The following is a 71,733-nucleotide window of genomic DNA, read 5'->3' as shown; positions in this document are numbered from 1 at the left end:
TAACTTAGCTGTCTACAATACCAAGAGCCCCCAGTAACCTTCCAGCAAATCCCCTTGGCTTCGGTTGGTCTATCCCTTTCTGTGCGTACAATCAGGAAGTCTAATTGATGTGGTGCTGAATCCAGGAAAGTGGACAGTCTGCAGGCATCCATATGCCAACAGTGTGTGGCTTATTTATCTGGGCTTCCTCTAGTGCCTGGTTCCTACCAGACGCCCAATTAAAAGTGGTTAGATGAACTCATTTCTGCCATTGCCAGCTCTGGCTGCTTCATGCTGCTCCTCCCTGAAACGGGAAAAACTACAGCCCTTGTTCAATGAATTTATCAGAGAAATTGATTGCCCAGAGACTATCTTAGATGAAAATAACACCACACAAGAGATTGGTAAAGCTTTTAATGGCCTATAAACATACCATCTAAAAGAGAAAAGAAACAAAACATTGTCACCCAGAGCCAATTAAAGACTGCCAGGTCTTGACATTTGCAAAATGATCCTCCAAATAATGTAAAACTGCATCTGAAAGTTTCTGAGACAAATTCAGAGGAAAGAGAAAATTCCCTGAAGGAATAATACCAGGACGGACCCACTGAAAATCCATAATGGGAATGAGATTAAAGCTTCACATTTGCCCTTGGAAATCTTGAGAAAAATGAAAAGCAGATGGTTAGTGGAGACTGCACTTGTGCTGATGATGCAGTGGGGAGGGGAGGCAGGGAAGCTGGGATCCTTGAGCTCCCAGAAATGAGCAGCACCCCTGGGCACCACAGGACTTACCTGTGAACCCTCAGAACCACAGACCATTGACTTGGACAAAACAAAGCTCAAGAAATCTTTTGTTTTTTCTTTTTTTTTTTTTTTTAAGAAATTTTAAGAAATCCAAGGTCATAGTTTGAAAAGAGGAAATCAGCCAATCAGAGTGGCACAGGCCACTGTGGTAATGATGTGGGGGAAGAGATGTAACTCCCAAACCTGCTAGATACCCAAAATGCAAGTTTGTGTTCTCTAAAATCAAAGAATGAATTCTAGGAAGAACAGAGGTTAAGAGTGTAGGAAAAATTTATTGAGAGAAAGATAGCTTCTGTCTAAGAGAGACAGAAGGGGGACTGGAAAGTGGGTTGCCTGCTTACCCAACTTCTCAAAGGTGTTTTATGGGACAAAGCCATGAGGTGAGGCGGGTTCAAGGTGGGACAAAACTATAGTCAACTAGTAAGATTACAAGTATAGTCGCTTAGGTAATATTGATCCAATGAGGAATCACAAGGTGGACAAAACTATGAACAACCAATAATATTAGGACAAGTATAGTGGCTTAGGTAATATTGATTAAATGGGGACCAATGGGGAAGCAAGTCACAAAGCAAGTGTACAAAGAATGAGCAAGGATTTTCAGTGGTAAGGGGTAGGTCAGGGATCTTTCCTGGAAGATCTTGATCCCCCACAGGTGATTGATACCTATCAATCACTGCTATTTATCCTACAGTGGGTGTGGTGGTTTCTCTTTTTGCAATGCTGGCCAGTGAATGTGTCTTGGTTGTCCTCCATGTTGGCTCCTCATGGGCTGGCCCTGTCTAACTGTCTACAAGATATCTAATTAACCTACCTATCTACAATAATAAGATTTGGTTGTCTTCTGTTAAAAAGAAATCAAACACTTGGAGGAAATTAAACAGTGGATGTTTGACGGCAGAAAACAGGTCCAGCTTTCCAGGGAGTGCTCTGGAGAGGGTTGATCAGGCCTTGGCTGCATGTGCTGGGTTAGTGAGGGACTCAAACTCCAGCAGAAACTGTTACCCAGTGAGGGGTAGGAAAGCCCAGGACATGTGTATGCCCACCACAGGTCCATGGCTCTGCCCAGGCTGCACCTGCTGAAGACTGAACACTCAAGGCACCCTTGGGTGCACCGGCCAGAGGCCATCACCCCACCATCATCTGGACCTGGAGAATCTCCAGCTGCCCACAGCTCATTTCTGTACTCACAGGGATTATTCATCCATAACCACAGCCCATTCTGGGCTTCACTTCTCTCATCTGTGGAGCACAGTTATTGACAGCTATCTGGACAATCCTGAGCATTTTGTTAGACTGTAGACATGGAGACCAGATGGGGAGACATTAAAAATGCTGAGAATTTACCAATGGAATGTCCTAAGTATGCACGGGACAGAATCCAATGTTGCCAGGCACCACATTCTTCCTGCAGCTAGATCAGGTCCTAGATGAGAGTGAGGGGAGGGATGGATGTGACAGAAATTCTTTTTCTTCTTTGTCCAGGGCAGTGTGCTTAATTTGAGGTTTTAGGGGTTATAATACTCAACTTAAAATAAACCATATATGGATATTTATTTGCATGTCATGGATACATGGTGTGTTTCTGGTTACTCCAGCAATCATTAAGATGGTAAAACAGTGTTTTGTTTGGGCATATTTGAAAATGTTAGTGACTTTTTTTCAGGTTTTCTTTGTTTTTGAAACAGGGTCTTGCTATGTAGTTCAGGCTGGCCCTGAACTCACTATGTAGCCCAGGCTGGCCTCAAACTTGCAGTGATCCTCCTGCCTCGGCCTCCTGAGTACTGGGATTACAGGACTGGATCATCATGCATGGCAGAGTCCTGCCATGTTATGCAAGTTGGCCTTAAATTCATAATCCTCCCTGTGTAGCAGAAAGGGGTCTGTAACTAGGGAAAGGCTTCATTGGGCTTTCTGACTAGAAGGGGATAAAGCTTCACTGAAGAAAGCAGTTAACATGACAAGGCGGAAGGCCAGGTGCTCCAACCCAGGTTGCTGCCCCTCACACCCTTCCAATAAAATGCAAAGGAGACAAGCAAAAAGTAAGCTTTTATCTAGCATGTAAAAACATAAATATTCCCTCTCTAGAGCCACTATATTAGTGCACTAGCTCCCCTACTTAATTGCTAATTCAACCTTGAATTGAGGTCCTTTTTAGCCTGTAAATTTCGGAGTTAGGGTCTGACAGGACAAAGAAAGCCAAATAAAGCCCACTTAGAAATTTGCAAGTAGATGATGGTGAGAGGGTTAGGGTCTTGTGGCCTGGGAAACCCAGTCAGATTGTGACAAGCTCCAGGGGGAAGGGTCTTTCTGCCACTTGATAAAAGAGGCTGAAGACAAAGGCCCTCAGGTTTTTCCAGCTCTGGACCCACTACTCTCTCACAAGGTAGCTTTCTGTCCCCTGCTTTCCTGCAAATAAAGTGTTTTTCCCCGCTTCTAAACTTTCTATCTCTAATTCTTTATTGATCTATGTTTACAATTCCTGGTTGGCTGTGGTGTTACGTGTGGTGCATGCCTCGGGATGTACCACCTGTTCAGCCTCCCGAGCAGCTAACATTATAGATGTGCATCACCACACCCAGGTTTTAGTGATATTTTAATTTAAAAAATTATCCATATCTGCAGTGGAGAAATGTACTTTATTCTGTCTGTGAAGTAGGAATCAGAGCCAGAATGAAAACCAGAATAGCCTTCTCTGGGATTATCTCTAGATTTCTTGTTTTTATTCAAGTAATAGCTCCTATAAGTGGCCTTAGTCTTGCTGGGTGTGGTGGCTCACCTGTAATCCCAGCACTCAGAAGGCTGAGGCAGGAGGATCTCTGTGAATTCAAGGCCAGTCTGGGCTACATAATGAGTTCAAGAGCAGCCTGGACTACACAGTGAGACCCTGTCTCAAAAAAAAGAAAAGTGGCCTTAGACTTAATTCTTGATATTCACTTCAAACTAAAGCTTCACCACTCTCAGTGGTTGTTTCCCTCTTTTATTTTGTTTTGTTTTGTTCATTGTCTTTCTAAACTCCTCCTGCAAGCCACTTCCAAAAGCTTCTGAACCACAAGGTTTAGTGTTGTAGCAATGGCTCACTCTCAGTACGAAAATCTGTCTTAGTTACTCATTACAAAATACCTGACACCCAAAGTTAAAGAAGAAAATGTTGATTTTTGGCTCACAGTTTATAGAGGTTTCAGTCTATAGTCGGTTGGCTCCAGGGCAGGGCAGCGTGGCAGAGGGGCATCACAGAGGAGAAACAGTCCATAGCATGGCAGGCCAAAAAAAAATAGGTAGACTACACTTTGGGTGCTATAACAAACCTCAACTTTTTTTTTTTTTTTTTTTTTTTTGAGACAGGGTCTTGCCATGTAGTTCAGGCTGGCCTTGGTAGCCCAGGATGGCCTCGAACTTGTGGTGATCTTCCTGCCTCAGCCTTCTGAGTAATGAGATTACAAGCATGCACCACCACCTCTAGCCAATTTTAAAAGAGTAGAAATAATACAAAGCATACTGGGCATGGTGACACTTACCTGTTAATTCCAGCATTCTTAGAGGCTGAGGCAGGAGGGCCATAAATTCCAGACCAACCTGGACAATTTAGCAACTTAGTGAGACCCTGTCTGAGGATGTACCTCAGTGTGAAGGGCCTGAATTCAATTCCCAGTACCAAAAAAATAAAAAAATAAAAATATTGCAAAGCTTGTAATCAGACCACAACAAAATAAACTAGAAATTAGTAACAGTGATTTCTGGAAAATCTCTAAATACTTAGAAATCAAGCAACACATTTTTTAGATAACACGTGGGTCAAAGAGGACTCGAGGGAAAAATGTAAATGTTTCAAACTGAACTGAATGAAAATGAAAATATAAGACAGCAAAATGTGTGGGATGCTGTCAAAGCAGTGGTTAGCAGGATGGTGAACTGTTCAGTGCTGCTAATTTGGAGTTAGGGAGCACATGGTAGTTCTTGGGGTGAACGTATGTTGGTGGATACATGACTGTGCATTTGTCAAAATCCATGAGCCACAGTGAGTGAGTTTCATTGTATGGAAATCAGCCAAACTGTGAGGGGAACCTAGGATGAAATACGAACTAAGGCAAATTAATGGCATGACTATATTAAAGTGGGTGGAGAAGAAAGGAGTAAAACAGTGTACCGATTGGCTGAAACCCAAAAATATCCAGAAACTCTGTACTTTAGTTGGTAAATTTGTTTCTCACAGGATTTGGGTTAGCAATTCTGAAACTACATTATGTTATGTATTAGGGCTGGACGAAAGAGAAAATTTTAAAGATAACGAGAGCAAACTTTCCCTGTCAGAGAAAGAAGTTAAAAATATAATAACAGAATCAAACAGCTTTGTCTTCTTTCACTTGTTAGATGGATCAATAGTTTGTTCCAGTGGGATCCCTTTGTGTGGATGTAACTGTATTCCACTCACCCCCTGAAAGACATCTGGATTGTTTCTAGCTTGGGCAATGAAGTTGCTGCTCACATTTGCATTTATGAACATGCACGAAATTTAGTTTTTATGTTTCTTCAGTAACCATTCTCCACCCCAATCTGAAATAGTTTCTTAAGTCTTTCCTTGTCTACTGCATTCTCAGCAGTTTTAGTATAGATTTTCCATTTCCACCTGGGTCTGTCTAATGTTTCTTCGTGCTCAGTCTTGTGTCATGTTTTGGCATGGATACCCTGGGAATGGTGCTGTGCTATTCTCACAGCATCAAATCAGGGGTCTGATTTTATTGTGTGTCAGATTTTTGCACCATAACGTCACTACTTCCACTTCTATAGTTCATGAAGATTTGGGAGGAAGATATTTCAGAACTGCACTGGTACCTGGTTCCTCATCAAACCACCCAACTCACCAGCCTTAGCCTTAGTGAACAGTCCTGCCTAGGTCAATCCCCACTCTGATGGTGCCAAAGAATGACTTTCTATTTGTTATCCTTTCCACAATTAATAGTCAGCATTCTACTGTAAGGAAGGGCATTGCCTCTTTACCTACTCTATCTATCCATCCATCCATCTATCTATTGATTTCTTTGCCTTCCTCCTTATTTATCTATCATCTATCAATCATCAGTATGATTTATGGGATACAATTTTATTCAAGAGTTTTTAATTCACCATCATTATTTGCTTTGATACTCAAACTGTCCCAGATCTTCTGTCACCTTCAAATGGGCTTTTCTTTCCTTCCTTCCTCCCTTCCTTCTTTCCTTCCTTCCTTCCTTCCTTTCTCTATTCCTACCTTCCTTCCTTCTTTTCTTTCAATCTTTTGAAACAGGGTCTGCTTATGAAACCCATGCTGGCCTCCAACTTGTGACCTCCTGCTGCAGCCTTCCAAGTGCTAGGATTTCTGAGTTTTTCTGACTTGTCCCCATCCTTTTGTGAGAACTTCCTTTCTGACTAACAGGGTGTTTCAGTCTTATCTTGTCCTTCTCCTGTCTCAACCTTGGAATCAGCCATTTCTCCTAGAGAAAATGGTGCTGTATAGGGAAGGTAGTTTTGTTTGTTCATTTGTTTGTTTTAAGAGTAGGAAGAGTTTATTGAGAGAAAGATAGCTTCTGCCTAAGAGAGACAAAAGGGGGAGCAGAAAGTGAGTTCCCCTGGTAGTATTTTTCTGAGACAGGATTTCACTATGTAGTTTGGGTTGGCCTTGAACTCACTGTGTAGCTCAGGCTGGCCTTGAACTCACAGTGATCCTCCTGCCTCAGCCTCCCGAGTGCTGGGATTACAGGCACACACCACTATGCCAGGAAAGGGAAGGTGATATTTAGAAAACAATCTGCTCATCTGGTGTGCTCCTTGCTACTGTGATGTTACTGTGGCCAGGACCTCGATGGGCAGAGTACAACACACACACACACACACACACACACACACACACACACACAGGCACACAGCTTTTAGCTAGAAGGCCATGAACTCATCTAGAGCTGGGTTTTAAATTTTTTTTTATTTCTTCGTATTTTTTATGGTACTGGAGTTTGAACCTAAGATCTTCACACTGATCTATATTCCCAGGTCAAAAAAACATTTTTTAAATTTTGAGACAGAGTATCTCTAAGTTGCTAAATTTCCCAGGATGGGATCAAACACACACACACACACACACACACACACACACACACTCATATACACGCATTTATGTACTCATGCATCTATGAGGATTTAGTTTTGTATGTTGTGTTGGGGATTGAACCCAGGGACTCCTGTATGTTAAGCACCTGATCTACTACTGTGCGAAACCCCCAGTCCTACATCTATTTATAGCTATCTCTTACAAGTACATACTTTAAAAACGGAGCCCATATTGACTTCCCCGGTTTCAGCAAACATCCGTCTCAGGTTCTTTCTGGCTTCCCAACTGTCTGCGGTTATGACCCCCTCCCTAACAATGAGAAAGCTGGTTAGGACTACACTGCTGGCTGATCCTCTCACTTGCCCCTCCTCCCACTCACCAAGCCCACTCTTTGCCTTTGAGAAGCTCTCAGGATCCTACATTCCAGGGATTCCTGGGCATATCACTGTCTCCTTCCCCTGCTGCCACATGGCAGGCCAGTTGCCAGTTCCCCCACTTTGGGAAGGGAAGGTGCAAAGGGCTACAGTAAGTTTCCTTTTGTTTTGTTTTGTTGGCACTGAGCCATATTGTCATTTATTTTATTTTTCTCACTGGGTCACTAAGTTGCTTAGTCTGGACTTGATCTTGGAATCCTCCTGCCTCAGCTTCCCAAAGTGCTGAGATTACAGTTATATACTGCCACAACCAGTTTATAGTAGTGTTTGTTTGTTTGTTTGTTTTTTGAGGCAAGGTTTCACTTTGTAGTACAGGCTATCCCTGAACTCACTGTGTAGCTCAAGCTGGCCTTGAACTTGCCTTGTAGCCCAGACCGGCCTTGAACTCATGGTGATCCTCCCACCTGAGCCTCCCAAGTGCTGGGATTACAGCTGTGTGGCACCACACCCAGCTAAAAGCTTCTTTTTAAAACTACTTTATTGAAGTATGATTGGCTTGTGAAAAGGTATATGTACTCAATGCATATAGCCTGACGAGCCAGGGGATAGATATACACACCTGTGAAATCACCACTACCATCAAGGCCATGGACATATCCTTCACCTCCAGTTTCCTCTGCCCCCATCATCATCACTTCATGTGTGTGCCAAGAACATTTTATGCAAGCTCTACCTGCTCACGTGACTCAGCAACGTGAGCTCTAGGAGCTAACTCTATCATGGGCCCTCAGAACTTATTTATCTTGCATAACTGAAACTTTGTTCCTTGAGCATCATCTCCCCACTTCTTCCTATCCCCATCCCTGGCAACCACCATTCTATTCTGCGCTTGCATGGATTTGACTGTTTTGGATTCTACATACGAATGAGATCGAATGGCATTTGTCTTTCTACATCTGGCTTGTTTCACTTAACATATCCATGCATGTTGCCACCAGTGGTAGGATTTCTTTCTTGATGCAGAATTCCCCCCATGAAAATTATAAACACTCACTTCTCTAGTTGGTAGTATATCCTACTCCCATGAGATAATCTTTCAGCCTAGAAGGTCTCAAAAGTGATAACTGAGCTTTCTTTCCTCTCCTGAGACTCATTTGGATCCACAAGGGCTTCTGCTCTTGAAGATTCTTCCTGAAATGTTTTTCCAGAGCTGGTCACTTTCTTCCTCACACTACCTCTCTCCAGCTTGGGTGGGAATGGGGAAGGTAATTTTCTTTTTCTTTTTTTGGTACTGAGGATCGAACTCACAACCTTGCACTTGTGAGGCAGGCATGGTGCCACTGAGCTAAATCCCCAGCCCTGGGACAGGTAATTTTCAAGAGCACATATCCGATTATGTTAACTAGCCTTCTTTCTCTATCATCAGACCATAATCAGATCTTATGTTCACTCTACCTTTTGGCCAACTGACTTAACCACTTTCATTGTTAGGTTGCCACTAGTTAATCTTTAGCTATTAAAAAAATACTGTGTACTTAATATGTATGCCAAGAAGAATAGTTCTCCGATGTGGCTTCTTTGTAGTGGCTTTTTTTTTTTTTTTTTAGACAGGAGACAGGGTCTCACTATCTAGTTCAGGGTGGTTTTGAATTCACTATGTAACCCAGGCTGGCCTCAACTTCATGGTGACCCTCCTGTCTCAGCCTCCCAAGTGCTGGGATTATAGGCATGCACACCACACCCAGCTAGAGGCTACTAATTATTAACAGAGATCCCTAAATAATAAATCTGAGAAACTAAGGCAGGAGGATTATAAGTTTGATCTCAGCCTGGGCAATTTAGCAATTTAGAGAAACCCTGTCTCAAAAGTTAAAAAAAAATTTTTTTTAAAGGGCTGGGAATATAGCTCACTGTGAAGATTCTAGGTTCAAACTCCAGTACTGCAAAAAATATGGAGAAATAAAAAATTTTCAAACCCAGTTCTAGAGGAGTTCATGGCCTCCTAGTTTAAAGCTGTATTTCCCAGCTTCCATTGTACCTGGGTGTGGTCATGTATCTGAGTTCTGCCCAATGGGATGTGAGCAAAAGTAATTATGCCATTTATAGGTCATGCCCTTAAAAGGAATGAGTGTGTGCTCCCATTCTCTTTCTCTCTTCTCATCAGCCAGGGTGCAAACATAATGGGCAGACCTGTAGCAGCTACCTTGAAGCTCAGAGATGAAAGCCACATGTTGAGAATGGCAGAGATATTGTAACAACTACCCACCTTTGAACACTATGTAAGAGAAAAAAATCAAAATTCTATTTGGTAATCATTATATTTGGGCTCTCCTACTATATCGTAAGTAATATAATTTCATGCCACTACCTTTAGCCTGAAACCTGGGCTGCTTCTTTATTTATACATACATATGTTTTTATTTTAAATTTTATATCTTATGTCCACATTTCTAAATTAAACTGTTAGCTAGTGGTTCAACTATTTTTAATTTTTTTTTTTGCATTTGAAAATTATTTTGGTACATTTTAGATATACATAGTGATGACATTCATCACAGGGAATTTGAACCTATACGTGATATATCTTGCTTCTTGCTTCTTTTTTTCCCATTCCCTTCCCTTCAACCCTTCTTCCCCTCCATATTTACAGAAGCTTTGTTTCCACTTTTTTCCTTCTATTCTCCTTTTATCTTGTCCCTTCTTTCCCTTCCCCTCCCCAGCCCTTGTTCCCATTCTCATTTGACCATTTTTCTTTTCATTTCCCAATATCTATTTTACATTTTGGTCCTTATTTCCACTTTCAGTTTCTCACACCAGAGAAACAATGTGAAATTTAAACATGTGTATCCAATTTATCTCACTTAAGAGTATGGTCTCAAGGTGCATCCATTTAGCTAGAAATGTCTCAAGCTCATCCTTCTTTATGGTATAGTACTACACTGTATTTTAAAAAACCACATCTTCTTTATCCATTCATCAGTTGATGGGCATTTGGACTGTTTCCAAGCTTTAGCTATAACAAACTGTGCCACTATAAAATGGGTGTGCATATATTGCTGTGATGTGATGCTTTTACTCCTTTTTTTTTTTTTTTTTGGTACCGGGGATCGAACTCGGGTCCTTGCGCTTGCTCAGCAGGCGGCAAAACCACTGAGCTAAACCCCCGACCATGATGCTTTTAATTCTTTCAGGAAGATAAGAAGAAGAAAAATGGCTGGGTTGCATGAAAAACTAAAAATAGTTTTAGTTTTTTGAAGATTCTCCACACTGATTTGCACAGTGATTGCACCAGTCTACACTCCCACCAGCAGTGGAGAAGGGTTCCTCTTTCCCCACAGCCCCTCCAGCATTTGTTATTGGTTGAATTCTTTTTTTATAAATTTTATTTTATTTTACCCCATCCCCCTAAGCCCCCCCATGTACAGAAGCTTTGTTTCCATTTCTCCTTCTAGTTTCACTTTTTTCTTGTCTCTTCCTTCCTTTCTCCCTCCCTCCTCCCTTGTTCCCCTTCCCATTTGAACACTTTCTTCCCATTTCCCAACATCCATTATACATTTCAGTCCTTATTTCCACTTTCAGTTTCTCACACCAGAGAAACAATGCAGTATTTAAACATGTGGATCCGATTTATTTCATTTAGGAGTATGGTCTCAAGGTCCATCTATTTAGCTATGAATGTCTGAAGTTCATCCTTCTTTATGGCAGAGTAGTATTCCGCTGTATTAAAAAATCACATTTTCTTTATCCACTCATCAGCTGATGGGCATATGGGCTTTTTCCAAGATTTAGCTATTACATAGGTGTGCATATATTGCTGTGGTATGATGCTTTTAATTCTTTCAGGAAGATTCCAAGAAGAGAAATAGTGAGTCCAATGGAACCTCTAGTTTTAGTTTTTTGAGAAATCTCCACAGTAATTTCCACAGTGGTTGTACCAGTCTACATTCCCATCAAAAATAGAGAAGGGTTCCTTTTTCCCCACAGCCCCACCAGCATTTGTTATTGGTTGATTTCTTGATTAATCGCCATTCTTTCCAGAGTGATATGGAATCTCAGAGCTGTATTTCATGAATGACTGGTGATGTTGAACACTTTTTCTTTTCTTTTCTTTTCTTTTTTGTACCAGGGATTGAACTCAGGATCTTGCACTTGCCAGGCAGGTGCAGCACCACTGAGCTACAGCCCTGGCCCCAAACATTTTTTCAAATATTTATTTGCTGTCTCTAATTCTTCATCTGAGAAATGTCTTTTCATTTCTGATGCCCAATGGGTTGGGTGTTTAAATTTGAGGGTTTGATTTTTTTGAGTTCTTTTTTTTTTTTTTTTTTTTTTGGTACTGGGGATCGAACTCAGGACCTTGAGCTTATGAGGCAGGTGCTGGAACCACTGAGCTAAATCCTTGGCCCTTGAGTTCTTTATATATGCTAGATTAGCTGGTAAAATTTTTCCCCATGCTGTGTGCTGTCTCTTCACTCCGTTGGTAGTTTCTCTTGCTGTGCAAAAGCTTTTTAATAAGATGAGATCCCAGTTGTTGATTCTTTGTGATATTTCCTGTGCAATCCAGGTTTTGTTCATAGTCTTTGCTTACACCTATGTCTTCAAGAGTTCTACCTATTCTATCTTCCAGCAGATTTAGTGTTTCTGTTTTAATATTTAGATCTTTGATCAATTTCAGCTTTAGTTTAGTGCATGGTGAAAGATATGAGTCTAGTTTTAATCTTCAGGATGTGGAAAGCCAGTTTTTCCAGCACCATTTATTTAAGAGGTTATCTTTCTTCCTTCTTTGCATCATCCAGTAGCTGTTGGATTGATTTTTCATGGTCCCTTTCTATTTTAAAAAAATTTTTCTTTTCATGATTGCTAACTGCAATCCTGTCTTCTATATCTGATATTCTGTCCACATGTTGGCCTATTCTGCTTCATATATTTTGAGTGGAATTTTAATTTTTTTAATCTCCTGGATATCTGTTTGAATCTGCTTCATGGATTCCATATCTCCTCTGTTGGGTGTTCATGGTTTCCATCATTTTCCTAAGCTCTTCTAATTTCTTTTTTATCTGTATCTGCTAGAGTCACTAACCATGTCTTTCATTCCTGTCACCATCTCTGTAGTTATCTGGGAAGTTATTTCTGCTTTCATTTTTTTCTACAGACTTATTCATCTGCTTTCTTACTTCTGCTGCTACCACTTCTCAGAGTCCAGGTGGGTGAGAGCCTAATTGTTCCACCTCATTGCCCCCTGGGTTTGCCTTTGGTGAGCTAGAAAATTGAGGTTACATCTTGCTTAAGTGTGTTCCCATTTTCTTCCTTCCCCTTCCCCTTCCCCTTCTCCTTCTTCTCCTTGTTTAATTCCTGGGTTTCTGCTTATAAATTACTTATGGCAAATATCTTTATTGCTAGTATTTAGAACCCTTCGGAAATGACTACTTCCCAGAAATGTCTTCCAGGTATAGCTGCCTTTTGGGTTTTGAGTCTGTTGCAAGATCCTGCCTCTTCAGTTTATTGGGGATGAGAAGTTGCTGCCTATATGGCCTAGCCCCTGGCTCCTTGGCACTGAGCTATAGTATTGATTATGACCCTTAGGTGATCTCAGTCTTGGCACAGAAGGAAGAACAATCTATTAGAACAACTATTTCACCTTGGCTAAAGTAGTACAATCAGCAACAATGATAGCATCAAATACAGGTAGCCACTGCAGTCCACTGCATCCACTGCTCCATTCTACAGATGTGTTTCTCTGTGGAGGCCTCTGGAGGCCAGCAGTCACAGTGCATCTGCAGGTTCGAGTTGCTCTTTCCACACTGTGAGTCAGGGATCAGGGAGAAAGTGCCACTTGCCACACCTCCTTCTGCACTGAGGTCTCTGTCTTCAGTCTCTCCATGGGCTTTAATTCTTGCTTCAGATCCTTGCTGGGTCCTGGGGACCCACTTCCCTCATTCTCTTCTTCATGTTGCTGTATTCCATCATCTGGACACCAAATCTCGGAGAGGCTGTTTCTGTGCTGTTTACCACTCCGCCATCTTCCCCAAAGTCCTAAAATTATACTTTTAAGAAGACCACAGCCAGGCATGGTGGTACATGCCTGTAATCCCAGCACTCAGGAGGCTGAGGTAAGAGGATTGCTGTGAGTTCAAGGCTAGCCTGGGCTATATAGTGAGATAGAGAGTTCTAGGCCAGACTGAACTACATAGTGAGACCCTGTCTCAAACCCTCCACCGCCACTAAAAAGAATCAACGTGCTGGAGGTTTAGTGGGGGGAAGGAGGAAAGAGGGATAGACATATTAAAGCACCATTTATATAGTTACTTAGCATCTTTCTTAGAGCCAAAATCTCACTGGCTCAAAATTAGTTTTCTAGGCTGAGTGCTAATGCTTTCTTCCACTGAGAGTTAAAGAACACCACAGAGCAGACTTAGCAGGCCTTTATGGAAAAGAGTAAAGGTCACCTCCTCATTGACTTTGGGATGTCTCCATGGCCAAATACACCCAACTATATATCTAAAACAATAGACTTTATTATTGTGGTTAAGCTTTAACTGCAAAAAAGCAACACATCATCTTATTAATGACCTTGTCTTTTGTACTATGTGTTCCCTTCCAAGCCATTTTCAGGGAAACTTAGCCATAGAACATGGTCTCTGAGCCCATCCTTATGAAACATTGCCACAGAGGATATTTTCCCTACACAAGAAGCAAAAGAAAATGAGGAGCATGAGTTCAGATGCTGTGTCACTAACTGTGACACTAACTATGAAGGTGGCTGGGCAGGGATGTAACCTCGAGGACCAGAGGAGCAGGCAGGCAGAATTAGACAGGGAAAGGCTTGGGACCCACAGCCCTCTCCCTGACTCTATGGTGGCATGTAGGTATAAATCTCCAGTCTTGTCCTTTGCAGATATTTCTTATCAAACTATTTTTCTAAATGCATCACATTTGACCTTGACAGTCAAAATTCTAGAATTTTGTCCAAATTAAAATGCAATTTTTCCCTGAAATGGCTCTGAAAGTGGTCAGCCTGCTTCTTTGCCTTTGATCTAGCTGCCCCAGGATTTGGGCTTCTTCCTTTGGCTTAAGGGGAGGGACACAGTCACTCTCTGGAAGCGGAATCAGCTTGTTAATACAGCACAGTCACTCATGGGGCTGCTATTCCTCCCATCTGGCACTTTCCCAAAGCCAGCCTGGGGCAATAAACTAATTACTTCTCCTGCTCCTCCAGTTTGCTCTCCTAAACTAAATGAATCTTGCATTGGTGACCAGTCAGCTGTAGAGGTGCCCCCCCCGCCCCCGCCCCCGCCAGCACACCAGCAGCAGCTGCAGCCCTGCCACTCCTAGAAACAGAAAAGGCTACTACCTATAGACCAGGGCATGTGGGTCTAAATCTGGCAAAGCTTGGAAATGCTGCTGTTTGTTTTGTTTTTGTTCTGTAGTATTGGTGATTGAGCCCAGGCTATCTATTACTAAACTACATCCCCAGGCCATTTTAAAATTTTTATTTTGAGAGAGTCTTGTGACATTGCCCAGGCTGGACTCAAACTAGCAATTCTGCTATTCTGCTGGATTTCGAGTAGATGAGCAGCCTTTAATGTTGTTTAGGGTAGGCTGCATTAAGATTAAGGGAGGCTGTCAAGTGTGGTGGTGTATGCCTATAATACCAGCTACTCAGGAGGCCTAGGCAATTTAGTGAGACTCTGTCTCAAAAAAAAAGGGAGGGGGCTGGGATATAGTTCTGCAAAACAAACAAACAAAATCAGTAAGGAAAGTCTGAAAGGCAGGAAGATATTTTCCTCTTGGCTTGGAGCTTCCTAGCAGTTCTTGCTTCCTGCCTAGCTCACATCTCAGCAAGTTCTAGGAGTCCTACATGCTGGAGTCCAGAGAAGAGCTGGGAAATGTCAGGGCATAAATAAACAACAATACACTCTAGAGGAAAAGGGCGGCTCCTCTGTATTTCCCCTTCCTGTGGGGCTGCCATGGTTTTTCATGATGTCATCCATTCATCATTGTGAGCTGACCGGCCAACTCAGGCTTGGCCAGCTGCTCAAGATCAGAAGGGGAGAGACAACCCTAGGACAAACGTGCAAAAGGCCCCTAAGCATGAGCAGACATGTTGACATCAATTCCACATAGAAAAACTTGGAAATCAAAGAAGACAGTAAAAGTCACGAAGTCTTATCCAACCTTCCCTTCCTTGAATGCCTGGGAAGAATTCAGGGGCCTCCTGCCTGTGGATGCGGAACTGAACTCTGGAGTGGCTCTAGGTGTGGAGGAGGGACTGCTCTGCCAGATGGTTCATTCTCCAGAATTCAATCTATTTCCTGACTCTGTGGTGTTTGAAAGCAACTTTGTCCAGGTACTCCTGCATAGCTCAGAACAGCATTCCTTGCTTTCTCTAAACCTGCTCCCAAGATATGACTGGGAGAATTCCTGGGATAGGAGTCGAGTGAGAGCTGAGGCAAGGAGAATGGAGGGGGATGAAACCCAAGACTACCCGCACTGTTCAGGGCTTTGCAGAGCCCTCTCTTGCAGGCATTGTCCCTGGGGAGAGATGTCAGGCACCCTCTGCTGAGTGGAGGATGTGGTATTTGAGTCCCCAATTTATTGCATCTTCCAGGGTGTCACCCAAAGCCAGATGAACAAGGAGGAAGTGAAAGGAGATGGCTTGTGAGGGTTAGGAGTGGAAATGCTAATCAGAGAAAGACAGGAGTGAGGCCCAGAGAGACCTGGGCTCAGATTCCAGGCCTCTGCTTTCTCGTGGGCAGTGTCATCGTGCTGACCCCATTTCCTCTGTGTTAAGGGAATTGGATTGGTTTGGGGATTAAATGAAAATACAACAAAGATAGTGCCTGGTCTCTCAGACACTTGATGCAGTTTTGTCTCCTTGCCTGGGTTCCTCCCTGGCAAGACAGAATCTAGAATAAATGGAACTGTGGCATTGGGAAGGCCCTTCTTGTTCAGTGAGGGTGCAGAAGATAACAGGGTCCCTCAAAGAAGAGCTGAAATTTTTCAAAGAAAAGCCAGGAAACAGTTCAGGAAGAATTCACAAACTCGTCATAGATGCCAGGGAACTCCTGAGGTATAGTTCTCATGGACAATTAGTTTTTGTTCTGTTTTGTTTTGTTTGGTACCAGGGATCGAACTCAGGTCTTTGCGCTTGCGGGGCAGGTGGCGGACAATTGTTAATACTGGATTGTCTGAATACTACTATAGTTTTTAAAAAAATTAATATGGGTTAAAACCCTTGTTCTCAATAAGCAACAAGGACACTTGTTCTCAACAAGTAATATCTCCCTCACTGCCACGGGACAGTGACAATACCTGGGGACAGTTTTGGTTGTCATAGTTTGAGTCAGGGTTGCTATTAGCATCTAGAGAGTAGAAGCCAAGGATGCTGCTAAAAATTCTACAAATGCACAGTACAGCCTCCCTCTCCAGCAAAGAGGCGAGAAGTCCCGAGCTAAAACAGCACTGTTCCTGCCACATGCTCAGGCTATGCCTGGGGTGGGTGCTGCATTGCAGGTCAAGAAGGGTAGAAACTGGATAAATATCTACAAAGTCTCCAAGACCATGGCCCTTGGGGTGACCTCCTCTGTGCCCTGCCTACCCCTTCCCAACATCCTCCTCATGGCCAGTGTCAGATGACATCAGGGACAGAGCCAGACATGGAACAGACCAGCTATAGCTCCAAACATCATCCTGAAAAGGTAAGCACTGCAGGTGAGAATGAGGCACCTTTAAGAGATGGGGTGGGGAGACCCGAAAGTGACTCAACTGGTTTATGACTAAGCTCAGGGTAGGGAGAAAGCAGAAGACACTGGCAGTGACATTAATTTTTGTAGACAGCAATAATCCAAGCCAGGTGGTGCACTGGCAGGGTAAAGGCCACATTGTAGGGAACAGGGAAAGGGGACGTCACTAGAACCTCTGCAGTAAGTCCTAGTCTCCTGCGAGCAATGGCAGCACAAGGCGAATTACAGGAAAGGTAGAAAAATGAGACTTTGAGAAGAAGCTGAGCTTTGGGTCTGATCAGTGCTGCTCTGAGCAGCAAAGAGGAAAGCCCCCAGCTTACCGCACATCTGGAGAAACAAATGTAACAAATGACTTGCAGAGAGTTCAGTACATCCGCCTAAACAAGATGTAACAATCCAAGAACAATGAAGAACTGAGTAGATGAAGATTTTGTTCCTCCCAGGATGTCTTCAACTGGTGTAATCTTGTCCTGGAGAATCACAGCATCACCAGATCATTGAGGTCTCAGTTGTGACCCGAGGCCAAAATGGAATTATGTCTAGGAATTCCATAGCTGGGCTGTAGACAGGAGAACTAGGCTAACCAAATGATTTTTCCCTAAAATTATGTAGCATTGCTCCCGACACCACATGCCTTGAAAGGAGGTGTTCTGTGGACAGGATGAGGGCCTGTCTCCAAGTCCATCTGCCCTCTTGCTGTGGTCTCCCCACTCGATTCCCAGGAACCTCTTGTCCTTTGGCCAAGGGGCAGGGAGGCAGTGAGGTCTGGCAGATGGAGCACCAGCTAGGAGAGGCAGGTTCTTTCTAGTCCTTGGTGTGTAAGTAACGACTCAAATAATTTTTGGATCACAGTCATTTGCTGTATCTCAGTTTCCCTGTTTATAAAATGATGTTTAAGTGTCTTTCAACAATCTGTAGGGTGTCTCATGAATCTCTACTTTAGACATTCCCAAAAGTCCAGGAATATCCTTCATTTCTCCATGCTGCCTCCTGACAGACCTCTCCTCGATGTTCTTGGTGTGCCTACAGCAAGTACAGCCCAGTTCTGTCTGACCAATTAGATCCAAGGCCAGCTCCTTGAACTTCAGCTCCTTTGAGAAGAGTTCTGGAAGCACTAAGGTCAATGAATGGACAAACTGGACATTTGGGCCAGGTCCCTTTGTGCCATCACGAAGGAAAGGGCAAAACCTCATGACCTCAGCCACCTTACTCCTAGGCTGTCTCTCTCAAGGAGAGTCCAGTCCTGGTAGGGAAGGGGGAGCACAGACAAAAATGCAGATTCCAGGGCCACACTCCAGACCTTGTGAGTCTGAGTCTTTGGGGATGTCTTTGGGCACCTGCATTTTAAGCTTCCCAGGGCTATCTGTTCTCCTCACCATTCTAAGAACACTCTCCCTCCTACTCCTAAAAGGCTGGTCCTCAAGGAGGCACCCCTTGTTTTAATGCAGCTAATGTGGCATCAGAAGCAACAGGGCTGTCAATGTGTCTCCCTCTTCCCTTCAGGATTCTCCCGTTGAAGTTTGTGGAGCTCCAGGTCTGTGACCACCTCCAGGGCATCCTGCGGTTGAGGACAGTCACTGAGAAGATGTACTACCTAAAGCTCCACCCAGACCACCCTCAGACTGTCTTCCACTTCTGGATCCAAGTGGTGCAAATTCTGAAGGAGGGCCTATCCATCACCACCAAGGACCCTAGGATTCTTGTCACCCACTGCCTGGTACCCAAGAACAACTGCAGCTCGTCTGAAGACTCTAAGGTAAAGGAGCATCACTGCCAGCCTTGAGCTAAGGCCAAAGCTAAGAGGTAGTCCTGAGACAGCTGGCAAGAAGGAGAACTCAGGGCCAAGGATTTAGCTCAGTGGTTCCTCCGCCTGCCTTGCAGGCACAAGGACCCGAGTTCAATCCCCGGTACCAAAAAAAAAAGAAGGAGAGCTCAGTTTAAGGTCTTTTTCAGACAGCTTTGTTGAAGTATCATTTATCACCTTAAAATTTTTTCTATGTAAGTATACAGTTCAACACTGCCAGTGAATGTATACAGTTGTGCAACCACCAACCATTGCCACAATCCAGTTTTGGACCATCTCTATCACCCTGAAGAATTCCCTTTCCATATTAGCAGTCAGTCATTCCCTATTCCTACTCCTGGCTCTCGACAGCCATTATCTTTCTTAGGCATTTCATATAAATGAAATCTTACACTGGAGCATGGCGGCACATAACTGTAATCCCAACACTTGGGAGGCCCAGGCAAGAGTCACTGCAAGTTCAGGGCCAGCCTGAACTACATAGCAAGACCCTGTCTCCAAAAAAAAAAGGAAAGAAAACTTACAGTAAGTAGTCTTTTGTGTGTAGATTTCAAGAAGTAAAATGCTTTTGAGGTTCATTCATGATTCCATGGGGCCAACTCTGGGGCAAGTCGTGCGCTATCAGTAGTTCATTCCTTGTGATTGCCAAGTAGAATTATGCCACAGTATGGATATATTACATTTTGTTTAACCAGTTGATGGACATTTGAGTTGATCCAGGTGGGCTATAATGAACAAGGCTGCTATGAACATTTGTGTACAGATTGTTATATAGTCTTCCTTTCCTTTGTCCTGGCTAGATTTCAAGGAGTGGTAATATTGGCTTATATGGAAAGTTAACTATTAAAGAAATTAGCCAATTGTTCTTGTAAAATGGCCATTTTATGTTCCCAACACATAAAGGTTTTAGTTTCTCCACATTTTTTCCAACACTGACATTGTCTATCTTTTTTATCATATTTGTTTTAGTAGGGCTGGGGATTTAGCTCAGTGGTTTTGCTGCCTGCTGCGCAAGCACAAGGACCCAAGCTCGATCCCCGGTACCAAAAAAAAAAAAAAAGAAGTATATTTGTTTTAGTGGATGTGTGGTGGTTTTACTTTGGATTTCTGTAATGACTAATGATGTTGAGCATTTCAATGGATTTTTTATTTATTTATATATCATCTTTGATGAAATGTGCATTCAAATCTTTTGCCCATTTTTTTGGTACCAGAGATCAAACTCGGGTCCTTGCTCTTGCGAGGCAGGTGGCAGAATCACTGAGCTAAATCCCTGGCCCTTTTGCCCATTTTTAAACTGAGTTTTGTCTTCTGCTTGAGTTGTAAGAGTTTTTTGAATATTCTGGGTACCTTATCAGTACCTTATCAGATATATAATAAGAAAATTTTTCTCCCAGTTTATGAATTTTCCTTTTCCTTTTTTTTTTTTAATTTTCATTTTCTTAATGATGTCTTTCTTTTTAAAAATTTTTTATTAGTATATATTTACAGTATATAATGTTTACATTCCTTATGTGGAGTTGGTACATGCACATAACACGTCTTAATTCCTTTTTTCATCCTTTTTCCCTCCCCTCCCTCCTCCCTCCACTTTTTTTTTTTTTTTTTTTTGAGCCAGGGTCTCACTATGTAGTTCAGGCTGGCCTTGAACTTATAGCCATTCTCCTGCCTCAGCATCCTGAGTACTGGGATTACAGGTGTGCGCCACCGTGCCTGGCCTTCTCCCTCTATCTCTTGATCCCTTTCCCATTTGAGAAAGATCTGTGTCCCTACTTCCTATTATATATCTTTTATTTTGCTCTTTATTTTAAATTTATAATTATAAATTTATTTATAATTTTGGTTCCTCATATAAGAAAAACCATATGATATTTAAGCTTCTGTGTCTGATTTATTTCACTTAACACTATGGTCTCAAGGTGCATTTATTTTCCCCACAAATAACTTAAGTTTATCTTTCTCTATGGCAGAGTAGTACTGTATTGTATATACACCACATTTTCTTTATCCATTCATCTATTGATGAACATTTAGGACCCTTCCAATATTTAGCTATCACGAGTTGTGCTGCTATAAACATGGTGTGCATGTATCACTGTAATATGTCTTTAACTCAATGATATCTTTTTTTTTTTTCTTTTGGTACCAGGGATCGAACTCGGGTCCTTGCACTTCCACAGCAGGTGGTGAAACCGCTGAGCTAAATCCCTGGCCCAACTCAATGATATCTTTAAAGGACCAAAAGTTTTAAATTCTAACAAAGTGCATTTGTCAATTTTTCTTTTATGGCTCTGGCTTTTGGTACTATATCTAATAACTCTTTGTTCAACCTAGAATCACAAAGATTTTGTTTTCTCCCAGAAGTTTCATGGATTTACTCTTGCATTGCTGTCTATAATTCAAGTTGAATTAGTATTTGTGTATGGTAAAGGTGAAAGACTACATTCATTTATTTGCTGTTTTTCTTTCTTTAGCATGCAATTGTTCCAGCACCATTTATTGAACAAACTATCTCTTCCTATTTGAATTGTCTCAACATCTTTGTTGAAAAATCAATTGACCATACATGTAAGGATTTATTTCTGGATTATCACTTCTGTCCCACTGATCTATTTCCTTATTTGTATGCCTATACCACAGAGTATTTTTTTTACTTTTTGGTACTGGGGATTGAACTCAGGTCGTTGCGCTTGCGCAGCAGGCAGCGAAACCACTGAGCTAAATCCCCAGCCCTACCACAGAGTATTAATTGATGAAGTTTCACAGTAAGTTTTGGGTAATATGAGTCTTCCAATTTTGTTCTTTCTCAGATTGTTTTGGCTATTCTAGATCTTTTGCATTTCCATATAAATTTTAGGATCGGTCTATCAATTTCTTTTTTTATTTTTTAATAGCAAAATATTTATTGGTACATTTTAGCCATACATAATGATAACACTCATCATAGGGAATTTGCACTTGTTCATCTCCCCTCAGTTTGTCAATTTCTGCAAAAGAAAAAAAATACTAGAATTGTGATGAGCACTTGTTGAATTTATACATCAGTTTGGGAAGAGATGCCATCTTGACAATATTGAGTTTCCCAATATATGCATATGGAATATCTGTCAATTTATGAGAATGTGATAAAAAATACAGTGAATGTTTTAATTTTGGGGTTTTTTTGTTTTTGTTTTTGTTTCTCTGAGACAGGGTCCTGCTATATAGTCCAGGTTGCCCTTGAATTCACTTTGAAGCCCGGGCTGAATTCACAGTGATCCTCCTGCCTCAGCCTCCTGAGTGCTGAGATTACAGGCATGTGCTGGGCTAATAATTTATTACAGTAAAAGACACATTACCATTAATCCCCCTCACAATGCTGCTTCTTGCTTTCATTTTTTTTTTTTTTTTGGTACTGAGGATCGAACTCAGGACCTTGTGCTTGTGAGGCAGGCGCAGTGCCACTGAGCTAAATCCCTGGCCCTTGCTTTGAACACACTTATCTCATTGTTCTTGTCACTTCCACTTCAGTTCTGGAAGTCCTCTTCCATATCTTTAGTTGTACTGTTGTGCTGTTTCGAAGACCTGAATCAATTAAAAATATTTACCTTTCATGGTCATTTTGACTTTGGGGAAGATCCAGAATTTGCATGGTGCCAGATCTGGTGAATAAAGTGGATGAGAATGAATTATAATGTTTTTACAAGCCTACCTTTCAATTGGATGGCACTTGGCAGCAGTATTCACCATATTTTTTTATCACACCTTTATTTACTTTAGTGTAAAGACACTAAATGAAAGAGTGCTCTCTTCCAGAACTGCTTCAGAAAATGGCAAGAATAATGGGATATGTGTGTTTGAAGCAAGGGGAAGTATTTTGAGGGGGATTAATGCCAATGTACCTTTTACTGTGATCATTTTTAAAATTTAAACATTCACTGTATTTTTTATCTCCTCTTGTATTTTGATTTTCTTTAATTTTTCTTGGCAATATTTTGTAGTTTTCAGTAAATGAAGTTCTGCATTTTTTCTTAAATGTGTTCCTAAGTACTGTATCTTATTTATTTATTTATTTTTGGTACTGGGGATCAAACTCAGAACTTTGTGCTTACGAGGCAGCTGTGGTGCCACTAAGCTAAATCCCCAGCTCAGAATAGTGTTTTCTTAACTTTTTTGGATCAGTCACTGATAGTATATAGAAATATGATTGATTTTGAGTTTTGGTACCGGGGATCGAACTTGGGAACTTCTGTTTTCGAGGCAGGCAGCGGAACCACTGAGCTAAATCCCCAACCCTTGATTTTGAGTTTTAATCTTGTATAATAGTTACAGTAGTTTTGTGGGTTACTTGGAAATGTATATATATATATATATATATATATATATATATATATATATATATAAAATCATTGTCATCTTGTAGTAAGACAGTTTTACTTCTTTATTTCCAATCTGAATTTATTTGTTTCTTCATTACTTTATTGCATTAGCAACCTCCAGTACAAAGTTAGAGGCAAAAGCAGATATTTTCACTTTGTTTCTGATTTTAGGAAAAATGTACTTATTTAGTCTTTCATCATTTTGTATCATGCTAACTGTGGGATTTTTGCAGATGCCCTTTCTCAAGTTGAGGAACTGCCCTTCATCCTTTCTTTATTGAGAGTTTTCATCACAAAAGATTATTGGGTTTTGTTAAATGCTTTTCTGCATCTGTGAAGATGATCATGTTGTCTGTCCTTTATTCTGATGATATAGTCTATTACATTAATTGATTTTTCTATGTTAAACCAACTTTATGTTCTTATAATAAATTCCATTTGTTTTTGGTCCATATGATCTTTTTCCTATGTTACTGGATTCAGTTTACTAACATTTTGTAGATGATTTTTGCATCTGTGTTGAGTTTTTAATTATTATTATTATTTAATTTTTTTATTGGTACATTTTAGGTATACAATACATTTACATTTATCATTGGGTGCTTGTACCTGTACATGATGTATCTTGGTTCTTATTTTTTTCCCCATTACCTGTACGCCCTTCATCCCCTCCACCCTTCCCTATTTACATAGATTTCATTTCCATTTTTTTTCTTTTCTCATAATTTTTCCTTTCCATTCTTTCCTTTCCCCTTCCCCTTCCACCACTCCTACACCTTTGGACCTTTTCCTATTTCAAATTATCAATTATTCATTTTAATCATTTTCATCCTTATTTACACTTTCAGTTTCTCACACTAGAGAAACTATTCGGTATTTACACACGTGTTCTATTTATTTCATTTGAGCATGGCCTCAATATGCATTCATTTAGCTATAAATGTCTCTAGTTTCTTGTTCTTTATGGCTGAGTAGTACTCCATTTTATAAAAAACCCACATCTTCTTTATCCAGTCTCCAGTTGATGGGTACTTGGCCTGTTTCCAAGCTTTACCTATTACAAACTCTGCTGCTATAAACATGGGTGGACATATATCTCTGTGGTATGATTCTTTTAATTCTTTGGGGAAGATACCCAGCAGGGAAATAGCTGGGTCAAATGGGACCTGTAGTCCTAGTTCTCTGAGGTATCTCCGCACTGATTTCCACAGTGGTTGCACCAGTCTGCACTCCCACCAACAATGGAGAAGGGTTCCTTTCTCCTCACACCCCCACCAGCATTTGTTATTGGTTGATTTCTTGATAGCAGCCATTCTTTCTGGGGTGAGGTGGAATCTCAGTGCTGTTTTCATCTGCATCTCTCGAATGACCAATGATGTTGAACCTTTTTTCATATATTTATTTGCTGCTTTTACTTCTTTGACAAATGTCTGTTCATTTCAGATGCCCATTTTTGAATTGGGTCTTTGAATTTGGAGGGTCTGGTTTTTTTCAGTTCTTTATATATTCTAGATAGTAGACCTTTGTCTGAGGTATAGCTGCTAAAAAATTTTTCCCACATTGTAGGTTGCCTCTTAGCCCTGTTGGTGGTTTCTCGTGCAGTTTGCATCTGTGTTTATGGGAGATCTTGGTCTATAGCTTTCTTGTAATATCTTTGTGAAACTGGCATTGATATCAAGTTAACTCTAGGTTCACTGTGTGAGTCAGGAAGTGTCTCCCTCCACTTCCTGATTTATTTTCTGAATGAGTTTTTAAAGGATTATTATTACTTCTTTAAATTTTTAATAGACTAAACCACTGAAGCCACCTGGACTTTTTGCCTTAGACCTTTGAGCACAAAGAATGTGAGTCTGACTTGAGCCACAACACAAATTCCATGAAGGCAGATTTTTATGTCTTCCTCACTGCTATATCCCCACTGCCTAGTACAAAGTTGACGTTCAGTAAATACTGAATGAATGACTAATTGACGAATGAATGAGTATGGCCAACATACACAGCTGGAGCACCTTGAGTATCACACAGGCAGCAAGAAAGAAATTAACTTTACCCAGGCCGGGGATTTAGCTCGAGGGCGCTGTGCCTGCCTCGCAGGTGCAAGGTCCTGAGTTCAATCCCCGGTACCAAAAAGATACAAACAAACAAAGAAATTAACTTTACCCAGCTATAAAAAGCAGCTCCCTGTAGGATTTTTCTTAGAGAAATTAATTTTAAAAGCATTCATTAAATTCTCTTAATAAGTATATGATGTTCTTACATTTAAGTACAAAAACAAGTATCATAAACTTTATTAAAGTGTACATTAATAGGATATACAATAAACTCTGTTAAGGTATACTAATAGGAATAGGTTATCTAGTAAATTATATTAAAAATATTCAGTGAAGGGCCTGGGATTTAGCTCAGTGGTTCCGCGCCTGCCTCACAAGCACAAGGTCCCAAATTCGATCCCTAGTACCAAAAAAAAAAAAATTCAGTGAAGGTATTACCCTTAGGGCACCAAAGGATTTTTTTTTTTGTACCAGGGATTGAACTCAGGACCTTGCGCTTGTGAGGTAGGCACAGTGCCACTGAGCTAAATCCCCGGCCCACCAAAGGATATTTGTACCAATATGTGGGTATAAACAAACAAATAGGGTCTCAGAGTTGCCTCCATGGCAGGTGGTGAGGCTGCCCAATGGGAGAGTTTGAGGTAAAATTAATTTCTTTCCTGTTGCCTGTGTGATACTTGAGAGTGTGGCTCAAGATATTAAGAAAATGAAGAGATCCACCTGTTTGTTTGTTCTCCGTGCAGTTAGTACAGAAGAAACTCCAAGCCTCCCAGCCCAGCGAGAGCCTCATGCAGCTGATGGCCAAGAGAGAGAGTGAGGCCCTCTCTCAGATCTTTGAGGACTTGCACCAGCAGAAACCCTTCAGGTACATGGCTCAAATCAGGCCAGCCACTGACGCCCCTTCCCACAGCCCAGATGGTCTGGGACAGGAAACCCAGAAACTAAGTCCCTTGGTTAATGAGCACAGGGAAGGGCATGAAATACCACCACATAGTACCCAGTCTTTATCCTTGACTTGGCCCCTTTGCCTTGCGCTCCACTGCACAGCAAGCATGGCAGGCTTGACTCCAGAGGAGGAATTGTATCAAAAATGAAGAAGGGTCAGGAATTTAGCTCAGTGGTTCAGCTACCTGCCTCACAAACGCAAGATCCCAAATTCGATCCCCAGTAACAAAAAAAAAAAAAAAGGAAGAGTAACTCTCCAACAATGAGAATGAGTGAGAAATACAGGTAGAAAAAATTAAATCTAATTTTTAGTCCAGTTCCTAGTCCTATAGAGAAATAATCAAAGCATTGTTTAAAATCCTGACTACCTATTAGATTTACCTATTTACTGCACCTCTGCTTGGACTTTGTGGAGTGTTGGTTTTCTGTGTAGTCTGTTGGAGGCGACATCAGGATACAGGCCTCTTTCTTCCATGCCTGAGGAAATGTGCCTTGATGTGGAACCCTTAGCACTGAATCTTAAGACTGATGTAAGGGGGGCAGGATTTGAGATAATTAGACCAAAGGGCACCATGAACAGAGAGCAAAGGTAAAATGAGATCCACGGTCCTGGTGCATGTCATTTGAAGTATAAAAGAACAGAAATAGATCAGCAAGAGAAAAATGAGATGTCAGAGAGAAGAGATTTTTGTCACAACAGGAATCATTTACACCAGCAAATCTCATGGCAAAACAAGTCATCCTTTTTTTTGTTTTTTTTTTTAGAATCAGGGTCTTGCTATATAGTTCATTCTGGCCTTGGACCCAGGCGGGCCTCAAACTCCTGGCGATCCTCCTGCCTTAGTCTCCCAAGGGCTGGGATTACAGTTGTGCACCTCTATGCATGGCTTCACCTTTCTTACTGTGTGGTGGTAGTAAACTTAAAACAAGTATTTTAAAGAAGCATTCTCTCATAGTGGTGAAGAGCACACGTAGTCCTGGGCCCAAATCACTGCTTGACTACACCCTTGAGCCATTGCTTAACTTTTCTGGGTCTCAGTTTTCACACCTGTAAATCAGAACCCAGATATTGTCAAGATTAAATAAGCTCAAAAAAAAAAAAGATTAAATAAGCTTATATGGATCAAGCCTGCTTCTCAGCAGACTTAGAGATGGACATATGTAAGTCTAAATAAATATTAACTTGTTTCATTAGTTCTTTTAAAACATTTTTATTAGTGCATGTTTGCAGTACATAATGATTACATATAACAGATCATAATTCTCTTTCAGCCCCTTACTCTCCTCTCCCACCCACCTCCCTGCATCCCTTGATCCACTTCCCATTTGAGAAACATCTCTCTCCCTACTTCCTGTTATCTATCTCTTATTTTGCTCTTCATTTACATATTCCTCTCATATAAGAGGAACCATGTGGTATTTAAGCTTGTGTGACTAGTCTTATTAATTGTAACTTAAGTTAGAGGCAGAAAAGTATTAACTCAAGATAAAGTCTTAGCTGCCCAGTGGTAAAGAATATATCACTCTCCATATTATACTGTAATTAGGAAATTTCTGAGCAAGATATCACATTACTAAGCTAGAGAATTGTGGATTCTAATAGACCAACATATTTTGGAGAAACTTTTTGACTGACTCAAGTTATTAAACACTGATTGTTAAGTCACTAAATTGCCCGGGCTGGGCTCAAACTTTTGGTCCTCCTGCCTCAGCCTCCCAAAACACTGAGATTACAGGTATGTGCCACCATGTCCAGCCTAAACTGCTGATTTTTAAATTACTATTTAAAGTACACTTTATGCTCACTGGCCACAACTCAATCCCATGGCCACGCTCAGCTGCAAGGGAGGCTGGGCAATGCCATCTCACTTCTTTATATCCAGGGGCCCAAATAATATTAGCTTCTTGACTCCAGAGGGAGAAGGGAACAAGGGTTACTGGGGGCCTACTGCCAATCACTGGTGCAGACAGCTTCTAGTATTTCCAGAAGCCCCCTGTAGGTACCAAACAAATTTTCCAGGAGGCCAGAGGAGATTAACAACTGAAGGATAAATAAGCAATATCCAAATAAAGAGTGGGGAAGTAGCTGGGCATGGTGGCACATACTCAGGAGGCTGAGGCAGGAGGATTGCCATGAGTTTGAGGCCAGCCTGGGCTACATGATAAGTTCAAGGCCAGCCTGAACTGCATAGCATGACCCTGTCTCAAAAAAACAAAAACAAAAAAAAGAGTGGAGAATTGTTAGGCAGGTCAAGGAAACAAATGGGTTCGCAAATGAAACCTTGCCCAGAAGGAGAAGCTTGGGGAGTTTAGAGAAAGGAGAGGAAGGCCAGTAGGGAAGAACAGGTGGTAGCAAAAGAGAATAAGTAGAAGTGGATAGGCCCTGGGAAGCCCTGCAGAGGAACTTCAACTTACATGTAATGGAAGTTTGAGCAGCATTTTAAACAGTGATGCGATCCAATTTACATTTTGAAAAGGTCATGCTGGCTGCTATGTGCCAGTTGATTTGAAGGGAGGGAGAAAAGCTTGGCAGAGACCAGCTAGGAATCCATGGCTACCTAGTGTGGCCTGGCATGTATACAACAGACCAGAAGGGTACATGAAAAGGAGGGTTCATTTTGGCTTCACTGTTATCTCAGTAATTGCTTTGTACAGACATTTAGCTCCTTCTCTTCTGTTTTCCAGAAGAAAGCCTGAGTGATGGTTTTTCTCCTCATTCTGGCAAGTTCTAGTCTGGTTGCAGTTATTATCAGTCTTTCCCCACTAGCAACAACATGCAACTTAGCAGTAAATAAATTAAATGGCAGAGCCTAGACAGAACAGATGCAGTCACACCCTGCCTCTCCAGAGCAAAATCAGCAGCATGGGCTCTGCTCCCCACCTTCCCATCCCATCTCCCGACTCCCTCTTTTCTTCTGGAAATTTAATATGCGTCACACCCACCCAATATAGCCACATCTGGTTTTTTTCAAGTTTATATCTGTCTCTAAAGCTTCTGCATCAGGAAAAATCTAACTAGAAATAAGGTTTGAAATACAAGTTTAATGTTCTATTCCTTTTCTTTCGACCTTCATTCCCTTGATCCTGAAATGTCTGGAATTCCAGGAGCAGCAAAAAGATGAACAAGGCCTGCTCAGGTAATGGAAGACGTGAGGCACACAGCCTCATCGAGCTGTCTATGTTGCAGCCCTAAGAGTCAGCAACCCAGTGGGACCTTCCTAGTGCCATTAGGATTGCTAGGATCTCTTAGTGATAGCTTGAATGCCTCTGGGCTCTTTGACTACTGGGCACCAAATCCTACCAATCTCTCTCTCTCTCTCTCTCTCTCTCTCTCTCTCTCTCTCTCTATCTCCCCTCCCTCCCTCCCTCTTTTCTTTTTATGTGGTACTGGGATTGAACCCAGGGCCCCATCCAATATATCTATATCTATCTATCTATCTATCTATCTATCTATCTATCTATCTATCTAGAGATATAGAGATATATATATGGTACTATTGAGCTACACTCCTAGCCATTTTTATTTTATTTTGAGACAGGGTCTCACTATATTGCCAAGGCTAGCATCAAATTTACAATCTTCCTGCTTCAGTCTCCTGAGTAGCTATGATTACAGGCATGTGCCACTCCCCCAGCTGTTTTTTATTTTTTTACTTCATTTCCATTCCCACAGATCCAACCCTAGCCCAGTCCTTCTTACCTCAAGCCCGTTCATCCATTCATTTATTCACTCAAAGGCATGCATTGAATGCTTTACTAGTGACACTTACTTGTTGGTGGCTTTGGGGTCAGCATGTAGAAATACACTGTGTCTTTTTAAGGAGTTTATAATTTGGAGAAGTCAGGTGGGTAAATACCAAAATGACAAAACCTCCCCTTCCAGGCAACATTCAAAGCTCTTGCCTGAGGTGCAGAAGGTGCACAAAGAAGGGGATCCCTTAGTCCTCCCAGAACACTAGCCTCAGAGGCTTAGTGTCTGGGTTCAGTCAGAGTACAGTGAGTTTCCAGGAGCTGGACCAGGCAGGGAATTGCAAGAAGTACAGGCCTCTGCCTGGGGGAACATGATGCACGCTGGAAGCAGCATCCCACTGCCCAATTCCAGGTTCTAGTTCAGCCCACATCCACTCAGCTTGGCATGCGTGGCCCCGCATAAATTTCCCCATCTTACCCAACTCAACATCTTCTCTGGCTGTGCCTACACAGTAACCTCAGTTAAACTTCTCCATTCCCCACTCAAACCCTCCATTGTTGACCCCTGAGCCTGTGCTGAAAATCTTGCCTGTCCTAAATCCTCCACCTCACCACACTTTCCTGCCCAACCTTATCTTTCCTTGTTTTAACCTCTCTCACAGTATTCTGTAGTTGTAGACTTAATTCTTCAATGAATGCTAAATTGTATTTATGTCTCTGAATTATCCACAGCAGCAGGTTGTGGACATGGCTGGGGACACGACGGGAGTTCAATAAATATCCGTATCTTGAACCACTAATGAACTAGCTCCCCACATTGGCTCAGGAGGCGGCCAGAACATCATGTCCCGTTTAGAAATTTAGAACACATGATGCATCCTCTGCTAACTTTTAACCAAATCCGAGCTTAGATTACATCTGCAGGTGGTACAAGTGGGTAAAGTTCTGAAGGACACAGATAAAAGAAATGATGAACTCTTCTCCAAACTCTATTATAATTAAAACAATTGCTGCCACCTGACCCTTGGTTTCAGCATGAAGGGGACAATAGGGAGTGGCAGGGATGGGGCAATAAGAAAGTAAAGGTTTCAATGAAGGCTTCAATTAATTGCTGCTGTGGTGGAATCCCTACCTGGTATTGCCATGTACTTCAATTTTTTGAGAAAATTCAAGAATCTGGATTGTCTTATGTGACATGCCCCTGCTGCATGAAAGGAAGGAAGGAAGGAAGGAAGGAAGGAAGGAAGGAAGAAAGAAAGAAAGAAAGAAAGAAAAAAGAAAGAAAGAAAGAAAGAAAAAGAAAGAAAAGAAAGAAGAAAGAAAGGAAAGAAAGATATAGGCCAACACTTAGTGGGTAAACACATTTCTATAGACCAAATTTACTCTGGAGGCTGCCAACTCACACCCTTATCCTAACTGATGAGCAGGGCTGTTGCTGACCCACATTTCCTCCCAGCCTGACTGCTTTTTTATGTTCTGTGACTGATGACACGTGGTGATTCATTTTTCTGTTTTTACACATACATTCATATATACCCAAACATACCCCATGAGGTTAGTGTGAAGGGAAACCAAAATAGAGATAATTTCTTACTTATTTCTAGAACTAGAGAGGACAGCTAGAATTTGAGGGCCATAGGGTGTCTGGCATCATGGGAACCCCCAAGCCCAAGGTTAGGCTGGTTCCGATGTGCCGTCCTGGGGTATCTCCTAGAACCCCCTTTCTCATTGGGCCAGGTAGAGGACAGACAGTTTGGGAGTCCAGTTGCATCACACCTTTCTGGAACTTTCAGATGGGGAGAGGAGAGAGAGAGAGCTACAGCTGGAAAAATCAAAGGCCCAAAGCTTACTACCTGCATGGCTGACCTTTCAATTTCCCATCCTGGTTGCTTTGGCTGTGTTACAGCAGTGTATCCCCAAGTTTAGTTCACAAACAGACCTTAGGGTCTTGTTACAATGCAGATTCTAATTCATTGGTGTGTGTGGCGGGGCGGGGGTGGGGGGTGGCAAGGATTTGAGATGATTGCTTCTAACAAACTCTTGGGTGATAATACCAAGGCTTCAGCTGCACTGGGTAGCCAGGATCAACAGGCTCAAGAACAAGCTTTGGCTTTGATCTTCCACTCAGAAGATCATTACCAGTTCAGCTAGCCTTATCTCTTAGGGAAATTTTCTGTTAACTTGTCCCAACCTGGTCCTCTCCTTGTACTGGGACCATCTTTCTCACATGATAGAGTGGTGAGAATGTGGGCTATGGAGCCAGGCTGTCTGCCTTTGAATTCTGACCCTCCCTCCTTCATAATGTGATTCTCAGTAAGTTATTCGACCTGAGGGACTTCAAATTCCTCATCTGTAAAATGGGGATTATGATAGCACTGCCATCACCAAGTTGTCATGAGGTTAAAAGGAGCAAGAATGAGTGTCAGAGTCTGGAATGGTGCCTGGCACATCAGAAGCGCCCCCTCCTCAACTGTCAACCATGAGTTTCAAGAGCACACGGTGAACCAGAGTGCAAATGCCTTCCTTTTCTTGATTAGAGAAAGATCCTCCCCCGAAAGACGATATCCCTTGTACCCATGACTTCAGCTGGAGGGAGTCACTCACTTACGGAGAGTGGGAAAGAGAAAACCCCTCCGGGCCACAGCCCCTGTCACTGCTCAGCACTCTGGCGGCCTCCACCTGGCCAAGGCTGGCGCCACCCATAGGTACATCAAGGGGACCAATCCGGCTGCCTGAGGACAGCCTGGAGTTCCACCTCAGAGCTGGGTCAGGCCTGGAGGTCCTGAAGGTGATGCCAGAGTGTTCTGGGCTGGGAGTAGGGAAAGCAGTGACCTTATCCGTTTTCCTGCCCTGCTCTCTGATTCACCAGGGCTGAGTGAAACCCTCAGGGTGACACCTCCAGGGCCCCAAGATTTCAGTATGTGGCTCTAAAGTAATAGACACTACTAGAGTGAAGCCATGACAGCTAGAATTCTCACTCCTTGCTGTGTGGGGCACAATGAAGTCCTCTGTGGACTTCCTGTGGACTCTTCCCTCCTTCTCCTTGCTCCTCAGAGCTCTTCTAGGGATTGGGGTGCAGAAAAGCAGAAGGAGCTGGACTGCAGGGCTGGGGTGGGGGCAAACTTCCCTAGGGCCCCAGATGTTCTGTCCTCGTGCTCCAAGGCTCCCCCATCCATTATTCACTCTATAAGCATTTTGTGAAGTACCTCACATTCCTAAAGAAGCTTGGGTGATTTAAGTTTTTTAAAGTAAAATACTACCAGAGAACCCTTAACTCTCCCAAGAGATTGTTATTAATAGTTGACAATTTAAAAAATTAGGATAAGTACAGTAGTCTCCCTCCCCCACCTGCTGTTTTATTTTCTGAGGTTTGTTACCCACAGTCGACTGTAATCTAAAAATAATAAATGAAAAATTCCATTTTTGAGAGAGCCATATCCACTTTTTTGTTTTGTTTTGCAGTACAGGGGATCGAACTCAGGACCTTTTCCTTGCGAGGCAGGCATGGCACCACTGAGGTACGTCCCTGGTCCCATATCCACTTATTATAAATATTGCTTAATTATTTGTTGTCATTAACCTCTTACCATGCCCTATTTATGTATGTATGTATTTATTTATTTATTTTTGTTTGGTTTTTTGAGACAGGGTCTCACTATAAGTAGTTCAGTCTGGCCTTGAATTCACTCTACAGTCCAGTCTGTCCTTGAAACTTGTGGTGATCCTCCTACCTCAGCCTCCCAAGTTCTGGGATTACAGGTATGCACCACCCTTAATTTATAAATGAAATGTTATCATCTTTACATTTCTGTAGGGGAAACACAGTACTGTACCGATAGGACTTGGTACAGTTCAGTTTCAGGCATCCTCTCTGGTCTTGGAACACAGGCCCCACAGATAAGAGGAGACTGCTGTCAGGTGATTTATGTGCTTTCAAACACTTCTGCACACACAGGAAATTCTATCTGAGCTGCCATTTCACACTGGGGAAAGTCTATGCAGTGCTTGCCAACAAGGCTGTGCGCATTCAGCTTTGCGGGTCTCCATGAGGATGGAGGGGAGGAGAAAGTTGCAATGAAGGGAAAACCAGAGTCATCATCATCTGCAGTGACAGCACAGCTCTCTCTTATCCCAGCAGTACCTACTTCTGTGTCCTCACCACCACACACAAGCACAGCCCGCCTGTATCTCACCACCAGCCGAACCGGCACAGGAAGATGAGCTCTCAAGGCAGATGGAGCCAAGAGACAGAGAAAGGAAAGCAAGGGAAACAAGACTGGAAGAGGCAGAAGAGAGCAACATGGAGGTGGCAGGAGGGTCAGAGAAGAGGAGATACAAAGAGAAGTGGTAACAGAAGGAAGCAGAGACTTGGGAGAAGAGACAAGGAGAACAAGAGAAGAAGTACATCACTGAGGGATGCCTCACCAAGGTTCTATTTATCTAATTTAAAGCTTGAACGTAAAGCCTTTAAGCAAAAAAGGAGGTATGTCTTCTCCTCCTTCTCCTTCTCCTTCCCTCCCCCTGCCCTGCCCCTCCCCTCCCCTTCCCCCTCCCCCCCCCATCCTTCTCCTTCTTTTTTGAGACAAAGTCTGGTTAGGTAGCTCAGGCTGGCCTCGAACTCATGGCAACCCTCCTGCCTCAGCCTCCCGAATGCTGGGACTACAGGCATGCACCACCACGCCCAGCTTGTGTTTTCTTCTTTGCCCAGATTACTCTGGACAAATATGAGGGGACCTTTCTCCAGTGTCTCTTTTTGCCAGTTTTTCTTGCTAGTTTTCTTTCTTTTGGTACATGGGATCCAACTCAGGACTTTGTGCTTATGAGACAGGCACAGTGCCACTGAGCTAAATCCCTGGGCCCTCTTGCTAATTTTCTTCTGATTCAATCTTTATGCCTTCTTCCTTAGCCTGTTCCCTAACCTACCCTTGCTAGCCTTATCCATGTTCAGACTTGGATTTGATGCTAAGGAATGGTCCCTACACAAAGGTATAAGACAAGGTGTGTAAGATAGGGTGAATTTCTCTTATGTGTTCAAATTTCCTAGGTTTGCTATTGTTTCAGTCTTATAAACACTGGTGTGATTTATTTTTATTTTTTCTTTCTTTCTTTTTCTGTTTTTGGTTCCCGCTTTGAGCCCAGGGCCTGTGCCCTGAGCTACACTCCCACCTCTTTATTTCTATTTGAGACAGGGTCTTGCTAACTTGTCCAGGTAGGACTTGAATTTGCAATCCTCCTGCCTCAGCCTCCCTCAGTGCTGAGATCACAAGTGTGTGCCACCCACAGTGCCCAGATGGTACAATTTCTTTTGTACATGATACTCCCTTGAAGTGCTGACAAACCTCACTATGCTTATTGAATTAGCAATTCCAGTGAGAAGAGTTACAGGCTCAAAGGTAGGTATAGGTAAACTATAGGTTCTTTTTTTTTTTTTGGTACCAGGGATTGAACTCGGGTCCTTGCGCTTGTGAAGCAGGCAGCGAAACCACTGAACTAAATCCCCGGCCCCTATAGGTTCTTAAATTACAGATCAAGAGGGTCACTGAGAAGTGTCTGTTAGATGGAACAGGCAAAAGGGACATTACCAGAACCCCTGCAATGAGTCCTGGTCTCCTGTGAGCCATGGCAGCACAAGACAAATTAATGAATAATGATAGGAAATGAGACTTAGAAAAGAAGCTGAGCTTGGGCCTGATCAGTGCTGCTCTGGGCAGCAAAGGCGAAGGCACCTCAAACTTCCCACACTTTTATTAGGTTCATAGGGAGTAAAAGATGACTCAGAGGACGGCGATAATCCTAGGACAATGAGGAATTTATGCTGATGAAGATCCTAGGTCGATGAGGGACTTATGTTGATTAGGAATTTGTCCCTTCCCAGAAGAAACTTTTCTCTTACTACTTGGTTCTCAAGAAAGTAGGATGTCTTCAGCTGGTGTAATCCTGCCCCAGAGTGTCCCAGCATCACGGGACCATTGAGGTTTCAGCTGTGACTGGAGGCAAAAATGGACTTATGTTTCAGCATGTCAGAGCCCACCAGTAGGCAAGACGAGGCATGATCATAATTTAATTCTGAAATGATTTTCCCCCAAAATTATGTTGAATTGCTCCCAACAATGGTCCATTGACTATCTCTGTTTAAAATTCTGCAAGCCAGGTGTGGTGGAACACATCTGTAATCCCAGCACTTGGGAGGCTGAGGCAGCAGGGTCACTGTGAGTTTGAGAACAGCCTGAGCTGCATAGCAAGACCCTGCCCATCTCAAAAGCCAAAAGAGAAAAGAAAAAAAAAAAAAAAAGCAATACTGTATTTCACATTCAATGAAACCTAGACTTAGACTTTCAGAATACCTGGCCCAACTTCCAATTCAAAAGTGCTTTTAGATGCTTTGCTCTGGTTTAAAATATCTTAGATGAGTCTTTGTCTTTACTCAAGTGCTTTTTATTTTTATTTATTTATTTATTTTTTGAAACAGGGTCTCACTATGTAGTTCAGACAGGCCTTGGACTCACTATGTAGCCCAGGCTGGCCTCCAACTTGAGGCAATCCTCCTCCTTCAGCCTCCTGAGTACCAGGATTACAGGTATGTGCCATCCTGCACAGCTTACTGAAGTGGTTTTTATATTGGGACAGCTGGAGGGCTAAAATATAAGCTCCCAAATCACCATCATTCCAAGGATGTGTTACATTGTTTTTTTTTTTTTTGGTACCGGGGATCGAAATGTGTTATGTTCTAACCCTTGGTGTTTTTAATATCCACATGGATGACCCTTCCTATACCCTATTGTTCTTCCTTGAAGTCTTGTCCTCCATCTTTCTCAACCTCTGACTCCTCTTGTTTTAACAAGGTTTTGTCATTAATAACCACATTCCACCCCATTAATCCCATTGTCCAGCTATACCATCTTCCCTCTTTCCCTGAGTCCAGTAATCCTTCAACCCCACCAGTCCTAAAATCTGTTGCTCCTATCTCCACTCCCCCTATGTCCTCATTTCCTTTCCTTCTGGCTCAGATTCTGTGATCAGTCTTATTATTCTCACTCTCTTGCATGCACCCTTAAGATCTTTGTGTTTCTTTCACTTTCTTCTATTCACTTGGCTAAAGCCAGCTGTCAAGCAACTCCACGCCTGTACCGTGCTGCTGAATTTTCTTGTAGAAAACTGCATGACATACATAACCAGTACACCTCAAAAATCATGATTACAAGCCTTAGGTCCTCAGTATTGCCTGGGAATCACTCTACATTCCCCTAGTCTGTCACTCTGCTAAATGGCTATTCCATATTTTCTCTCTTTTCAAATCTCTAGTCTCTCCTGATGAACCAGTTTTGTGATTGTTTTTTCAGTAGTAGGTATTAAACTCAGGGCCTTCACACTGAGCTGCATCCCCCACCCTTTTTTATTTTTTATTTTGAGACAGTGTCTCAATAGGTTGCTAAATTGCTTAGGCCGGGACCAAATTTGCAATTCTTGTGCCTCAGCTTCCCAGAGTGCTGGGATCATAGGTGTGCACCACCACATTCAGCTTGTACTGTGTTTTTAACTGAGACATACAAATTGTTTTTCTACTTTTTTTTTTCTGTTACCCAGGATCGAACTCAGGACTTTGTGCTTGCCAGGCAGGTAAAGCACCACTGAGCTACATCCCTGGCTGTTTTTCTACTTTAAAACCTCTTTTGCATATGAGGATTCATTTCCATTTCTTCTCCCTTACTAGGCCAGGTCCTTATCTATGGGAAACTTTAGGGCTGGAGGGCCCTATCTCTGGCAGAGTCTCACGACTTGTCCAGCCTTTACCACAACACTTCTAGTGGCTCTCCCACTAGGCAGCAGTTCCTTGAGGGCAGGGATGATGCCCTCTGCATTTTACAGGTTCACTGGCACCTAGCACAGTGCCTGATTTCAAGGAGGCATTTTATTTTTTAAAATAAATTTTATTTTATTTTATCCCATTCCCCCCCTCAAGCCCCTCCCCTCCCTATGTACAAAAGCTTTGTTTCTATTTTTTCCTTCTATTTTCACTTTTTTTCTTGTCCCTTCCTTCCTTTCTCCCTCCCTCCCTCCTCCCTTGTTCCCCTTCCCATTTGAACACTTTCTTCCCATTTCCCAACATCCCATTATACATCTCAGTCCTTATTTCCACATTCAGTTTCTCACACCTGAGAAACAATGAGGTATTTAAACATGTGTGTCCGATTTATTTCATTTAAGAGTATGGTCTCAAGGTCCATCCATTTAGCTATAAATGTCTGAAGCTCATCCTTCTTTATGGCAGAGTGGTACTCCATTGTATGTTTAAAAAAACCCCACATCTTCTTTATCCACTCCTCAGTTGATGGGCATTTAGGCTGTTTCCAAGATTTAGCTATTACAAACTGTGCTGCTAGAAACATGGGTGTGCATATATTGCTGTGGTATGATGGTTTCAATTCCTTCAGGAAGATACCAAGAAGAGTTATAGCTGGGTCAAATGGAACCTCTAGTTTCAGTTTTTTGAGAAATCTCCACACTGATTTCCACAGTGGTTGTGCCAGTCTACACTCCCACCAGCAGTGGAGAAGGGTAAGGAGGCATTTTTAAAAGTTAAAAAAAATACCTCTTGCTGTAGCCTGCTGTGAAGTTAATCCTTATTAGAATATGTATCTTCCTCAAAGAACCATTTTCAATATCAATACACAGACACACACACACACACACACACACACACACACACACACACACCTAGCCACAAGCTTAAAAATCTTCCAAAGGAGACCCACAATTCCATCTTCAGCTCAGGCCCCTTAGTGGTCAAAATCTTCCATGCCCACTCCAAAGTACTCTCTATGCTTTCCTTGTCTTTTCAACCCCCCTCATCCTCTACCTGACCTGAACATTTTGCCTTCCACTCTACTTCCCACTTGGCCTTGTCCCTGATGTTTTGCTAAACTGGGACTTGCTTAGTCTAGCCTAAATTACGCCTTCCTGTGAAGCCCTCTCTTGGCTCCCACCAAGGGCTGCTGACACTCCTTTGTCTTCTAAATGCATTCTTTCATCTTGGCACTAAAAGTAAACTAACTTGTTTTGTATTTAGCTCTCTCGGGGACTTGGTACTTGGATCTTAAACTGTAGTCTTTATTTGATAAGAACTTTATATATTTCATTTGTGTTGAAAACATAGTAACTCTCATTGAATATGTTTTAATTTCATGACACTAAAATACATAGGTGAATCATTTCCTGCGTTTCTCTTAAACCAGGGACATGCAATGGATTTCACCAATTCAGTTCACTTAACATTATTATTTTTTTTTTTTTCTGGTACCGGGGATTGAACTCGGGTCCTTGAGCTTGCACAGCAGGCAGTGAAACCACTGAGCTAAATCCCTGGCCCCCACTTAACATTATTGAGCATTTACTTTGACCTGGGCAGTAAGCTCAGTTCTCCAGGTACAAATAGGCAAAGCCCAACTCTGAAACTTAGTCTGGAAGAGAACAGATGAGTAACCAATGTTATAAAGCAAGATATGGCAGGGTACTGAAGACAAAGTGCTATCAAGGCAAATAAGTAAGTATTATGTTTTGTGGGGTCAGTAAAAGCTTCTAGAGCTAGCATGCAACTGGAATTAAAAAAAAAAAATTGTTGCTGTTGTTTGAGATAGGGTCTTGCTATGCAGTCCAAGACACCCTTGGAAACTCTATGTAGACCAGGCTGGCCTCAAACTCACAGCAATCCTTGTGCCTTAGCCTTCCAAACGCTGGGATTACAGGCGTACGCCATGTCACCGTGCCCAGCCCCGAGACTTCTGTTGGTCTTCATGAACAGAAAATTAAGAAAGCACTTATTGCAGACAGAAACCACTTGATGAACCAAAACCACGGAGATGTTAAAGGACAGCCTGGTGGGGAACGCGGAGGTGATGGTGGCCGGACCATAAGATCTGTAAGGGGCGTAGTGGGAGACGAAGCTAAAATATACACCGTAGCTTCAGTTAAGAGCCTCCCGCAGATGCCTCCGCAGGGTGGCCGCACTGAAGGGGACGAAGTTGGGATAGTTCACTATAGGCAGTGACGGATATAGTCGAAGACGTGGCGGTCAAACTGCCGCGCCCACAAGCCGCCAGAGCAATGGGCTATGGCTGGCCCTCGGGACAGTAGCGGGGACCAGAGCTGGGCGGGAATCCGGCCCACGCAGCTCGGCGCGCTCCCGGGGACGTGGCGCTTTCTAGCCTATCCCGGCTACGCGCCTGAAGAGCCAATGGCTGACAGGAAAAGCTGTGCGTCAGCGGCGAGTTGGTTGATGATTGGTCGGGAGGCCGCCTGCGAGGCGGATGGGGGTGGGGCCATGGGCTGCTTCCGGCTGGGCGGTGCTTGAGCGCGTGAGCTGAGCCCTAGGGTGAACAGCGGCCACGGTAACCTGGGCTGTGTGGACACCGGGGAAGGTAGGTACCGTGGCGCTCAGCCCCTCGCCGGTCGTCGTGTCCTGTTCACTCTTTCTGCCCTGGCTCCCCGAGCAGCATAGGCCTTCCTCATCCGGGAATCAGGGTCCTGCTGGCCCCGGTGCCCGAGCCCCCTCGCGATCCTAGGGCCTTGGCTGCGCGGCCCTGCCTGGAGCGGCCCCGCGCCCTCTGCAAGATCTGAGAGGGCCTGCGTGCAGTGCTGCTCGGGCTCCCAGCCTTGATTCCTGTTGGATACTGTTTTGTGCCTGGCTTGTCCTTGTCCCCCGTCCCTGTGCCCGCTGCTGGATCCCTTGCTCTGGAGCGTCACTTTAGCTTGCCCCTGGAGGTCGGAGGGTAGTGGGGTAGGGTTATTGTGATCGCAGCCTGCTCACCGGCCTGCTGGCATCCGCTAGCCCCGCCCCGAGGCCCCTTCCCGGGAACGGTATCTGGCAACAAAGTCGTGTTCTGTGACTTAAGGGTGTGGGAGCGAGGGGGAAAAAGAACGAATGAAGACGCCATGTCATATTTTTAACGTTCTGTAATCTTAAAAGCCGCAATGTTCGAATTTCTTTATCTGCATTCTTAAATCAGCAACGGAAAACAGTTTTAAGAGCTTTAATAGGGAATTGCTCTTTTCTTTTTCTTTTTTCTTTTTTTTTTTTTTTTTTTTAAGCCTTGTTTTATTGCTTCTGACCCCAGATCCTAGTTCTGATTTTTGGGCTGCTCTGTTTAGAAGTAAATCCATTTCCCTTTGGCTACCATGATTAAAAGTATAGTTGAGTGGTTTGCAGTTTAGAAAGCTTGTTTTGCATCAAGGCAAAAACTCCATGGGTTTCCCACTAAAACTTTTGGGCCTTTGATCTGAACTTCTAATTGTATAAAATCCCAGAACAGCGTTTTTGAGAACTGAACTGGATTCACTTCCTGGGATGGCCCACAAAGTCTGTGTCAATGAATTAGGAATACGGTTTGCTTCCAGTTTGTTTTCGTTCTAGTATTTTATTTTATTTTTTTGACATGGAGATAGAGAACCTTGGAGCTTTTGATAAATCAGTCTTTGTAGTAATATGGAACTTGACTCAAGACAAATGCATGTTTGACTTTATTGAATAGATTTAACTAAGTACCTAAGGATAGGACAGTCATCACTAAAGAATTTGTCATACTCTCCACCTGAAGAACCAGAGATAACCCATAAATTGTATTACCTGTGTAGAGAGGATGAGTTTGCCAAATCCTGATCTGAGTTTTACGTGACTCGAGGATCTTCATTAGAATTTTCTTTTGAGAATCACAGCTAGGAGAAACTCGAGCTCACAAAAATTGAGTATGTCTGAGAGGATGGTAATCAGTGTAGCTTTAAAACCAAGTCTCATCATTCTCAGTCATTGTTTGCTTCCATTCATTCAGTGATGTGTCAAGAGATATTATTGCCAACTTTATATACCTTGTACCTGTGTAGGAGACCAGAGTATTGGTATTGGCACAGATTTTGCCGAGGGGATACTGTACTGGGGATTGAATCCATGGCCTCCACACTATGCTACATCTCCAGCCCTCTTTTTCTTTCCCTGAGAGATGGTCTTGCTAAGTTCCCCTTGCTAGGCTCAAACTTGTAATACTTGGCATAAGGCCCTATGAACTCTTAAATATGGATGTTGCTGATATTGTAATTCATATATTAGACTTAAGAGAGCTGAAATAACACTTTTTCCTGTAGTTGGCTTTTAGCCAGATGCAGCAAGAAGAATTGAGGATTGGAGAGCGCAGAGAGGCAGGAATCACATTGCTGTCAAGTACCACCCAGTTTGTCCAGTAAAATGTATTGGTATCTAAAAAGTCTAAGACAATGTTTTAGGAACTATAGAAGAATAAATATGATAGCTGAGATGTTGATGTTCTTTGTATAATCTATAGGGACAGTAAGGGGACTACTTAGACTATGATCATTATTGTGTAGCGATACAAAAACATTCTATAAAATTTAGCAGAATTGATACAGATCACTTCCAATTGGAGTGATCATAGTAAATGGATCTTTTCATCTGGGATTCATAGACATTTGGCGCTGAGGGAAAGGAGCTGAAGTAACTACCAAACTCTCCAGGACCTCATGCATGTTACTATACATAGCAAAATTAAGTAGACAAAAACCTGCTGTACCTACATTTTGCATAGCATTTCTATGACAATTATGTATTAAAGTTTCATCAACCAAAAGGAAATTTTTTCTTCCAGAATTTCTGGAACTTTTTCTTCCCAAAAAAGGTGTTTTTTTTGTAGCCAGAAAAATTTAAAGTTTGTCCTGGCTTTGATTATAGGACTAGTGAAGCTTGAAAAATAGTTTTAGTCATTCTCAGTCACAGTTAATTTAATTAGAATGTATTAATGAATAGATATAAATTCACTGTCACTAGAGAAATGTTAAATACGTGGTTTGTCAATGTCATGTCTTTCATCAAAGCATGAAGGGTGGCATTTTAACTTAATGAGTGTCTGTTTTAAGTGTAAGTGAAGGATGTCAGGGTGAGGAAATGAGAAGGATCATTTAGCTTTCTATATCACTGAATTCACTTTGGTATAGAGAGAAAGATGCTTCAGAAATGAACTCCACTAACATAGTTCTTCAAATGCTGTGTATAAAAACTTATTTTGTATTATTGCTTTTTTTTTTTTTTTTTGGTGCTGGGGATCAAACTCGGGACCTTCTGCTTGAGAGGCAGGCAGCGGTACCACTGAACTAAATCCCCAGCTGCTTTTTTTTTTTTTTTTTTGCAGTACTGGGGACCGAACTCAGGACCTCATGCTTGCGAGACAGGCACGGCACTATTGCTTTTCATATCTTTCCCCAACAAAATGTCCTTTGTCTTACAGGGATATCCTTTGTTTCTACTTGAAAATTTTTGTATATAAATCTAGTATAGTCCAATTCTAATTATTTTTGTTTCTTAATTTTGTTTGTGTATATCCATAGTCATCAAACAAGATGCCCTTTGTTAAACATTTAATAGCTAGGAGTTGATACATGTGAATATGTGCCACAAAGAGGTTTTATTTTATTTTATTTTTTGGCACAGTATTAGGGATTGAGCCAGGACCTCACTCTTGTTGGTCAAGCACTCTACCATTGAGCTGTATCCCCATCCCCAGCCTGTAAGACTTGTTAGGTACTGGAGATCGAACCCAGCACCTTTGCACTGACCTACATCCCCAGAGAACTTCTCACCAAATTTCCCAGCTTGTGCTTGACCTTGCAATTTGAAGTAGAAATTATTTAAAGTGCAGATTTTTCACTGGCTACTTACTGCACAGATGAAAATTAGATAGTAGAGTATTGGCTTTGGCCATTAGGTGGTCCTTGATGGTTGTTTTAGGTGATTTCATCAGTCTTAAGATAGCCACGTTTTGAAGTGAATATTGAGGAAGCAGAAGAAGCAATGTGGATAGCTACATGTGTAAGTGAAAGAACAGGAGGCTAGGCTGAGGATTTAGTTCTGTGGCACCATGCCTGCCTTGCAAGCATGAGGTCCTGAGTTCAATCCCTGGTACAAAAAAGAAAAAAAAAAAAAGAACAGGAGAGTAAACTTAAAGAAATAAAGTCAGGGCCGGGGAATTAGCTCAGTGGTGCCACCGCCTGGCTTGAAAGCTCAAGGTCCCGAGTTCGATCCCTGGTACCAAAAAAGAAAAAGAAATAAAGTCAGAGAAAGACTGATTTGGGGGCCAGGGATTTAGCTCAGTGGTTCCACCACCTCCCTTGAAAGCGCAAGGTCCTGAGTTTGATCCCCAGTACCAAAAAAAAAAAAGACTGATTTGGCGTGGTGATCTGAGATGTTTGATTGACCCGTTGAGGAACCTATACATATAAGAGTGGAGATTGCACATTTAATATACAGGGAAAGGAAATAGAAATGGATACATGATAAAGCCCAGTTGGTGGTTTTTACTGTCTTTGGATTCTTCTTGTATCCATGTATCAAGATGTTAAGCATCAGACATAAACATAGTTTTTCATCTAAGTCACAAAGTAAATCAGTTTGTTATATATCTATATGCTACATATCTCAAAACTTTCTACAGTATCTATCCTTTCCAGGCCCCTGAGAGGTTTTTTTTTAGCACTTATCATATTTTAATATTTGGCTTTTGCAAGAGTTGTAAATATATTATGTTGTATTTTGTTCTGAAGGTATAATAAACCATTTGTAAAATTTTCTTAAATGTGAAGTTCCCTTATTAGTAGTAATAAGGGAAATCCTTTGTTGCAGTGACTATTTTACTTTATTCTGTGAGCCTCTGACATTATAGATATTGCTTAAATATATATATCACCAAACACAACATATTCTGTTCCTTGTTCCTAGAGTTTTGTTTATGTGAAGGATTATTTGTATTTTGAGGTAGAGGAAAGCTACTAAATCTCTCATTTTCCCTTTACTATCCCTGATTTGACAGATAAGTTGAGTTACTGAAATTAGATGCAGTGTTACTTGCCTACAGTGGTGGCAAACCCATGCCAGGCGTACTGCAGCAGGTTATCATTGAAAGCTCTAAAAGATTCTCCAGCTTGGCCTGATGGTGCACGCCTGTAATCCCAGCACTGGAGGCTGAGAATCACCAGGAGTTCAAAGCCAGCCTGGACTGCATAGCAAGACCCTGTCTCAGAAAAAAACCTCAAAAAACAAAAAGTTTGCCATCATTGGCCTAGGATAATGTTTACTATAAAAATGATATGTTTTGTTTCCTTTTTCAGTCTGGAGAAATAGCTTGAAAATGTTTGCCACCTACTATTGGAAAGAGTTTTTGTAATATTGTTTGAATTAAAAAAGTAATACATACAAGAAGGCAGTCGCATGAGAATGTGATCATTTACAAAAATTAGGCAACATGGAGAGTACAGTGTTAAAGCCGACCTCGGTACTAGCCTCACCAACCCACCCCAGGCATCTTTGTTGTAGGGATTGAACCAGGGTCTTTGCACTGAGCCACATCCCCAGCCCCCTTTTTTCTTTTCTTTTTTCTTTCTCTTTCTCTATCTAATCTGTTTATCTATTTATTTGAGACAGGTTTTTGCTATGTAGCTCAAGCTAGTCTTAAACTATTATAGCCCATGGTAGCCTTGATTGCACAGGGATCCTCCTGCCTCAGCCTCTTGAGTGCTGGGATTAAACAAGTGCACCACAGCAGCTAGGAATTTAGCTCAGTGGTTCTGCTGGCTGCCTCGCAAGTGGAAGGTCCTGAGTTCGATCCCTGGTACCAAAAAAAAAAAACAAGTGCATCACTGCACCTGGCTATAATTTTTTATTTTGAAACAGGGTCTTGCTAAGTTATCCAGCCTGGGTTGAATTCGTGATCATCCTGCCTCAGCCTCTCAAAGTGCTGGAATTACAAACATGTGCCAACACACCGTGCCTTCTCCTGTCTTTTCTGTGGGATCTATAGATTACCACTGTTTACTCATTGGTGTTTATCCCTCCACCTCTTCTGTTGGCATGTGTTATGTTTTATAAAATATAAACAACCTAGAGAGACTATTTAGTTTTGCTTTGCTTTTTATATAAATGAGATCTTAACTTTTTTTTTTGCAGCTTGTTTTTGTTCATTTAATATATTGTGATGAATTCTTTGTTTCACTGCAGATAGATTCACCTCATTCTTTTTTAACTTCTGTGTACTTTTCCATAATACAGATCTAACATGCTTTATCAGTTGTTTGTTTTGTTTCCTTTTTTCTTTGTTTTGTTTCCATTTTTTAAAATCATTATCAACTGTCATCATTAAATGTCTTTACACAGGTGTGTTTGTATACAAATTTGGGCATTTTGATGACATTGAAGAACTTGTAGCCAACTCTAACATTGGTGAGAGCAGTGTAAGAAAAGTACCACCTTCTGTCCCTTTCTGGATGGGTCTCATCCTCTTTCTTTTGGTTTTTCTGTTTTGGTTGGGGGTGGAGGGGCGCTTTTTTTTTTTTGTATGGGAGATCAAACTCAGGACCTTGCACTTGCAAGGCAGCTGGTGGCACCACTGAGCTAAATCACCCTTGTTTGTTTTTTGAGATAGAGTCTCACTATGTAGTTCAGGCTGACCTTGAACTCACTGTGTGGCTCAGGCTGACCTCTAATAGCAACGCTCCTGCCTCAGCCTCCTGAGTACTGGGATTATAGGCGTGTACCACCAAGCAGACAGGCCATCTCCATCTTCCATGTTGCTTCCCCTAGTGGATTTTCATGTCTTAATTAACCATGAAGTCATTGTAACAGTACTTTTTTTGAGAATAGGTGCTTGGGGTGTAACTGCCCCCAGTGTTTTCTTAGCTACATTTCTGTTTGTTTTACTGGCACTGTTTTATTTACTGTGGAACACTTTCTCCTCTAGCTTTATTCTCTCTGCCTGTTCACCACCTCTCACTCTCCCACTCTCCCCCTCTGAGCACTTCCCAGTGATTGTGTCTGGTGCTTTTGTGTGCGGATTCAGGTGTGCACCACCACGCCTGGCCGCTTTCCTTTTACTTTTTTTTTTTTGGTACGGGAGATCAAACTCAGGACCTTGCGCTTGCAAGGCAGGCACAGCGCCACTGAGTTAAATCCCCGGTCCCCTCCTTTTGCTTTTAAGGAATCTTTCTATACCACTTTTACCATCACCTGTACTAAGCATTTTTACAGGTTTTTGTTTGTTTGTTTTGTTTGTTTGTTTTCTTGGGGGTTTTTTGGTATTTACAGGGTTTTTTTTTTAACCCCAAAGGCTCTATAAATCCAAGCTAGTATAATATAACTTCATTTGACTGCTTTTTGAGGGTTACAAGGAAAAGACATATGTTGAAAGATGTGTAATATATCGACATATTTAATGTCCTTATCTCCTGGTACAGTTCACCCCATTCTAGTTCGAAAAACATTGAGGCAGGATCAGATATAGTGCTTCTAAGATGCAGTCTGAATTGAGAGTTTCTGAGTTAGAAACTACGCTAAAAGAATTTTCTTATTTTTTATATGTGTTATGGTGTGTGTCTAGATGTCCATCCAAAGCTTCATGCAGTCTATAGGGTTTTTTCAGAGGTGGCTGAATCTATAGAGTGTGTGATGCTGGGATTAAGGGTGTGTGATTACTAAATTGGTGCACTGATTGGTTTGGCACCACCCTAATCCCAGTAGTCTGAGTAAGATAAAGGGGGCAGAAAGACACAGTTAAGGTCCCTTGTTGCTTTTGCTTCTGTGTGGGTGCCAGAAACTGTTTTTCCTCTGTGATGCCCCCCTGCCTTGGACCCAGCCAATTATGGACTGAAACCTCTACAAACTTTGAGCTAAATAAACCTTCTCTTTAACTTTGGGTTTGAAGTATTTTGTCTTGGCAATGAGAGAAAAGCAACAAGACAGTAAGTATTTGCATTTAAAGTGTGAGCACTTAGACTAGCTAGTTCCACTAGTGATGTTTGGGGAAGGTGAAGTCTTCCTGGTTTAATCTGCAGAGTGAAACAAGGGAATACATTTTACTGCCATGTGATGCAGTGTAACTCTGTACTCTTACTACTTTCCTAGGCCTGCTAAAACAAATTGCTACAAACTGAGTAGTTTACAAGAACACAAAGTTATTCTGTTACAGTTCTGGAACTAAGTTCAAAATCGTAGGTGTCCTCAGGACCATGTTCTTGGAAGGCTTGAGGGAAAGATCTTTCCTTGCCTGTTCTTAGCTTCTGGTGGTCATCAGCAGTTCTTGGCATTCTCTGACATTTAGATGCATCTTTTCAGTCTATACCTCTTTTACAGCTTGTCATTATTCTGTGTGTGGGTCCAAATTTCCCTTATTTTATAGACATCAGTCCTTGAATTAGGGCCCACCCTGAACTAGTTTGACCTCATTTTTTGTTTGTTTTTTATTTTTTTGGTTTTTGGTTTGGTTTGGTTTGGTTTTGGTTTTTTGAGACAAGGTCTCTTTGTAGTTCAGGCTGGCCCAGAACTCATTATGTAGCCCAGGCTGACCTCAAACTCATGGTGATCTTCCTGCCACAACCTCCCAAGTGCTTGAATTACAGGCATGCACCACCACACCTGGCCCTAGTATGACTTCATTTTAACTTGATTACATCTGCAAAGAAAGGCACATTCACAGTTCCTAAGTATTAGGCATACTGGAAGATAAATAAGAGCTAATATGAAGTTGCAAAAAATTCTCACTGATAGGGGACTTTTAGAGTCCATATTTCACTGATGAAAGACTGATCAAAATACAAAAAGCCTACAAAATTCTTCACCTTGATTGATTGATTGATTGATTGTACTGGGGATTGAATCCAGGGAGCACTGAGGTACTGTACATCCCCAACCCTTTTTTATTTTGAGATAGGGTTTCTCTTAAGTTACCCAGGCTGGCCTCAAAGGTGAGGTCCTTCTGCCTCAACCTCTCAAATAGCTTTGATTATAGAGGTTCCCCACCAGCCCAGCCCTTTGACTTGTGAGTTTTATTCCTTCAAGATTTTAACCTCTCTGGATAGTATTGTGAGGTAGTTAGAGTGTGTTACTGGTTGTATTGTTTTTGTTTTGTTTTGTTTTGTTTTCTCTGCTGGGAATCATACTCAGGGTCTTGGCTTTGTTCATGCTAGGAAGGACTATGCCATTGAGCTGTATACCCGCTCCCCAGAGAAGCTTCTAACCTACAACTTTGCTACAGTTTTTTAGTCACATTTTTCAGTAAAGTTGTCCTTGCCTTGTTCTGGTGGTTTTTTTGTTAGTTTGTTTGGTTTTGTACTGGGGATTGGACTCAGGACCTTGTGCAAGCCACCACTGAGCTACATCCCCGGCCCTCTCCCTTGTTCTTGTTCATTAGATTTACCTGTGACTACAGAGGGTCTGAGATCTGGAGTAGGGCCTGGGTATCTAGTTTGAGCCAGTACTGCAAGTGATTCTTACACTTGGACAAGTTTGGGGAACACAATTACACCGAAAGGTAAGGAAATGGTAATCCAGACCTTCTTGATGGCTGGTGTTTGAAGGTGATTCAAGATTAGCATATACGTGGGAGACTTGGATCTATAGACTGCGGAAGCTGAGTTTTTCATTGGTTGCTAGTCTGGTGATCATCAGAATCACTTCTGAAGCATTTAAAGCTACAGACCCCTGAATTCATTGTAAGAGATTCTAAATCAATGGGGGAAACTTACCTAATTCCTCCTTACATGATTTTAATAACTAGCCAGGTTTCAGGACCAGACCACTGGTACAGAACAAAAAGTGAAGGATTTGAAGCCAGAATTTAAATCATGGTCTCTTCACTTTTAATTCTTACCGAATTGACCACAGGAATTAAAATTCTACTTTAATATCTTTTATTTTTCCCTGCGGTACCAGGGATTGAACTCAGGACCTTGCGCTTGCGAGGCAGGCACAGTGCCATTGAACTAAATCCCTGGCCCCTACTTTAATATCTTTTAAGGAGACATTACTTACAAAGTGGACATTGTAGTTATAAATTCCCTATCAATCTACAATCAGATGAAGGAAACTGGTAAAGATTTTCTGTTGTAATAACACTGGAAAGTCTGGTTTTACTATACTTATTATATGAGTGAAGTAATAATATTGAGGAATATAAATGACTTGCGTAGAATTGTGTGTCAAATTAGTAATTTAATAGCATATTGGCTCCTATATTAATTGCCTTTCATTTTCTTTTAAGATCTGATCATGGACTTGCGACAGTTTCTTATGTGCCTGTCCCTGTGCACAGCCTTTGCCTTGAGCAAGCCTACAGAAAAAAAGGACCGTGTACATCATGAGCCTCAGCTGAGTGACAAAGTTCATGATGATGCCCAGAGTTTTGATTATGACCATGATGCCTTCTTGGGTGCTGAAGAAGCAAAGACCTTTGATCAGCTCACACCAGAAGAGAGCAAGGAAAGGCTTGGGTAAGGTGCCAACTAGGCTAATTTAGGCTAATGCCATTCTTTATACATCAGCTAATTCTTTTTTCTTTTTTTTAAATTTTTTTAATTTTTTTAAATTTTTTAAATTTTTTTTAAATTTTTTTCTTTTCTTGTTCAGTTACCACTAAACTATATTATTTGAAAGCTAACCACAAAATTGCTACCACTAAAATTTTTTACACCTTTCTCCATTGAATTAACTGTACCTCATTCTACAAAGCAAAATAATTTTTTGCATAACTGCTCAGTACTGCAGGACCTAGCTTGAACTGCATATCTTGATCACAGACTGTTTCTAGGGAGCTTCTCATCTCTGCTACTTTTTTTTTTTTCTTTTTTTTCTTGGTACCAGGGATTGAACTCTGGACCTTGGGCTTGTGAGGCAGGCGCCAGAACCACTGAGCTAAATCCCCGGCCCTCTGCTACTTTTATGGGAAATCTGTTATCTATTATTCATTGTTGCCCAAGCCAGGTCTTTGAGTGGGTAATAAGCTACAAATTGGACTCTTGGACTCTTGCTTTCTATAAAATTTGTGATTTCCCAGAGTGCCCTTCAACGAAAACCAAATAAACCAGTCTGGCCTTTTAGAACATTATGGCAAGTGTTGGTTTTAATGTCAGAGCATGAGTTGCCATTTTCAGTAATGGCCAGGCCATGATCAGCTTCTGTGGGTCTCAGCAGATAGTTTTTTACCTAAAGAGTTGATTTAGTGCAAGCAAAGCCAATTATTTCTAACTGAAGCCTGTGAATGTCTTTTTTGGGTCTTCCAAAGCCTTGTTAAGACAATGCAGATGAATTCTGTGAAAAATTTCTCCTCAGTGCTATTGGTGCAACTTCCAGAACTTCACTCAAAAGATTTGTGTGGCAACTTGTACCACATAGCAATTTCTGAAAATATTTTGCCATCATGGGTAGTGGTATGATTATAAACCATTATCATAGAATTTGCTTTGGGTGATACTTAATGTATAAATTTATTCTTTCATTGTGTTACCTGCTGGCTAAAGGATACAATACTTTATTCTCCAACATTGATAGAAGTAATCAAAAGATTTTGCTATAAAGAATGAAGAGCTATCCCAAGATATTCAAAAGTAGATATGTAGAAACCATAGATCAAAAAGTCAGTCTTCTGTTAGGTTGCTTTTCTTTTTTTTTTTTTTTTTTGGTACTAGGGATCGAACTGAGTCCTTACACTTGCAAGGCAGGCTGCAGAACCACTGGGCTGAATCCCCAGCCCAGGTTGCTTTTCTGACTTTTGGGAGACCATGCTCACTTTCAGTTTTAATCTTAGAACCATGCTAACATTCCATGCTGAAAATAGAGATGCATGAGGGTGTTCTCAGTCTTTATGTCATGCTTATTAATACTGTACATGTCCAACTCATATTTTGGTCTGCGCAAATCTCTTTGCAAAATTACTCCTTTTTTTGAAACAGGGTCTCACTATATAATAGTCAGGCTGGTCTTGAACTCACTAGTAGCCTAGGCTGGCTTTGAACTCTCAGCAGTCCTCCTGTCTCAGCCTCCCAAGGGCTGGGATTACAGGCATGCACTACCATACCTAGCAGAATTACTCTTAAGTAATGAAGAGCCTTTAGGTTTGGGCCCACTTAAGTTACATGGTAGTTTAATGAAGGTGTTCTGGCTCTTTGCAGGTACTGGAGTAGCTGTGCTAACAGTCCTGTTTTTTTCTTGTTTTTGTTACCCGGGATGGAACTAAGGACCTTGTGCTTGTGAGGCAGGTGCAGTGCCACTGAGCTAATTCCCCAACCCTGCTTGGAATTTTTAGTAGGAAAAAAATGTTCTTTTTTGTCATCCGTAAATATTATCAAAAGTTTAACACATGAGCAGACTAATTAGATAGGATAAGATGAAACGACCTTTTTTTTTTTAATAGAATAAACTGAATGCAGTACTGTTTGCTTTTCCCAAATTTTGGAGACAGTGACAAATATCCCCTGGTTTATGCCTTGACTACTGAAGAAGCAAGACTCCCAAGTGACTTTTATTTTTTTACTGTGGCTTTTTTTTTTTTGGAGACTATCTCATGCTGGTCAGGTTGGCCTTGAACTCACTGTTGCTAAGGCTGGCCTCAGACTCAAGGCAATCCTCCTGCCTCAGCCTCCTCAGTGCTGGGATGGATTACAGGAATGCACCACCACACCCATCTACTGAGACATTTCTAAACATTGTTTTGGTAATTACGTACCAGAGGTTGGAAAGAACAAATCGCCCCTCCCTTTTTTAATCTTTCTATAAGGCAAATAATTATTAAGAGAAAGTCATTGTTTATACTAATAGTTACAAAAATTTACTACTGCTTTTGCAATCTTCAAAAATGCAGTAAGCGGGGCCGGGATTTAGCTCAGTGGCTACACCACCTGCCTTGCAAGCGGAAGGACCCGAGTTCAATCCCCCGTACCAAAAAAAAAAAAGAAAACAAAAATGAAGTAAGCATTTTTAAGTGATTTTAATATACCATTTTCAGTATCTTTCTTATTAAGAATATAGACAGGTTCGATTCCCCAGTACCAAAAAAAAAAGAATATAGACAGGGGCCAGGGATTTAGCTCAGTGGCAGCACACCTGCCTGGCAAGTATAAGGTCATAAGTTCCATCCCCAGTACAAAAACAAAAACAAAAGACTATAGACAAATAAGACATGTTTTTCTATGTGTATACTATTCTTTGTGGGAGGGGTACCAGGGATCAAACTCAGGACTTTACATTTGTGAGGCAGGCATGTACATTTTCATTCTTCCTCTACTGGCAAAAAAAAAAAGCCAATGTATGCTTTTCATGTATGCCTCCTTCAAATGAAGGTTTTTGTTTTGAAGTAGTTCTTGATATGAAAAAGTTCTCATTTATCCTTTTGAGGGATCACAGGTTCAGACCCTTTGGGAGAAGCTAAGGATTCTTCCTCAGAGAAGTACACACATGAACATAAATATGAGGGAAGTTTGTTTTGGGTTTGGGTTTTTTTTTTTTTTTTTTTTTGGTGCCCAGGATCGAACTCAGAACCTTGCGCTTTCAAGGCAGGCGCCAGAACCACTGAGCTAAATCCCCAGCCCCTGGTTTGGGTTTTTTTGGTGCTACTGAGGGTTTAACCCAGGGCCTTCTCATTGAATTGCTAAGTTGCCCAGGCTGCACTTGAACTTTTGATCCTCCTGCCTCAGCCTCCCAGAGTGCTGAGATTATACACATAGGTATTTGCTTTTTGCCACTTAAAGTGTAGAGCATGTATTACCTCTTAAGAGACACGGCATGAGTTCCACTAAGTGCGTTGTGTCTACTTTAGAATAAATGCTTGCTTAGTGGCACCATAACTACATCCATAGTTCTGCAGTGTCACAGGCTCCTACATTATCTTCAGAAATTTACACAGGCCCTAAAGATCAGAGTACAGAGCTTCTTGCCATAAATAGGATGTGTCCACTTCCAGTGTACTTTCATAACTGCCTGCAGGCTAGATGGTCCACAAGACATGAATGGCTTTTACATTTTAGAGGGTTGTTATTTATGTGTCTGTGTGTATGTGCATGCATGGCAGACCATATGTGACCTACCAAATAAAAAATATTTGTTCTATCCTTTTCCCAAAAAAAGTTTACCAACTCCTATATTAAACCATTGACTCTTTCCAGCCACTTCATTAAGAAAAGCCCATCTTGGACAGTCAGATGTCTTTTTTATCTGGGAAATCCTTCTCCAGGCTATTTGTAATAGTTATAAAATATCTTTAATGGTATTTATGGTATGGATGGAAAGGGTTCCGATACATTGCCCCCCCTTTTAAAAAATTTTTTTTTAACGGCACAGTGGCATTATTTACATACAAACTGGATCCCATTACTGTATAGATGTTTTCAGTATTTAATCTGTTTATATTTTTTAATTTCTACGATAAAAGTTACAAAATTTTTCCCCTTATGTACACATAGATATAGAAGGGTATTTAAGAAATAGTTTTACCTTTTCTCCCCAACCCCCCCACCAGTACCACGGATCAAACTCAGGACCTTGCGCTTGCGAGGCAGGCACAAGGCTAAATCCCTGGCCCAACTTTACCTTTTAGCATTTCAGAGCTAAAGCTACAAAATTACATATTCTCTGAAGGAAATGCTTATTATTTATAGGATTTAGGTAATAATAATTATAGCTAATACCATATCAGTATCAAGATTGAGTCTGTGTTTACAATGTCACTAGTATTCTGTGATTCTAATCACATTCCCATGTGACATATAATATCCACACACACACACACACACACACACACACACACACACACACACACACACACACACACGGGGTCTTGCTGTGTAGCTCAGGCTGGCCTTACTCTCTATGCAGCCCAGGCTAGCCTTGAACTCTTGGCAAGGCTGCTTCAGCCTCCCAAATGCTGGGATTACACATGCACCACCACACATGGCTCCCATGTTATATTCATAAAATTAACACAAACTAGAAAAGACATTACAGTATTTGCTACCAAGAGACAGTCTTTTTCAATTTAGTGTAAGAGTATGCCAAGATTTCACTTGTGTTAGAAGTTTTGATTTAAAGTTTTAATTCCAAACTGGGTCATTTACTTGTGTGATTGACACAGATTGTCTGAGCCTCTGTAAGTAATTGATTGCATAATTAAGCAGGAATTTTCATATCATGATTATATTTTTAAATCCTTAACATGACAGATTTGGAAAGCTCGTAAAAGGAGAGGTATACTGATTGTTTAGTTTTGCTGTTTTGCTTTAGATTCTGCACACTAACTCTCTTGGCTTACTAACAGTCTCACAGTCAAAGATACTGTATACATCCTTACCTCATTTCCTCAGTGTTCTCTGTTTTAATTGTTATATGTAAATGTCCAGCTCAACAAAATATAAAAGAGCTGTTGGAATTTTTTTAGATAAATATCTTCCTGTCTGTATACCTGTTTTTAAAATAATTGTGCCTTGAAATATAAGTGACCCCAGAATCATTTTTGATATCTATATATTCTGAACAAAAGTATTCCTTTATCTAAAAGCAGATAAATTTTTAAAGACTGATTTAAATGTTTTAAATTTTTAGAAAACCACTGTTAGTGGTTGTGCTTATTTACCAAGAAAGTTTAAGAAAGAAAAATACAAAGATTTACTTGTTTGATGCAAAGAGAACCCAGATGTGCATAGATATTTACTCCTGAATTCTAACCATAGGCTCAGACCTAACAGACAGGAGAGGCTGGGCTTGTTTTGGGGCCCCTTGTACCAGCCACACATCGTGTTTACCTTATCCAGAGGCCTCACTACAGACCAATGGCCACTTAAAAGAATTCAATTGCCTGTCTGGCAGTTTTGTTTTGGGACAGTTTTTTATTTTGTGTTAGCCCTAGGCAACATCTCTGGTCACAGAACACACCTGGCTATGTCCAGAGCTTTGTGTGTCCTTTTAACCTCTTGCTGGATTTCTCTGCATTTTCTACAGAAAAATTGTAAGTAAAATAGATGGCGACAAGGACGGGTTTGTCACTGTGGATGAACTCAAAGACTGGATTAAGTTTGCCCAAAAGCGCTGGATTTACGAGGATGTAGAACGACAGTGGAAGGGGCATGACCTCAATGAGGACGGCCTCGTTTCCTGGGAGGAGTATAAAAATGCCACCTACGGCTACACTTTAGGTAGGTCCCTAATATCTGGGGGAAAAAGCCTTGTGGAGCCGGCACCTTGAAACGTAACTGTTTTGTCTTGTAGAATGATTGTAGATAAAATAGACGCGGATAAAGATGGGTTTGTGACGGAGGGGGAGCTGAAATCCTGGATTAAGCACGCCCAGAAGAAATACATATATGACAATGTTGAAAACCAGTGGCAGGAGTTTGATATGAATCAAGACGGCTTTATCTCCTGGGATGAGTACAGAAACGTGACTTATGGCACTTATCTGGGTAAGGGGCGAGGTGTCAGCCTGGCAGAGACCACGGTCTTGAGTCAAAGAAACAAATGGGTCACGCAGTAAAGGAAAAGAAGAAATTGTGCCTATCTTATTAAACAGTTCCATGCCGAGCTGGTTCTATTTATTAATTTTAAATTTATATATTAAGTTTTTAAATTTTGGTTTGCTGAAGCCTAGCATCTTCTACATCTTTAGCATTGCAGGTATATTTTACCACTTTTTTCCTGTCATCTCATAGAAACAATTTTTGGAGACTGTCTCATGTGAAAGGCTACCTTATTCCAACAGTGCTAAGCAAGAGGCCTTAACGTGTCTCTTGACATGGTCAAACTTAAAACCAAAAAAGATTGTAACTAGTAAGAATAGGAGGAAAATTACTGGTTTTTGTTACTAAAATAAAATTGAGATAAAATACCTTTGCTGATAAACTTGAACTATTTTGGTCCATCTGTTTATTGAGTTTGGAAATGAAGATTTCCCATTTGTCTTCTCTGGCACATGAGTGTATTAGCTGGCTTTGCAAATGCTTCAAGGCAAATCAATGTTACTTTGGTTGCTTTCTGTTGATTTAGAAGCTTCTCTGTTTATTTGGGCCACCTGAGTGATTTTCTTTGCCACTTTTACATGTGCCTATTGCTAAATACGACCATAAGTGGCACTTTACAATGTTGATGACAGGGAGTTTTTATTTGTTAGATTTCTCTGTTGTGCATAGATGTCATTTGAGGCAAGCATGTATAAATGGTACTTTTTGCATTTTTATCCTGGAAATTAGGCAGATTTCTGGGTTCACGCAAGAATTCTCCAGCACTGACTAAAAGTGATTGTATAGTGGTCTATTGCCTACCAGATAGCCAGCCGTCTGTGCTAATCACAGGGTTGCATGTGTTTCTGATGAAGAGACTTTTATTTCTGTGTTCTCATTCCTAAGACTAAAGCGGCAATCTCACTGTCAATGCTTGACACTTAGCCAAGAACCAAACATATCCTTCACCCAATTAAGAACATGTATATTAAAAAGCCAGCACAGATGCACAGGCATCCCATGTTTCTTGCTCTCTGGCTGAGACCCAATACTCTTGTTACTCATTCAGAATTAATTATACATATAAAGCAAAGGGTAGGCTAGTGGTGGTCTAAACAATATGGTGTGTTAATAAATCTCAGCTCAGACCTAGGCACTGACTTGCTGCCCAGAATGCTGCCTCAACTGTGTATGATTACGTACATAAAAATCTGTTGAAAGCTCTGTTGCCTCACAGGGCAAATGATTCAATGTAATGGGTATTTCTACTGCCTGAAACTATGCACAAACTGAAACACTGGCTGGAGAAACAATGTCTTTATAAGGCATCTTTCCCTGGAGGCCTTCGAGTAACAACCCCATGGAGTAATGAGTTGGCTTAAACAAATGCTGAGTTTTTGCGAGTGTGTCTCAGTTCACTTTTGAGTTCAGGTATAAATCATCTCAGCTCTTAGTAAAATCTGTCTCCATTAATTCACTGTCTGTGAAAGGAACATTAACACTGTCTGCCACAAGTAATACACAAAATACTAAGATACAAAACTAGAGAGCAGGACTAGATTAAGAGCCCACCCAACACTGTGTACAGGCCTATAAGGGCCATGGAGTGATGCAAGTATGACACTCCTAGCAGAGCTGTAGACATATAAATTGTCGTTAAAAATAAAGCACTGCGGGCTGGTGATTTAGCTCAACAGCACAGCTCCTGCCTGGCAAGCCTGAGGTCCTGAGTTCGATCCCCGGTACCAAAAAGAAAGCATTGCATCTTGCTTTTTCCATTCTTTTGTATGTGAGATGAGGACTCTTAGCTGAGAATCTAGTCTGAAAGTGTAATTTGGCTTCAGTTATCTTCTGTGTTACATAGTTGATACTGCAACTTGGTATTTGTTTAGAAGACATGACTTACTATCGAAGAAAGATGGTGTTTTCCTTAGATTCTCCTTCTCCCACCTATATGGGTTTGAATATACATGTACATGGTCTCAAAGACTTGTGTATAATTCAATAAGCTGTCTTCCTGAATTTTTGACATTCAAAAGTTTCAAACTGCACAGCTCCAAAAATACAGCAATTTAAAACATTTTATTTTTTAACTGACTTAATGTATGGGAAGATTTAATTCCACTGTCAAAAATAGTGCTTTTTGGGGGGGGAGTACAGGGGATTGAATGCAGGGCCTAACAGCTCTATCAAGGTATAGTTGACATACAATACACTACATATTTAAGTGTGCAATTAATGAGTTTTTGAAATATGTATATACTAGTGAAACCATCACTACAATCAAGATAATGATATCTATCACCCTCCAGAATTTCCTCACGTATCACCTTCCCTATGCCTCTGTCCCTAGTAACTACTGACCTACTTTGTGTAAATTAGTTTGCATTTTCTAGAATTTCATATAAGTGGAAAATGAACAGTGCCTCTAACTCTTAGTAGATTTCCAGGTTGGCTGGGTGAAAAAAAGAGGATGACCTTTCAAAGTGATGGTTTGTTGCTTGAATGCAAATGTCCTTAGAATGGGCCAGAAGTCCTTTGACATCTAGCTTCTTAATGGAGCCTAATGTTTAATAAAAATAGCAATAGCTGACATTTATTGAATGCCAACTATATGCCACACATCTCTCTGAGCTCTTAGCTTAGATTTTATTCTCACAACAACCATATGAGGCAGGCACCATTATTATTCTCATTTTACAGATATAGAACCTGAGGTACAATGACTCATGACATAAATTACTTGTCCAAGAACATACAGCTAGAGTTCAAACCCCAGACAGTATGACTTTAGAGCCACCACTGCCTCCAGGATGTAACTAGGAAATTTGAGCCTTCCATCAGCCTTAAAACAAATAATGAAGCAGTACCTATTGAGTAATCCAGGAGCCAGAGTTTCATGTTGAATGGCAAACATTTACACTCTATTTAAACCTGACTCAAGGGATGATTGCAGGAGTTTAAGCCCCAAACTAAATGTCTCTACAGTGGTGCTTGTGGAATCAAGTTATTTTCTGCATTGCTTGGTTTAATTTTACCTGCGGAATCAAGAGTTATTTCTGCATTGCTTGGTTTATCTTTCTTGGAGATTGATTCAACACCCTACATGTTTTCGTGTTTACTGAAAGAGCCCTAAAGATTTGACGTAATTTTTTGTTTTCTAGATGATCCAGATCCTGATGATGGATTTAACTACAAACAGATGATGGTAAGAGATGAGAGGAGGTTTAAGATGGCGGACAAGGATGGAGACCTCATTGCCACAAAGGAGGAGTTCACAGCTTTCCTGCACCCTGAAGAGTATGACTACATGAAAGACATAGTAGTGCAGGTGGGTAAGGTCAGGAATTCTGAACGGGACTCTCCATTTTTCCTGCCTTTGCCTATGCCAGCCCTCTTTAGCCTTTCTTCTGTGTTTGGAAGAATGATTTGCTATATAAGTACTAGCTAGACTCAGAATCTAAGCACTGTCACTTTTTAAGTGTGTTAGGCTTTCTGTTTAACAAGATAATACTTTCCATCAGATTATTTATTAGGCATTTCAATGGTAGTTTCATAAATGGAAGGAAGTCTGTTTTTTATGATCAATAGTCAGATTCTCACAGAAGGCAGTTGCCAGTAACATAGACTAGAGTTACGGACATCATCACTGGTCATATCTCGGGACCTCACCTGATTAGAGTTAGCATCGTCAAGCAGTGTCAGTGTTCCTCCAAGAAGACCCTTGGTTATCTTAGGTTGAAGCACAAGAAATTGCTAATATTCTACCATTTTTCAGCTAGAAAAGCATTACTTTCCTATGGTTTTAACTATACAGACATAGCATACTTTCTTATGGGCAAATTCGTGCAGAGATGTTTATGAGTCTCTTATCCTTTTCTGTTTAGGAAACAATGGAGGATATAGATAAGAATGCTGATGGTTTCATTGATCTAGAAGAGTATATTGGTAAGTCCCACTTTCTAGGGCTTTTTTTTGTTGTTGTTATTGGTTTGGTTTGGTTTTGGGTTTTGGTTTTTTGAGATGGTCTTACTATGTAGTCCAGGCTGGCCTCAAACTCATGGCAATCCTCCTGCCTCAGCCTCTCAATTGCTGGGATTACAGGCGTGCACCATCTAGTATTTTTCTTAGAAGAAACTGAGACACTAGATGTAACACTCCAGAGAAACAGTTTGCCCCATGGGTCAACTTTTACCAGATCTTTATGCTAACTCAGTTTGATGAGTAGTGGTTTGTGATAAAGTATCCCTAGGAATGGTGTCCAGTCATAATAGAAATATGAGCCACATACATAATTTTGATTTTTCTGATACCCACATTAAAAAGTAAAAAGCAGGCCGGGAATTCAGCTCAGTGGTGCTGCCACCTGCCTCGTAAGCGCAAGGTCCCGAGTTCGGTTCCTGGTACAAAAAAAAAGTAAAAAGCAAGTGAAATTAACTTCAAGAATGTACTTTAGTGGGGCATTTAGCTCAGTGGCCCCATGCCAGCCTTACAAGCGCAAGGTCCTTCGATCCCGGGTACCAAAAAAAACTACTTTAGACTGGGTATGGTGGCACACAGGGAGGCTAAGGCAGGAGGAGCCTTGTAAGTTCAAGGCCAGCTTGAACTGAACTACACAGCATGACCTCATCTCAAAAAACAAAAAGAATGCACTTTTAGTCAATCTGATATTCTAAAGTACTAACATTTCCATTTATTATCAATGTAAATCACTGAGGGTTTTTTTAATATATATACAGCACATCCCAGTTTGGACCAGCCACATATCAAGGCCTCAGTAGCAATAGCTACCTGTGGCCAGTGGCTACTGTACTGTGTAGCAGAGACATCATGTGTCTCTCATGCCCTGTGGGATTGAAGGTAAACAGTTGAGGAACCTAAGAGACTCAGGTGGATAAGTAATTAAGATTAACCGGAACACATTCCTGGCTTCTCATGATGGGTCTTCTCTCTTCTATGAGACCAACTTATTAAAACTTCCACTTAGTGAATGAGGACAGGCAGTATTTGTCTTTCTGTGCCTGGCTTATTTTATGTAAAGTGTATGTCCTCCAGTTTTACCTATGTTGCTTCAGATGACAGGATTTCATTTATTTTTATTGTTGAGAGTAGCAACCTGTTGTGTATAAAATACGCTTTGGGGGAGCAAGTGAGACAGAATCTCACTATGTATCCCAGGCTGGCCTCAAACTCAGGGCGATCCTCCTGCCTCAGCCTCCCAAGTCCTGGGATTATAGGGATGTGCTACCACACCTGGGCTTGTACCATATTTTCTTTATATTTCCATCAGTGGACATCTCAACCAGTTCCCTGTCATGGCTACTATGAATAATGCTGCAATAGGGTGTCTCTTTTTCCTTTAGGTATGTACCCACTAATGGAATGGTTCGATTATATGGTAACTTTATTTAGTTTTTGAGGACTTCCATTTTGTTTTCTATCATGACTACTAATTATATTTCCATCAGTGGTATGGGTATAAGGATTGCATCCTCACAAGCATTTGTTGTTTATCTTTTTGATATAGCCCTTCTAACTGGGATAAGATGGCACTCCTTGTGTTGTTGCTCACATTTCTCTGATGATTAGTGATGTTGAGCACTTTTTCATATACTGTTGGCCATTTGTATATCTTCTTTTGAGAAATGTCTATTCAGTTGATTTGCCATTTTTTTACTGGATTATTTTTTGGTTCTGTTGTTTTATTTTCATGTTGTTTGTTGTTCTTGTTTGAGTTCTTTGTATGTCTTGAGTATTGATCTCGTCAGGTGAATAGTATACAGATATTTTCTCTTGTTCTGCTTGTTCCTTCACTCTTCTGCTGATTATCACTTCTGTGCAGAAGCTTCTTTTTTTTTTTGGTACCAGGGATTGAACTTGGGTCCTTGTGCTTGCGCACCAGGCAGCGAAACCACTGAGCTAAATCCCCGGCCCGTAGAAGCTTCTTAGTTTGATAAAAATCCCACTTGTTTCCTGTGCAAGTGTTTATGCTTTTTTTCCTAATAATTCATAGCTTCAGGTTGTACATTTAAATATTTATTCTTATTTATTTATTTATTTATTTATTTATTTTTGTGCCTGGAATGGAACTCAGGACCTTGTGCTTGCCAGGCAGATGTGGCACCGCTGAGCTACATTCCCAGCCCTTGATTTGATTTTTGTGTGTTAAGAGATAGAGGTCAACTTTCAGTCTTCTCCATACAAGTATCTGATTTCCCTAGCACCACTTATTTAAGAGGGTGTCCTTTCTCCAATATATTTTTTGACCCTATTATAGAATATTACTTGATTGTGCATGTGTAGACTTATTTCTGCATTCTCTATTCTATTCCTTTGTTAATTTACGTTCTTATTTTTCACATTCTTTTTATATTCTTATTTATTGAACCACTGGTTTTCTGTTTCAGATGATCCATTTGTTTTTAGACCTCTGATTTTTTTTTTCTTTAGACCTCTGGTTTTTGCCTGAAATATTTATCCTAAGTCTGAAAGGGAGAATTAAGGTCTACCTCTGTCATGTCACTAAACTGCATTGAACAAAGTCGCTCCTTTCCTTAGACATTGTTTAATCATACGTACTAGGGGAAGACAAATTGAGCAATGGAAATGGGTTTTGCCCAGAATGATTTTTTTTTTCCCCAAAATGATTTTTTAGTGGAGTTCATTCAGAACAGTGGATAAATGCCTGAGTATGTTTTCTGACCCAAGTTGACAGTTACAGGATTTTCTGCTTTTAAATATTTTATCTTAAAAAAAAATTTTTTTTTTAATCTTTTTTTTTTTTTTGGAACACGGGATCGAACTCAGGACCTTGCATTTGCGAGGCGGGCACGGTGCCACTGAGCTAAATCCCTGGCCCTATTTTATAATTTTTATTCTTGGCTTTTGCTATTTTATCACCATTGTTAAAACTGAGGAACTCACTCACTTGATCCTCCAGAGAGGGTTTAAGGTTTATCACTGTTAAGTACCGTCACTTGCCAAATATCGAGGCCAAATAAGGAGATATTTCTGTCTCCTTCCACGTCATCTAGTTTCAAGAGCAGAGGAGCTTTATGTGCCAGTTTCTTCCCTGTTGAGGCGCGAGTATAAAGTTCTTTGCCTCTTACATTAATGCTAATAAGAAATGGTCAGAGTTACACTGTTTAATTCTTTCATAGAGCATTTCAGACCTACAAAATTCGAAGAGTAATGGACCCCCATGCCCCTCTGCCTCAGCAACTGTCAGTTCTCAGCCACCTTTTCTCAGTCTCAATCACTTCTTTACTTCCTTCCTTTTGAAGAACATCTTATCTTTTCATTTTATGTGTAAACATTTGGTTATGTGTTTCTAAGATATATGCATATTCCTAAAAACTTTCTTCAAGATAATCTCAACCATGGGGCCAGGGATTTAGCTCAGTGGTTTCTCCGCCTGCTGCACAAGTGCAAGGACCCAAGTTCAATCCTTGGTACCAAAAAAAGGGAAAAAAAAAGAATAATCTCAACCAAAACAGTTAATAATCCCTTAATATTATCCAAAAGATTGAATTCTTTCTAAGTAGAAATTTAAATTTAATTTCATCTTTACTCATCCAGTGTTTTGTAGTATATTCTAACTTTATTAAAATTGTATCTTTTAAGCATACATCCATTCCCTTTCTCCTTCAAAACTTCCCAGTCTATACTGTGAATAAGTCTTCTTGACCCCCAGGTAGAGAGGACAGGGCCCTGACCCAGTGACCATGTACAGGTACACATTTTCGGAGTGTGTGGTGGGGAGTGGGGCAAGTTTGAATTCCTAATGAATTTCTTTGACAGTAAGACAGAGAGTAATTTTGTCCCTCACCCTCAAGTTGCAGAAAAAAGACAGTACTGACTAAATGGTCCCGTGTTGAGAGCTGCTAGAAACTAGGCTTCTGGTAGGTGTGTACTCATGCCGTACATGAGACACAGGTGCAAATACTTAGCTGAAGTATTACTCAGGAGTCCAGATATGTTCCCTTAACTCCTACAAAAATTTGACAAACAGCATTCTTTGTGGGGGGGCGGTTTCTTTTCTTTTCCTTTTTGGTACTGGGGATTGAGCTCAGGACCTTGTGCTTGCCAGGCAGGGGTGGCACCACTGAGCTACATCCCCAGCCCCTTTTTTTGTATGTTTTAAAGTTGGCATCTGCCAGGCATACTGGCCCATGCCTGTAATCCCAGAACTCAGGAGGCTGAGGCAGGAGGATCACCTTGAGTTTGAGGCCATCTGGGGATATATAGTGATTCAGGGGCAGCCTGAAACTCCTAAGAAATTCTGTCTTGAAAAAAAAAATACAATAAAGCAAGCGTCTAAAATCATCTAAAAATACTTCATTTGAACCTTAAACAGTTGTGAAGAATAACCTCTGGTAGGGGCTGGGGATTTAGCTCAGTGGCACCATCCTGCCTTGAAGCACCAAGGTCTCGAGTTCGATCCCCGTACCCCCACCCCCCCACCCACCCCCAAAAAAAGACCCATAATTTTTTTTTTTTTTGGTACCGGGGATGGAACTCGGGACCTTGTGCTTGGGAGGCAGGAGGCAGAACCACTGAGCTAAATCCCCAGCCCAAGACCCATAATTTTTAGAGATACATTCTAAGATACATAGAGGTAAAATGATACTTTGGATGTGCCATAGAATAATTCAGAGGAGAAAAAGGTATAGATGAAGCATGTTTGGCTAAAACTAGATAATTGTTAAGTTTGATGATGGCTAAATGAGAGTTTTGTGAACTTATTTTCTAGTTTTGTATATTTGAAAGTTTTCATAATAAAAACAAAAGTGGTGATGAGTAAAATCCTTATGATGCCTACAATACTGAAAGCACTTAATATTACTATGTTTACATTTAACAATTAAAAAGGAAATCATTCCTTGTTCTATATGTTTTTTTAATGACATGTTTGGTTTAATGAGATCAGCGTACTTCTTAGTTGATTGCATTTTTTTCTTGTTTAATTTTAGAGGAAATTTGGAGATGTCTTTATCCCACCTAGTAGTCACAAAATGGACCAGAAATAGTATTCCCTTGAAAAAACAAAGGACTAATCTATTCTGTATCACTTGGAAATTGTATTGCTATTGTTTCTTTTTCGTCCATTTTTTGGTATAACTCTCCCCACCTCCCAGTACTACTGGGGAATAAACCCTTTGCACTGAGCTATGCCCTCAGCCCGTTTTTAAATTTTGAAACAGAATCTAAATTGCCCAGACTGGGCTGGAACTCCCAGTCCTCCCTCAGCCTCTCAGACTGCTGGGATTACAGATGTGTGGCACCATGACTGGCTTTAATGTATTTTATTTTGAAAGCCTTAAATCACCTTGACATAGTTATTTGCAAGTATATTACGTATATAAATTGAAACATGAGAATAACTTTTCAGTAATCAGGCTCTTACACGTTGTCTTACAAGTTAAGTTACTGTTAAAACTATTAAATAGTTGAACAAAGTGACATTTACTATAACATGTTCATTTTCATCAAAAAATTAATCTTGCTATTTTTTTTCAAGTAGTTGTCTATTCATGGATGACAATTGTGGCTGCATTGAAACAGATTTCAGCACCAAATCTTACTTTTCATTTTTTTAGAGGAAGTGCTGAGAGACCTTGTTTACCACGTATGTAGGTTGATGAGAATGGAAGAGTTGTTACAGCATTGTTAGGTTTTATTTATTTATTTATTTTTTGGTACCGGGGATCGAACTCGGGTCCTTGCACTTGCGCAGCAGGTGGCAAAACCACTGAGCTAAATCCCCGGCCCTGCATTGTCAGTTCTTGAAAACTCCTTTTGAGTTATATGTGCAAAATCACTTTATTGCTCTCAAAAATTATTTTTAAATGATCTGATAGCTAAAACTCAAGAGCCTTTTTCAGTTTTTTTGTTTGTTTGGTTTTTTTGGTACCGGGTATTGAATGCAGGACCTTGTGCTTGCAAGGCAGGCCCAGTGCCACTGAGCTAAATCCCCGGACCCTCTTTCAGTTTTTAAAAAACAAATTAGAAACTTCTAGACTTCCATTTTGTTCAGACATCTACTTTCTCAAGACTAGCACTAATATTTCTAATAGTCTCTTTTCATCACCCGGGAAATTTTTATGCCCTGGTAAGTTTCACAGCAGTTGAGAGTTTCACAGCATGCCTTCTTTTATACAGTGATGAAAGGGTGACTGGGAAAGGAGATCCAGCAAAGAAGCCTTGAAGGCCAGAGCTGTGTTCTTCCACAGATAAATTTTTAGGGATATCTGTATGTGGAAGTTGAGGATCTGGACTTTGATTCTCTTATGACTGTCCCCGCCCAGTGTAGTTCATGACAGTGTTCAGCTTTGCCCAGGGGCATGCTTGTCCTCACCGAAGACCACTGGTGTAAATCCTCTGGGTAGGAATTGGTTGGTAGACAATTTGGGCATATAACATACACTTTAAGTTTCCTTGAGAATTTAAAATTGCATCTTCTGGAGCCAGTGGTCCAGTTTAATCAGCTACTTCAAGTGAAATGTAAGGAACAGCTAGTCTTTATTTTTCTTGGTGGTAGTTAACTTTTCTTATGTCTACATTTTTTAAAGTAAGAAAACTCTCTTTGCTTGTATGTCACCCCCAATCAATAGCTGCAGCAGTCAACACACTTCTCATTGCAAAATCAGTAATTAAGCCCCAGAAAGATACCTTGCTTCCTGAGATCTCTCCTTCCTAAGATACCTGTGTAACTGTAGTTATAACTGTGTAGTTAAGGTTCCAAACAGATGGATGAGAAAAGCAGTTAAGCTGGATTAGCATGCTTCAGTCTTTGGGAAAAGACAAACTCTTCTTTGATATGTACTTCCATGCACGTAGGTGACATGTACAGCCATGATGGAAATGCTGATGAGCCAGAATGGGTGAAGACAGAGCGAGAGCAGTTTGTTGAGTTTCGGGATAAGAACCGTGATGGGAAGATGGACAAGGAAGAGACCAAAGACTGGATTCTCCCTTCAGACTATGACCATGCAGAGGCAGAAGCCAGGCACCTGGTCTATGAGTCAGACCAAAATAAGGTGAGTCTGGCCAGGCTTAAGCAGTCTAACAGTGATCAAAGTCTGTTTCCAGCGGATTGCCTAAAAAAGTTTTGTCAAGGTACACAGAGCATTTAAGGTCTTAATTAGCCTAGGTCTGCTAAGGATCTAAATTTGGCCGATGAAAACTTTCCAGGCAGCACTCGCTATCTGATCTCATTTTAGAAATCCTTTTGCCTGGTGCTCTTAGTGTTGGAGGAACCTGGGCTTCAGAAAAGAGCTTCTCTGTATAGGCTGTACCAGCATGTATCCCCTGTTATCTTTGGATCCCCGGGAAATTTTCTTGCTTTTTTTTTGTTGTCGTTGTTATTTCCTTTGTTGTTTTACCTCTTAAGGTTCATTCTGTCTGCTCAAATTGATTATTGTCTTTAAAAATCAGATCCTCTACCACAGGTTATAAAACAGCTTTTTCTGGAGCCTATTAAAATTGTTCTTGATCAGTTGTCTCAGACATTCAGTTCATTAAGAGTAGTGTTATCAGGGCCGGGGATTTAGCTCAGTGGTTTCACCGCCTGCTGCGCAAGTGCAAGGACTGGAGTTCGATCCCCAGTACCAAAAAAAAAAACGAGTAGTGTTATCACTACGCCCTGTCACCTTTTTTCAGATTTGAATCTTCTGCTTAGAATAATTAGTCTAAGCTAATCTGTAGTTTCTTACCTTAGAGCAGTGGTGGTGAACCTGTGGCATGCATGCCACAGCAGCCTGTTTGTTATTAAAAGTTCTAAAAGGTTTCCATCTCTACCTTAGAGCCTTTTTAAGGGTTGATCTGTTTTTGAGTTCTTGCTCAGTCACTTAAATAGCCAGGTGCCATATTCTGAGCTTTGTGAGAAAAGGCAATGTGAACAGTTGTCCTTTGGGAATCTTGGTACTGTTTAAAATAAGTGTGTGGGCCTTTGTTTGGGTTGGTGACCGGGGCAGAAGGGAAGTGCAGACTAGGCTAGATACTGACAGGTTTCATTGTTCCTATTAGACAATAATTTGATTCACTTTGAAGTCTATGCCCATGTTTTACTCTAAAGGGAGAGTTTGTTCCTCAAGAAACAGACCCGTATCTCTCTGTTGGAGTTAAGCTATATTATGTTCATCCTTTCAGTTTTCACTTTTATTTTTGGTACCCAGGATCAAACTCGGGTCCTTGTGCTTTTGAGGCAGGCAGTGGAATCACTGAGCTAAGTCGCCAGCCCAGTTTTCACTTTTATTTTTACCCCCACCCTCCACTCTCCACTCTTAACTTTCTTGGTAAGAGAAACATTCTTTTCTTCCCTTTTGGGTGAGTGTGTGTACGTGCACGTGTGTGTGCGTGTGTGTTTAGTAGGGGTGAGGAGATGAGGGCTGAGTTTACATTTAGTGGGAATTCAAATCTTAAATCCTAATTAGCCACTATTATTCTATAGCAGAGTTTTGGAATTTGGAATGGGAAATAATTCTGCCTCAATTCACTGCTCTCTCTAACTTCAGGATGGCAAGCTTACGAAGGAGGAGATTGTCGACAAGTATGATTTATTTGTTGGCAGTCAGGCCACAGATTTTGGGGAGGCCTTAGTACGACATGATGAGTTCTGAGCTGCGTAAAGAGGAACCCACGTCTCTTCAAAAGTAATTTATTTTTACAGCTTCTGGTTTCATATGAAATTGTTTCCGCTACTGAGACTGTTACTACAAACTTTTCAGACATGAAAAGGCGTAATGAAATAATGAAAACCATCCCATCCCCATTCTTCCTCCTCCTCAAGGACTGGAGGGAAAATGTGCTTCTAAGGAACAACTCTATAATTAGTACACTTGTGTTTGTAGATTTACACTTTGTATAATGTATAACATGGTGTGCTTATTTTTATATTTGTTCTCTAGTTGGGAGTATGATATGAAGGATCAAGATCCTCAGCCCAAACATGTAGGCAAACATTAACCTTTACTCTTTCTCACTCCCTTATCATGTAATTTTTATAATGCTCATTTAACTAATTTTTAAAGCCTGAGATCAATAAGAATATGTTCAGGGAGAAAAAAGGAAAAATATATGCTCCACAATTTATGTTTAAAGAGATAATCTTCCCTTTTGAAAAGTCCAGCATTTCACAAGTAGTAGGGCCACGTACTTCATTCAGTTGCTATGGGTCCAGCAGCTGACCTGCTGTTTTCTGGGCAGGGATAGAGCCCTGTGCTATAACCAAGCTTGGATCAACTTCATTCTTTTTTCCCCTATAGGACTAGCTACTTGCGAATTTTGTAAAGCACAGCTGTGGTGGGAAGAGTTAGGGCCAGTGACTTGAACATCAATCAAGTAGTGAGTGTGCTCTCTTTACAGACCTATTTCTAGCTCTTAATAGAACTGTTTCCAGCTAGAAACAGCTGGAAAACTAAGTGAAAAATACAAGTGTGTTCAGGGTATACATTTTTTTTGAGAGTGTATCTGTCATAACGCTCCAAACATAATTATTTGCCTGTTGAAATCACTGTAAGTGCCACATTCACCTCCTCTTCCCCTGGAATTAATCTTGGTTTCACTGCAGTTAAAAAATCACTCCTTTCCAGTCATGTCATTGAAAGTGCCTTTAATGAGAGAAATGATCATTCAATGAGAATTTGTGCAGAAAACCTAAGATAAAACAGAGTATTTGGACAATTTTATATGAAAGCTTAAACCTTCCAGTATAGTGGGGATTTTTTTTTTCCTTCCTTTTCTCTTTGGACAGTAGTTAAATACCAGTATTAGTTACAAGCTTGGATGCAGTGTTCTTATCTTGTGGGCTGGTTTCTGAAAACCACGTGCTGCTGACTTCACCAGGGATCCTCATACCTCAGAATGCAAACCACTTGCCAACAGGCCCCTCTGTCCACCAGAGAGTGTGAGCTCAGGCCCAAGGGTGGAAGGACCTACAAAGAGAGGGCTCTTTGGTTTGAGGACCATTGTTCACCTTTCCTGCCCTTGACCATCATACCTGTTCCTTCTCACACCCACTCTGCCTCCAAAAGAAAAAAAAGTTTATTATGGATCAACAGTTGGTCAGTCCCTAGCAAAGAGTGGGACCTCGTAGAAGGAGCTAAAGAAACCGCCCTCTGTTTCCAACTCCGTTTTATCCATAGTTTATGTAACGAACCCTGTCCATTCTGGTCCCTTTCTTATCAATAGGCCTCTTTTGAGAAGAATTATTATATTCCAAGTTTCTAGCCCTCAGGTTACTAAGATAAATATGTATATATAACCTTTATTATTTCCTATATCTCTGGATAATACATTCAGGTGGTGCTGGGTGATGATTATTTCTGAACCTAGGTGTATCCTCCGGTCTTCCACAGTCCTGTTGAGGTGGGCTGCTCTGTGTGGTGTAGAGCCAGTGTCACGTCACTTCACCCAGCCTTTTCATCGAGCTCTTGAGAGTGGATGCAGTCTTCAGGTTTAACCCCAACAAAGAGTCATTGACCTTCCTCCAGCCTCACAGATTTCCCCTTTTTACTGTTGAGAAGACCAGAAATAATTAATAATGCCACCATCCTGGCTTAGAGAGGTCACATCATGAACTGTGTGACAAGACAACCTTGCAGCTCACTAGGTGCAGAGATCCTGGGCTTCATGTGAAAATCACAACTTAGTAAACTGTAGTCTGCTAGGACAGCAGCTTCTGGATGTGGGAGACTCGGCCGCAAGCATTGTACTCTCATCTCTGTGAACCCCTTGGGTTTTTTGGTGTTCTTTATTGTTTTTGGTTTAAATCAAGCCTGAGCTAGGTGAACTATAGCTGCATACCCATAATGTGTTTTATGAGTGCTAGCTCTCTTGAATTTGGATATTGGTTATTTTTTATAGAGTGTAAACCGTGTTTTATATTCTATAATGAAAACAGGTACCCATCTGTTTCTAAATAAAACTATTTACATTCGTCATGGGATATGTGTCCTTTACTCTCTTAGATCTCTAGTGGCTGGGGATAGCTCCATGGTAAAGCACTTGCCGGGGATGTGTGAGGTCTTGGTTCAATGCCCAGCATCACAAAAATGAAAAGAAATGGAACTTTAGCTTAGCATTATATGTGCTATAGAAATGTCACAGAAAGGGAATTTTCCTAGAAGGTTCACTGTACCCCCTCCCAACCCCAGAGAAAGTTGCCTTTTCCTAAATTGGGTTATTCCTTTCTGCTTGTTTTCTGCAGTTTTCAACATCCTCTCATGCGCTATAGCCCTTCTCTGCTTCGTGGAGGCCAGATCACTGGAGAGAAGCCCAAGTGCTCATTGCATAATTGCCTGATACCAACACACACCATTCTTCATGTGATATATGTACACATTTTTATCTTGGTTTTTATCTCAGCAAGCCTCTTGAAGGGCAGAGGAGTTGAAGGAGGAGACTATAAAGTAAAGCTTTTTAAAAAGTCACTTTGAAAGCTGGGCGTGGTGGCATACACCTGTAATCCCAGCACTTGAGAGGCTGAGGTGGGAGGAGTGCCTTGAGTATGAGGCCAATCTGAACTATATAATGAGACCTTGTCTCAAAATAAAGATGAAAAAAAATCACTTTGCTATATACTCTATAAATGGTAATAACAT

At 41.2% G+C, this 71,733-nt stretch overlaps 2 protein-coding genes across 6 annotated transcripts in view; both read left to right on the top strand.

Annotated features, from left to right (window-relative positions):
- The window catches only part of Garin1b (golgi associated RAB2 interactor 1B), a 39,952-nt gene extending 6,691 nt beyond the window's left edge, over positions 1-33,261 (top strand). Inside the window, 6 exon segments of the mRNA XM_021237600.2 lie at positions 1-15,589; positions 16,756-16,940; positions 18,489-18,741; positions 25,942-26,063; positions 29,249-29,280; positions 32,371-33,261. The exon segment at positions 1-15,589 is cut by the window's left edge and continues 6,691 nt beyond it. Coding sequence (XP_021093259.2) covers positions 15,344-15,589; positions 16,756-16,940; positions 18,489-18,741; positions 25,942-26,063; positions 29,249-29,280; positions 32,371-32,708 — 1,176 coding nt within the window. The 5' untranslated portion in view covers positions 1-15,343 and the 3' untranslated portion in view covers positions 32,709-33,261.
- Positions 33,262-40,116: 6,855 nt separating this feature from the next.
- On the top strand, positions 40,117-71,073 carry Calu (calumenin). 5 transcript variants are annotated; one of them, XM_087204564.1, is made up of 8 exons: positions 40,174-40,248; positions 49,066-49,185; positions 49,915-50,143; positions 55,905-56,098; positions 59,296-59,462; positions 60,019-60,079; positions 66,971-67,170; positions 68,647-71,073. In XM_087204564.1, the coding sequence occupies exons 3-8, from the start codon at positions 49,923-49,925 to the stop codon at positions 68,749-68,751; spliced, it is 948 nt and encodes a 315-aa protein (XP_087060690.1). In that variant the 5' UTR covers positions 40,174-40,248; positions 49,066-49,185; positions 49,915-49,922; the 3' UTR covers positions 68,752-71,073. The 5 variants fall into 5 exon arrangements, with proteins under 5 accessions (XP_012931977.1, XP_004856449.1, XP_087060690.1 ...); XM_004856393.4 differs by lacking the exon at positions 55,905-56,098 and adding an exon at positions 55,638-55,831 and having other exon boundaries at positions 40,180-40,248; XM_013076523.3 differs by lacking the exon at positions 49,066-49,185 and having other exon boundaries at positions 40,117-40,248.
- The last annotated feature ends 660 nt before the right edge of the window (positions 71,074-71,733 follow it).

This window comes from Heterocephalus glaber, unplaced genomic scaffold (assembly GCF_053883595.1).
Source record: "Heterocephalus glaber isolate CG9 unplaced genomic scaffold, H.glaber_assembly_v1.0 deba00000546, whole genome shotgun sequence".
NCBI lineage: Eukaryota > Metazoa > Chordata > Mammalia > Rodentia > Bathyergidae > Heterocephalus > Heterocephalus glaber.
Note: the sequence above shows the minus strand (reverse complement) of the source record. Positions and strands in the feature narration are given on the sequence as shown.

Coding starts and splice junctions, on each gene's coding strand:
- Calu (XM_013076523.3), top strand. CDS start 49,923: ATGGACTTGCGACAGTTTCTTATGTGCCTGTCCCTGTGCACAGCCTTT. Junction 56,099..59,295: donor GACTTATGGCACTTATCTGG/GTAAGGGGCGAG, acceptor TTTGTTTTCTAG/ATGATCCAGATCCTGATGAT. Junction 60,080..66,970: donor TGATCTAGAAGAGTATATTG/GTAAGTCCCACT, acceptor CCATGCACGTAG/GTGACATGTACAGCCATGAT.